The sequence below is a fragment of the Cydia splendana genome, chromosome 3 (assembly GCF_910591565.1).
Source record: "Cydia splendana chromosome 3, ilCydSple1.2, whole genome shotgun sequence".
In the NCBI taxonomy this organism is placed as follows: Eukaryota; Metazoa; Arthropoda; class Insecta; order Lepidoptera; family Tortricidae; genus Cydia; species Cydia splendana.
The window spans coordinates 12,589,877-12,661,965 of NC_085962.1; positions in this window are offsets into that span (position 1 = coordinate 12,589,877).

The window sequence follows — 72,089 nt, forward strand, 5'->3', positions numbered from 1 at the left end:
AAGTGTCAAAAGGGCCTCTACGTGTATGCTTCGCATCTGCGTAGGCGTTCCAAATGTCTGAAACACCAATATTCCGTCATAAAAAAACGTAAACACATAAAATAAATAAAATAAATTAAAAACTGAAATGTTTGCCCCTATGGTTGACTGGTAATGAGGCATTCAGTCCGACATTAGTAGCTTTTTTGATATGCAATAAAGTTTAAAATAATTAAATGTCACAGACGAAACTGAAAAAAAAAGTTTGTAAATCTTAATCTTTAAGTAGCTGCATCCCCTAAAAAAATGAAGCAAACTCATTTTCAGCACACAAAGACTTTTTAAAGAAAAGTTGAGGAGTAATAAAATTGTCGACGTGCCGAGGCAAGTATTGTCCAGACTTTACAGCGTTTCCTCCTAAATTTAACTTTAAGGATCTAATATTATACTTTCCTGCATTAACCATTTGACCGCGAAAGACGGCCATAGATGCACACTGTTACAATTTTAATATTAAAAGGTGGCGTCCGGAAATTATAAGAGCACAAAAGATATGGATCGCCGAGTGAGTTTTAAAGTCTTACGTAAATTACTGTGAAAATTATAATATAGTTTCCTTATTAATTTTTTCATGGCATTTGGCCCTTGATAAAAACGTGTAACAATTCAAAATAAAAACTACCATTTTACGTTAGCCGCTTATTAAACTTCCTGTTTTTCAATAAGGTTTAGGATATCGTTTTATAATAGGTATAATAGGCGAGGCGTTCAATGGGTAAACTGATCGGGAAAATAATGGCTGTGCTTCTTAGTAGCCTTTAGAATTTCATAGTAAATACTGAGAAAAATTGAAGTACTCATAGGTAAACTAGCTGTATCTACCTTCCCCCTTTCTCCCGGAGTCAAAAGATTGATAGTTACAAATGATAGATTTTTGAGTCAATTCAGCAATGCCTGTTGAATCAATTGAGATAAGACGTATAATTTCTTGGAGCTATTAATAAATCACTTATAATCGCGCGCGCTATAAATATTACCTTTTACAATCGTGGTTGACATAACAAAAATATTACAAATCAAACTGATATGAAATATATAAAGGACATTCACGCTTTTAGTATATTTATGTCATTCATGTTAATTGTTTATAATGGATTATTGGTTATGATCAAATTTCAGATTTCATTATCTTGCCAAAGCATAATTTCTACATTTATACCAATACATTTACGGTACATATGGTCCTACTTTCCCGCACTAGTGCGGGAAACTGGTAAATCGCAACTCGTGTCGATTAAAAACACACCCTTCGGTCGTGTTTTAATTTATCGCCACTCGTTTCGAATTTCCTCTTTTCGGCACTTGTATCGTAAATAACTATTTCTACATAGGTATTATGTTATCTGTAATTTATTAAGCGAAATAGATCTTCCACTTTGCTTCGGATTCAAAATAAGGAAACTAGCAATGTAGCTACGATAGTCGGTGCCAGGTTAATGTGCTGAAATACACGTCAATGCGAATTCAATTTTCGACGAAATGCAACTGAATAGCGGAATTTAAAATCCTATTTCGCGTCAGACGTGCAGGAATAGCCGGTTCTAATCCATTCGATGCCACCTTGAAAATGACTTCCATTCCATAAGCGAATAGTGATTTGACTAAGAGCGATTTATTTGATACTTAGGTACATACAAGCATAGTTGATAAAAAACATAGGCACATTGATACAAAATAGTATCTAATATACACTTATTAAGTTAGTGTCGTGGGTGCTGCGGATCTCAGAAATGAATTTGTTGCTCTGAATGTGTAGGGAACACAAAATGGCCAATTATGTTGATAACGTAGGTATGTAGCTCTCTTAGCAAATAAACTGCAAGAGTGTTCCTTTCGCTGGCACCACTACGTCTAGCGAATAGACGAGTAGTAAAATTGTCAGGTTTTAAATGTCTGGCTATCTGGCCTGCCGCTTTTCCGAACTCGGGAAGAGGTGATCTGGGAGTTGCGAGGGATGATAGTTATGCGTGCATGAGCACGGCTCTTATTATACGACCATGAAGACGTATAAGAGGAAATAGAGGTGGAGAAATAAGAGTCTAAATGTGGACCCTGTGCTGAAACTATTCACAAAACGATTAATTGAGAAATCTATATTCAATAAAATTATGCTCTAACTAAGCCGTTTACGCGAAGTAACTACCAACTACCTAATGTAAGTGTGAGTGTGTGTCTATGTGCGTGTCAGTGAATAGGAACCTGTACGTTGTCGAGTTCACTTATCTTTATTTTTACTTTTTTTTTTTAACATTAATGATAGTTTTAATTGTATATACCTCTTCTTCTTCTTCTTTTTAGGGGCTATATAAGGCTCCAAAGCCTATGTATCACTGCGACCATTCCTGATCTATTGTGATCGCCACCTACTACAACTCTCGATCTAAACCTGCAACTTCAAACAGCTGCAGGATCTTTTTGGTCTCGAGAGACTACCTCCTCCGGGCGCAATATATGTCCGCCCAGGATTAGATCACGAGTACGCATTAGGCAAGGGCACTCTGTGAGGATGTGCAAGGGCGTCTCCTCTGCCTCCATACAGTTGTACTTGTATATACTTAGTTTTTTATTTACTTTATATTGGTACATTTTCGCAGATTGTTCTTCATATTGCTGAAAGGTATAGAAATTTGATGTTTTAGGATGCAGAGATAATATAATATAACTGGCGCAAGATTATTGATTTACATTGTGCATAGAGGTTTACAGTTGGGTATCATTGTGGCTTAAAGTACTTACTTATTTATTCCTTAGGAGGAACCTCAGCCTTCTCTCCACTTCCAGATACTTAGTTTTGTCAGCAGCTCCCCAGTCTTTCGCGACTGTCTTCTAATCATCTTAATGTATTCTCTGTCTCTTATTTTATCAGTCTCCATTTTCTTCTTGAATTCTTATGATTAACTGTTAGGAAATCAACGGAGATTTCAAATGTACTATATGACTCCTTTATTTCTGAGAGTGTTTATACTTTTACTCTCTTTCCTGTGGTTATAACAGCTCTGCATTTGCTTCATTTCTTGTTTAATACGTTCCTCTAGTCAGCTTTGACATTGTTAAAAGCCATCGAAACATAACTCCAAAAATACCGCACCAAGCCCCACGAGCAATAAGGCCCGACGAATATATGGCAAGGCACGTCCATCGGACTAACGCAATTGCTTGAAAGCCTCCATTCCAGACTACCACGTAAAGCTATTTGTAGACACACTTACTCGTACTTTGAGATTTATCCACGCTCTGAGTTGCGTGATCACAAAGAGTGCTGCTTGAGTGTCTAGAAAATGTGGGATCAGAAACGGTTTGTTTTATTTGTAGCATAATAAACGTACAAACAAACTGCATACGTATAGTGCGACGTAAAATTGTAGAAATTAAATAAAATGGAACTAAAATAATTACATGCTAAATTGTTGCCATATTTAAGCATTTTACGTCAAAAATGTTACAGTTACGTAGGAAGTGGCGCCCTCAATAATTTCCTACAATTACTTGTCGGACTATACCAATAATACAACATAAACCTAATACATGTATTGATACTCGAATATTGTCTAATTTTCGGTAAAACATGTGACTGTATTATTTAAAAGCGGTGCCAAATTATTAATAGAATGATTGGCTTTAATGTTTAACGTTCTCAAGTTTAAACGACCATCAAATTGTTGGTTTGTAGTAAAATATAGGAGCACTAAATCATAACACAAACATTTTTATTGTAACACACTAGTCCGGGAGATCGTAATCGTGTAATTTATACCGACTTTTACAAGTTAACGACATCGTAAATAACACTATTTAAGGGTGTTAGTGCGCGGTGGGCCAAAATGCTCGTATTATCCTTGATTCGGATGTTTTTGGACAGTCACATAAGTAGCCTACATTCAAAAAACATAAGGAACGATTTCCTTAATAAATATGTAATGTATGTACCTACTGCCTAAGACTTTCAAATAAAAGGTCATAATGTTCAAATGAAATAATTCAAAATTTATCATATTTTACGTTTAAAAAAAATGCATAAGTGTACTATTTAATCGGTTATTTATTTTCCACCAATTTAATACTTAAAACGATTATACTAGCAACACTGCCGTAAATACTTGACCTGGAGCAGAAATAATAGATGGCGCTATTTTTGTGTCACAGTAGCCGTCTTTAGAGAAACCCCGACTCATACAATAAGTTTCTTGAAACTCGTGTACTTACATAGACTATTTTGCCTGTACATGGAAAGAAAGGCATTTTCTGACGAGGTACCTTGATGCCAGGCCGAGGCTTGAAGAAGACCCACAAACGGAAACACACGTGCTTGAAAGGGATACTCGTATACTGTATCGAGCGGCTCCATCTTGCGCTTCCGTGAGAAACAAACATAAAATTGCACCCCATTTTAATTCCTCGTGACGCGCATGATAACGGATATTATTACAATAGTCCCATGGATATTGTGTTCCTTATTAAACTAAATGTCAGTTTGTTGGTTTTTGTACGCATATCAGGTGGATGTGTTATTGAAACTTGTTTTAGCTTTTGCTTTCCAAACTCATTTTAATGTCAAGTGTGCCTATTTACCGCACCAGATCTATAAGTAAGTACCGTTGATTCACGAAAGCTGACACGAGCGAGTATTGAGTGACTCCTGTATCGTATTACAGCCAGAGTCATTTTATTGGTTAATGTAATACACATATAAATATTTTCATTCACTCGTTCATTCCATTCGTCCCGCTCTTGGGAATTGACCTGAAGGTACCGGGCCGGGCGGCGTGCGTGTGCGAACAGATGACGTGCAACATCTTCTAAACGTTGATTTCATGTCCAAACAATGGGGATAAATTTAAGTTTCTAAGTACTTTCCTGAGTAAAATCGTTTTTTGAAGTGAAAATTTCTTTAGCGGCGCTGTGCACTTTTTGAGGTGGGGAAAAAATGATAAACTCGAGACAGCGTAAGGCGTAACGCGTAAGGCGTCTCTCCTCTCTTTCTTCCGCACGGCGAAAATGTATGCCTGAGCCTGCTGTTTCATGTAGGCGGCGCAGGGCGCTTGCGTGACGTTATGTTATGTGTGACGGACAATGTCATTGTTTTTTGATTTAAATGCCATCTAGTGAGTTTCCCTCAAACTGGTATTAATATAACTGTAGTACCAGTAGTACTCACAGTGATGTGCTTAGGGGTTTCAACTAATGCGACGATACAACGCTAGATGGCGTTAACCTCAATTATACATAGTGATGCAGACATTTTGCACTATATGGCGCTGTTATTAATATTTTGAGTTACAATGTCGTTGAGTTTTCACTTCTGCCGGCACTCCCGGAGTGCAACCCGTTATTTTTTTAAAGTGTAAAATTTGTTAAGTATATTCTTGTCTACCACTAGGTAGACAAGGTCATGTTAGAGGACCTACACGAGTTATAGGTAAAATAAAACAGATGATATAATGGTTTAGTAATCGTGGTGTAGTTATTACATAGTGTTTCGACATAAAATTAAACCAAATCATACAGAACGCAAGATACATTAATATATCCAGAAGCGTATAAGTAAATGTATCTTAGTCCGGGTGAGAGACATACTACAAAATAATTCACCTTAAGCGGCACATTCCGCTTCATATGATCTTGAGACTTAATTGTCGCTTTAAGATAGCGTATAGCGTATGTTCGTTTAATTATACGGATTAAACTATTTTACTCGTATCCCGGGATAGAAGGATTCAGATTTAATTTTGGTATTTCGTTTCATGCTGTTAAGTTTACTGCGCGTTTTATGGCACTTATTAACTAGTTGGTACCACATTCTTTAGGTCTGTGGGCTACTTTCCCACTTACACTTATACCTACTCTTATACCTACACTACACTTAACTAATATTAATACACTTATATAAAACATAATATTAATATATACACATATTTATTTACATACATTTTATACATTTATTTACATTTACACAATAATAATATACACGTTATATTTACATATCGTCCGTCAATTCTTGACGTTGCCAACAAGTCGGGTGCAATGCACACGCGCACCGCGATAGCATTCCTTTGTTCAGAGCGGCCGGTTCTGAGACCCGCTCCTGTGCCGGCCGGCCATCGCCGCGCCCCGCTTCAGTCTATGCACATTACTGACGCGAAACGCATGTCGCTTGTGACCGCTAGACGCATTACGTTCGCTATCGCTTTTGCTTTTGTTGACGCTTTATTTCTATTTCTATATTTCTTCCGTACTGTTACCTTCTGTGTTTCTATCTTCCGAACTTTGGACATTCCTTCTGTGTTGTATATATTATTGACATTATAATATTTATTGGAGAAAGTGGACGTTTGGATTACTGTGGCTGAGATACGTCACGCACCCTATCTACATTTCCATACTGGTGACCCCTGAAGAACACAGTACCACGAGGATTTTATCAGAAAACCGTACGTAGAAGTGTCGAGCAAAATAGACAAAGGAAATACCGTTATGTCGCCCATCACACAAGTACCGGCGGGAGTGCCTGTTCCCACTGCACCATCCGTCACAACTGCGCCGCTCGGTTCCACTACAACAACGACTCCGTCATCCGAAGTTTATAGAGTCGGAGTACGACTTCCACCTTTTTGGCCGGAGGAACCCGCGATTTGGTTCTCACAGATTGAGGGCCAGTTCGACATAGCCGGCATCGCCAATGACCTGACAAAATTTCATTATGTCGTCAGCCAGTTGGATCGACAGTTTGCAAAGGAGGTCAGGGATATTATCACCAATCCACCAATAACTGACAAATATGCTAAGCTGAAGAGCGAACTCATCAGTCGACTGAGCGATACCACCGAGCGACAGATCCAGCAACTCCTGCATCACGAAGAGCTGGGAGACCGTAAGCCGTCTCAGTTCCTGCGTCACCTGCAGGCTCTGGCAGCTAAGCGCATATCGGACGACGTTTTACGCATGATGTGGACCAACAGATTACCCGCTAGCATCCAAACTGTCCTCGCAGGGCATCCAGATGCTTCGTTGGACATTATCGCAGACCTTGCTGACAGGGTCCACGACATCGGCCCACGCTGCGCTTGTTCGTCGCACGTCGCTTCTGCAGGCTCCGAGCAACCTGGCTCCAGTAGTGACGCCTTGGCAAGGGAGATAGCTGCGCTCAGGAGAGAGGTTCGAGCCTTGAAGATGGACCGTGAAGGAGGAAGATCCCGCTCAAGGAATCCCAGCCGCTCCAGAAGGCAGAGTCGTTCCAGCACCAGGTCCCAGTCCAGTTATAGGAAATTTCCCATCTGCTGGTACCATTCAAGACATGGCGAGAACGCTAGCAAGTGCGTACAACCCTGCGACTACAAGAAGTCGGGAAATGCCATGGGCAGTCGGTAATGGCGACTCCTGACCGCCCTGTCACATCGCGTCGCCTGTTTGTCACCGACAGAAGGTCGAAGCTGCAGTTTTTGGTCGACACCGGTAGCGACCTCTGCGTCTTCCCCAAGTCGTTACTGCACGAGCGTCGAGCACCGACGGGGTACAACCTTTCCGCAGCCAATGGGACACCCATCGAAACTTACGGTTACGCGCATCTTAACCTGGACCTTGGACTTCGACGCGACTTTCCGTGGCGTTTTGTGGTAGCTACGGTTACTAAACCGATTATAGGGGCAGATTTTCTAGCGCACTATAATTTAATTGTAGATTGTGGTGGGAAGAGGCTAGGTCGTATTGTAGATAACATCACTAGTTTATATGTTAATGCCGTTTCTGCTATTAATACTAGTGATATATTTTCTGTGAAGGTCATGAACGGCAGCGATTCCTGCTACCATCAAATATTGTCACAGGAATATCCTGAGATCACACGACCTGCTGGCATACACCGCACTATACCACATAACACTCAACACCACATTCGCACCACTCCAGGTCCCCTGGTATCCTGCGCTCCGAGACGTCTTGCCCCTGACAAGCTGAAGCTGGCGAGGCAGGAGTTTGAAGGTATGTTGGCTAGCGGCACGGCACGACCATCAGAGAGCCCTTGGTCCTCACCACTGCACATGGCGCCTAAAAAAGATAATGGGTGGCGCCCGTGTGGTGATTACCGTCAGCTCAACGCCCGTACCGTCCCTGACAAATACCCCATCAGGCATTTGCATGATTTTACCCACAGCATATCTGGTTGTAAGGTCTTTAGTACCATTGACCTCGTAAAGGCTTACAACCAGATACCTGTATGTCCGGAGGACATACCGAAGACGGCCATTACTACACCCTTCGGTATGTTCGAGTTTCCGTTTATGACATTCGGACTCCGGAACGCAGGCCAAACCTTTCAGAAGTTCGTGGATGAGCTGACACGCGGGCTGGACTTCGTCTACTGCTACTTGGACGACTTTTTAGTCTTTTCCAGAGACGAGGAGCAGCACAAACAGCACCTACGTGAAGTTTTTACCAGACTCCGAGACTACGGCATGGTAATCAACGTGTCTAAGTGCGTCTTTGGGGCTCCACAGGTAACTTTTTTAGGTTACCTGATTTCTGAGAGCGGTACCAAACCCTTAGACACGAAAGTCCAAGCCATACGTGACTTTCCACCACCCAAGGACGTCAAGCAGCTGAGAAAATTTTTGGGTATGGCCAACTTTTACAGGCGATTCCTGCCACATGCCGCCCAAATCCAAGCACCTCTCAACGCACTCCTGGGTGGAGCAGTCAAAGGTTCCAAACCCATCAACCTGACCGGCGATGCTCTGAAGGCTTTCAACGAGACCAAGGAAAGCCTATCCAACGCAGCATTACTTGCTCATCCCGATTGTCGGGCAAAGCTGGCGTTGGTCACAGACGCATCAGACGTGGCACTGGGTGCAGTACTGCAGCAGCAGCTGCAGGACCAGGTATGGCAGCCGTTGGCTTTCTTTTCTCGGAAGCTGAGTCCATCCCAGACCAAATACTCGCCGTATGATCGCGAACTGCTTGCGATCTACGAGGGTATTAAATATTTTCGGCATATGCTAGAGGCGAGGCACTTCACGATTTATACTGACCATAAGCCGATCAGTTTTGCTTTCCATGAGAGGAAACATAACTGTTCGCCTAGGCAGTTTAGACACTTGGACTACATATCCCAGTTCACCACCGACCTAAGGCACATATTTGGCAAAGACAATGTCGTGGCCGACACCTTATCTCGGATTGAAGTACTGGCGATACCATTCGATCTTGCCGACCTAGCTCGATCTCAACTGTCTGATCCCGAGCTTGCCCAGTACTTGGCCTCGTCATCCCTGCGCTTGGTAAGAATGCCATTCCCGGGTAGCCCTGAACCCTTGTACTGCGACGTCAGTACGCCGACTCCCCGACCATTCGTTACCAAGCAGTACCGAAAAGCCGTTTTCGACAGTCTCCACTCCTTAAGTCATCCTGGTGCCAACACAAGTGCTAAGATTGTAGCCCAGCGTTTTGTCTGGCCCAGCGTAAGGAAGGACTGCCGAGACTGGGCACGAGCTTGCGTGCCATGTCAACGGTCTAAGGTGAGCCGTCATGTGTCTGCACCTCTAGGCACATTTGAACTCCCTCGGGCTCGCTTTCAACAGGTACATATTGACCTAATCGGTCCCCTCCCTGTTTCACAAGGCTTCCGCTATTGCTTGACGGCCATAGACCGCTTTACGCGGTGGCCAGAGGTCGTACCAACAGCGGACATCACGGCAGAGACGGTGGCCAAGGCATTCTTGGCTGGCTGGATATCCAGGTTTGGGTGTCCTGTAGATATTGTCACAGATCGTGGTCGACAATTTGAGTCCACACTGTTTCAATATCTATCTAAGGCCATCGGCTTCCAGCATAGACGCACGACCGCGTACCATCCAGCATGCAGTGGCATTGTGGAACGCTTCCACAGGCAGCTCAAGGCCGCCATTACATGCCATGCTGACGCCAATTGGTCCGAGGTATTGCCTCAAGTGCTTCTCGGCATACGCAGTGCTTTTAAAGAGGACTTACAAGCGTCCTCAGCCGAAATGCTTTACGGCGAGCCGCTGCGACTTCCAGGCGAATTTTTTGACCCAAGCGTACCCGGTACCACTGATGTCACCGATTTTACCGCACGGTTACGCTCATTCGCCTCGAAGTTGAAGCCTACGCCAGCTTCACGCCACAGCAAGGACAGGATCTTTGTGTTTAAAGAGTTAGCGACAGCTGAATACGTCTTCCTTCGCGAAGACGCTTCACGCGCTCCTCTAACGCCTGTATACTCAGGCCCGCACAAAGTCCTGGAGAGGACTGATAAAGTTTTTAAACTCCTCATTAAAGGCAAACCGGTTACCGTGACCATCGACCGATTAAAACCAGCGCATTACCTGTCTGAGGACTTGAAGCTCGCTGATCAGGGGTCGACCACACCTGCTGCACCAGAAAACATCCTGCGCGGGAGGCAGCATAGTGACCCTTATCCAAGTCAGGCTAACGTACCTAAAACTACTCGTTCGGGAAGGCAAGTACGTTTCCCAGATTATTATCGCCCTTAACCAGGTCTCTGGGGGGGAGTGATGTGGGCTACTTTCCCACTTACACTTATACCTACTCTTATACCTACACTACACTTAACTAATATTAATACACTTATATAAAACATAATATTAATATATACACATATTTATTTACATACATTTTATACATTTATTTACATTTACACAATAATAATATACACGTTATATTTACATATCGTCCGTCAATTCTTGACGTTGCCAACAAGTCGGGTGCAATGCACACGCGCACCGCGATAGCATTCCTTTGTTCAGAGCGGCCGGTTCTGAGACCCGCTCCTGTGCCGGCCGGCCATCGCCGCGCCCCGCTTCAGTCTATGCACATTACTGACGCGAAACGCATGTCGCTTGTGACCGCTAGACGCATTACGTTCGCTATCGCTTTTGCTTTTGTTGACGCTTTATTTCTATTTCTATATTTCTTCCGTACTGTTACCTTCTGTGTTTCTATCTTCCGAACTTTGGACATTCCTTCTGTGTTGTTTATATTATTGACATTATAATATTTATTGGAGAAAGTGGACGTTTGGATTACTGTGGCTGACATACGTCACGCACCCTATCTACATTTCCATAGGTCAATTGAGACTTTATTCATTCCATCACGAGTATTGAATACTATGTAGTTAAATTACGTAATTAATTGCTGCATTGTCCGTACGGCTTAAAATGTTTAGTTGTTACTTTTTTTACCTTTTGACTTATTCTGGGGCTTGTTCAATATTTTCAGCGCCAATGCAATGTTATGAAAGTATGATTATAGCTGTGAAGCAGTTTCGTACATTGTTTTATTAAATGTACGCAGATTTATACTTAATTACTTAACATTAATAGATAACATTGCAAGTTCATCAAACTATAAAGCTCTCTAGTCGAAAGTGTTTGTTTAGTAAACGTTATGCATTATTAATTTGGTTGCTGCCACTACTTCATAGTTGAGATGATCCTGATGAGTATCCCGTGGGAAATCTGGGGTGGATTGATGTGCCACGGCAAGTTTGGGAAAGAAAATTGATATAACAGATATCTTACCTACTCGTAATAAAATAATAAATATAAGTATAATCTATTCCTATGGGGAACGATTTGTGATGGAACAGATTATCTTATATAGGATGTCCTATTGATACAGAAATATTTTTAGCATTTTTTAAACTCTACACCTACACGGCGGTTATTTATTGGGTAGTAGGTAATAACAATAATGTTTAGGTATATTATAAATTACTTAACTATGCCAAGAAAAATAGTAGATTATAATAACATGCATAAACATAGTGAAATTAAAGCATCCGCTAAGTATAATTATTATTATTAATTTTTATTGGCCTATAGGAGTGTCCCACTGCTGGGCAAAGGCCTCCCCTCTTTCCCGCCATTTGGTCCTATCTGATGCGCACTCCCACCACTCTTTACAAAATGTGTCAAGGTCGTCCCGCCATCTCCGTTTTGGTCTTCCTCTGCCCCGAGATCCGTCCTGTGGGACCCAGTCTGTAGCTAATTTGGTCCAGCGCTCCGGGTGCATTCGGCAGATGTGCCCTGCCCAGTCCCACATTAGCTTGGCGGCCTTCCTGCCCACATCCACAATGCCGGTTTTGGAACGCAGTTCGGTGTTTCTAACACGGTCGGTTCTACGAACACCCAGAATGCTGCGTTCCATTGCTCTTTGGCAAACCTTGAGTCTAGACTTTTCAGCTTCAGTTTGAGACCATGTTTGGGCGCCGTAGGTGAGGATAGGCAGGATACACATGTCGACAAGTTTGCGCTTTAAAGAGAGTGGAAGGTTGCCCTTCATTAGCGTCTTCAAGGACCAGAAGCTCTTCCAGGCGTTTGCGATACGACGATCGATTTCTTTGAACTGCCTGTTGTCGAAGGATACTAACTGGCCCAAGTAAATGTACTCGTCGACATACTGCATATCCTGTCCATCTACCACTACACTACGTTTCACGCGGTTAGTCATCAACTGTGTCTTGGCTCTAATCATGGTGAGTCCGACCTCAAGGCTTGCCACGCAAAGTTGTTGGAGCATTTGTTGGAGTTCTGATGCGGTGTGGGAAAATAGGACAATGTCGTCGGCAAAGCGCAGGTTGGTTAACCTTTTGCCGCCGACGTCGATTCCCATTGTTTCCCAGGAGGCCGCCAGCTTACGGAATATTTCCTCTAGAGCACAAGTGAAGAGTTTAGGAGATAGCGGGTCTCCCTGTTTTACCCCCTTTTCAATAAAGAATCTGGGGCCGGGAGCGTGAAGTTTAATGCATGCGGTACTGTGATGATATATGGTGCCAACGAGTTCAATGTAAGCTTTGTCGATATTTTGATTTCGCATTGCGGAAATTACAGCAGAGTGCCTGACACTGTCAAACGCTTTACTGTAATCCACGAATGCTAGATAGATTGGTGTTTTGAACTCGTTGGCCTTTTCTATAATTTGGTTGATGGTGTGAAGGTGGTCAGTAGTAGAGAAGCCAGGTCGGAATCCGGCTTGTTCAGGGGGTTGTTCTTTGTCCAGCAGTGGGGCTATTCGATTTTCAATTACTTTTATAAACAATTTGTATAAGTGAGAAATTAAGCTAATCGGTCTATAGTTACCTATTTCTGATTTGTCGCCTTTTTTATGGAGTAGAATTATATTGGAGTGGCAAAAGTATTGAGGTAAATTTCCAGAGTAAAGAATGGAATTAAACAAATTTGTAATATGAGGGAGTAATACTGTTTTGCCTGTTTTGAGCGCTTCTGCGGTTATACCATCGTCTCTTGGGCTTTTTTGGTACTTTAAGCTTTTGAGGGCTGCATTAACTTCATATCCTGTTATGGGGGAAATTATTTCAGGATCGGGACATGTGTAACTATTGCTGGTAGATAACGGAGAAGAAGGGTCTGAATATAATGACTTATAAAATTTTGTGCAGATTTCTGTAACTTTGTCTCTGCTATTATATTTTTTCCCATTCTCGTCTCGCAGGTTCGTAATCCACGTTTTTCCATTAGAAGTGCCGTGTTTAGCTACTCTGAGAGAAGAATGTCTTTTTAGTGCTATTTCAACCAGTTTTGTGTTGTAGTTTCTGATATCGCGCCTAATGCTTCTTTTTACCTGCTTATCTAAAATAGCGTATTGTTGTTTGTCGTGTTGATTTTGTTGTCTGCATGCTATGAGGTTTATTGTGGATTTTGTTAATTTGTTATTGTTTTTCTTGGTCTGTTTGATTTTCTATTTGTTATTAGATTGTATTGAGTTTGCACGTCTGTATCTGTATCGAGTAGGCTAAATTGATTGTGTAATTCTATATTAAATTGTTCGTGGTTTGCTAAAAGAGTTTCCCGGTCTAAGCGTCTAATTTGTTTTAAGAAAGTTTTTTGTCGGTGAATTTTGATGTTGAGCCTGAGCGTTGCCCTTAAGGGCCTGTGATCGGAACTAAATTGTATTTTGTTTATCACGGAAACGTTTTTGACAATATATTGGTCAGATGAAAGGATGTAGTCTATTTCGTTTCGGATATCTTTAGCAGGCGAGACCCAAGCCCAGCGACGAGTTTGTTTTTTCATAAAGAAGGTATTACATATTCTCATTGTTCGCCCAAAAGCAAATTGGATAAGGCGGTTGCCACGCTCATTTCGGCTGCCTAGGCCATGCGGTCCAAGTATTTCGCCGTTATCCAATTCACCCCGGATTCCTATTTTGGCGTTGAAGTCGCCGAGGACCATATTCCAGGTTCCTCGGTTCTCCTCGCAAGCAGTGTTAAGGAGATCATAATAATTATTATATCTATCTAATATTAATCAGCTCCTTAAAAATTAGAAAATAAAATAATAATTGATTCCTCGCAGTAATTCTGAAAAGCATTATACCTATACTCGTTGATGCCTTAGCTGAAAGCGTCATAGATGGACTCGTTTAAACGAGGGCCTCCCCTGACGGATCGGACCCTATAGTACCTAGACTTTTTAGGTTATTCAAGAACGTACTTTACAATAATGCAAATGTTAGGTTAAACATGAAAATGAGAACTAACGTCGTCCAGTAAAAAATAAAAACTAATTCGAGTATCATTATTATTTAAATTGAAAGACTCAACAAGCCGGTTTTTCTAGCCAGTAGTCAGGTCTTCAGGGAAATTCGAGATTTTTTTCCTAACTATAACTATAAACATTGTGTCAATTATTTACCTATATGTATAATGTTAATGATTAATTTTAATGTACTTACTAACATGTAGCTGTAATGATATGATACTAACAATATTGTATGGAAATTTTAATATTCTGAAATAAAGATATATATATATATTTTTTTTATAAAAGTTTTCTAAAAAGCAGTTTTTGCTCTCGACGCGGGTGCAAAGTTGCATTCTATTTTTAATGTCAATTAGTATTTCAAGGAGAGAAACCAGATTAATAAAATAAGATATATGAATGAGTGTTTGTCCTATTTTTTGAAGGACATTAACTCTGCGTTTTTCCTTTTTTTAGTTAAACAGATTACCGATTACGATTTGATCACGTACGCGTATTTTTAATACTTAAATATTTTTTAAATGCCGACCGATTTCAAAAACAGTATGCCGTCTTGTTGTGATCTTCAAAATATATTATGACTACTAGGATGTGGGATGGGAGGGCCCTATGTTGATTTGTGACATAACTCAAGATTCCAATCCTATGTCAATGCACTATTCACATACAATCTATATCTTCCAATATGTAGGTACTACAAATTTGTGTTTTATTATTTTTCCTACTAGTTAGCACTAAATATAATTATGTTACTTTTTGACTTTAATTCTAAAATCCAAGCAATAGCAAAATGCCAATTGAACTGAAAGCAACAAAACGCCGCAGACGAAAACGTTAGGTAAGTACCTAAAAATTGGTGATCATTTGTTTCCACAGAAAAATCCTATTTTGCAATTATTTCAACTTAATGGAGCATTTTGCAAACGAAACGCCCTCTTTCCGAAATTACAACGAATGTTTTGCAGAATTAACTGATTTGTGTTGGATTTATGCGTATTTTTTGGCACGGAATGGGTTTTCGTCCCGTTTTGCTTCACACGCGGTATTAAGGCATTAGAGTTACCCATGCGGTAAAATGCTTTTTATTATTTTATTAATTACCTACCTATTCTTTTGTTGGACTAAAATGGCGCATTAAACGATAAAGACCTTAGAAACTACCTCGTCTAATCTATTGCATACGTTTTAGCCATTTTAAGCCCCTTCAGTTAACTTATACATTATACATTCTTAGTATACTTTACTGCGATGGTTTAACCTGTAATAGGTGGTTTGGCTTAGGAACTTATGAATATGTCAGTAGTACGTTAGATGGGTTAGGTCATCGGGCCGTATCGATTGCATTTACCCATAAATATACTTATTGTACTTAATAGTAGCTAGGTATTACTGTATCCTTATGACAACAACAAAGAAACCAAACATTTTGCACTGGAAGTGGAGACTGGTGATGTTAAAATTTATCAAGAAAACAGATAAAAAGTACTTACGGTACTAAATATTTAGCTACTGGTTTGATTATTTTTAGTGTTCCGTGCAAAACTTTGTTCACGGAACACTTATGGGATCACTTCGGTCTTGTTTATGTTAACTAGTAAACCAAGGCCAATTTGTGGATGTTTTAGATATGTGGATATTTTTATTGTGTTGACACTGTTGACAAAATCGGCCACATTGGACTTCGGTCTCTGATGGCTGCAAGTCGCCATTCGAATGTAACCTTTAACCTCAATATCTAATCTTCACACTTTCATCTTTTATATTATATATTTTGTATTGTAGTGCTTGCTTTGTATTTGCTTTATATTTTTTGAGTAACTTAGCTATGACATACGGACGGACAGATTGACAAGCTAAAGAGTTTTGTTGTTTATAATATTAAGAATAGTTTAAAACCATTATGAAAAATAAATAATTTCACATCTCAAATGCTCAAATTTGGCACATGACATCATCCATAGCAGAGGTAACTTAGTTGACGAGTCAACCTTATCACCTAAACGTCATAAGTGCTCATGTAGCTACCTACTCATTGTCGCTCCGCTCTCGTTCAATCGTCTACGGACACCCTTCTGTATACACATCTAATGCGGGCTGTACACACTTTTCGAGGGCCTCTCACCGAGAGTCTCGTCACCGCTCCTACCCATTTGGAGAACGGCGAAACGAGACGAGTATTAAGAGCGAGACGAGGAGGGAGCAGTACGTTCACACTCGTTCTCGGCCTGTCTCGCAGTGTCTCGGCGAGTGTGTACAGCCGGCAATACAATTATAGCTCTCATTCAAATTCGAATGTATGGTGAAAAGTATGGATGTCATTACTCGTATTTAAACGATTTATAATTAATTAAGTTCCTGGTTACAATGCATTAGCGTAGTATTTTTGGAGTCTGACTTCAAAGTAAATGAGTGAAGTAAAACCTCCTGTGAAATTTAACAAGAGCTGTCTCGACGCGCTCCTCGGCTACTGTCTGCGTTGGATTCTAATTACTTACTTACATATTTAATTATAAATACTTACATATTTTTTTCAATATTAGACAAAAGAAATCAAGAATTGTTAAACTCAAGCAAGGCGATATTACCTAGGGAGTTACTTATATGAAAGTGGCGTTTTACTATGCCTAAATTGTGTTCCAACACTTAATGTGTAGTTTTTATTAGTTGTTAGTTTTCAAGCTGGCCCTTACGGCTAACTCTTTGTCTATTTTTGCGCCAGTGACTAAACCTTTTATTAAATATGCAGGTAAGTAAGTAGCACGTGCGGTTTAGTTATAATATGATACAAAACACAATTAGTAATAACAAACAAATATAAACTTCCTTCTTCCTTCCTTGCCATCTTCCTCGCGTTATCCCGGCTTTTTGCCTCATGGGAGCCTGGGGTCCGCTTGGCAACTAATCCCAAGAATTGGCATAGGCACTAGTTTTTACGAAGTCCATTACATAAATATAATAGACAAACTCAGAATTCAAATTTATAATCTATAACGGCTACAAATTCGAGAAAGGACTACAAAGCATTTGTAAGAGCCACCAAAGTACTTCACTTATTTCTTATGTAAACATTAAACTTAAGATTAAAATAATTCTATTCCCGCTTACAGTGATTAATATTACCACAATCAGCTCCTGATTCTTTGATAGCTAGGGTTGCTTTCCATTCTATCCAATGTCATAATTTCAATGTCGATTCGAAGACAGCCGTCGAGTAAATGCTGCAACTTTGAATAGAGTATGCAAGTGAAATAGCTCACTAATTAGAACCCAGAGTCTACGGCAAGATTCGATTTGGCTAAATTTAGCGAGACTACAGTGAACAAGGAACAGCTCCGTTTATGGGGGTCTATTTCTGATATTCCTTTGTGTCTTTGACGGTAGTTGGTACCGACCTACAGCTGCGTAATATGATTAGGGGACCTTGGGGATTTGTAAGTAAGTAAATATTCTTTATTGTGTACCATACAGTTAAAAATACACAGAAAATGAAATACAGTTAGAATCTATTATTATTTCTATTTTATTTATTTTAAGTTATATTATTTTTACACGACTGCCCAAAAGGATGGTATTATATATATTTGTGTACGAGGATTCTGTCGAGGACTAATAAGGTTTTATATATTTTTCACCTCAGCAGCTCGAACAAGGGTACTTTGCTTCTTAAAAATAGTGAGCAAAATGCGATTTTGCTCACTGAGTGAGACAAAATGACATTCAAGTGACCTTTATAGTCAAATGTCATTTCAACATGCGGGGTCTAATACAAGTTCGAAATACTTGGGTTATATTATCTCTGTCCCGTTCACACTGTTAGCAAAAAGAAACAGACGAAAAAATACCATGAGAAAACAAATAACTTTTGTACCAGTAACCTCGGACCGCGTGGAAAGAATGAAGCTAAGTTTAGTTCAGGCGCTACCCTTTTTGTCTTCCGATATGAGTCCTAATAGTATGTATAATTCATTCTTTCACACTTTTATGGATCATTATAATGCGATATTCACCTCAAAATCGGTCGTAGTTAGTGGTGCATCAGTTTTTAGTGAGTGGGCTACTGCGGACTTACATCAAAGAAGACGTGAACTGTATGCCTTATATGAGGAACGGCGGTTTAATCAGAGTGATGAATTTAAAGAACATGTGAAGGAGTATTCGAAGAAGTTTAAAGTAGATTGTCATATAGCTAAGCGAAATTATCTAAGTCAGAAAATAAAAAGTAGTTCCGACATTGTTAAAGCAACCTGGAAAGTTATAAATGTGGAGACTGGTCGCTCTAAACACACAATTAAAGAGCTTAAACTAAACATTGATAACAAAATTATAGATTCCAATTTAGAAGTAGCTACAGAATTTGAAAAATTTTTCACCGAGGTACCAGTATCCACAACTAAGGATTTAAATTCATCACCCTCATCTGCTGTTACATTATTAAAACATAACGCTCCAGAGTGTTGTGGAGACCTTCATTTTGAACATGTTTGTACCTCAGATGTAATAAAGGCGTTTAAATCAATTAATGTCAAAAAAACTAATGACCTCTGGGGAGTCTCTGTCCATGCTGTCAAATCCTTAGTAGAAATTGTAGCGCCTGACTTGGTAGTTATATTTAACAACAGTGTTGATTGCGGCGAGTTTCCTGATCTAATGAAATATAGTCAAGTAATTCCTTTATTTAAATCTGGTAGCAGCTCTGACCCCACTAACTTTAGACCGATATCTGTGCTACCAACATTTAGCAAGATTTTTGAAAAATTAGTTCTTTCTCAATTAGTACGACATTTTAACGTTAATAATTTGATGCATAATAAGCAGTTTGGTTTTACACGGGGTCGCTCAACAACCGATGCCGGTGTTGAGCTAATTAAGCATATTTTCGATGCCTGGGAGGAGTCACGAGATGCTTTAGGTGTCTTCTGTGATTTATCTAAGGCCTTCGACTGTGTTTGTCATGAAACATTAATCAGGAAACTTCATTATTACGGAGTTAGAGGATCGGCACTGAATTTACTTAAGTCCTACTTAAATGGTAGAATACAAAGGGTCGATGTGAATGGACAGCGATCACCTGGGTCATTGGTCTCTATGGGTGTACCACAGGGGTCAATATTGGGGCCTTTCCTGTTCCTTATCTACATAAATGACTTGCCATTCCTTGTTAAGACCCACCATGATATAGTATTGTTTGCAGACGACACCTCACTTATTTTCAAAGTCAAACGACAGCAACAAGCTTACAATGATGTAAACAATGCCATTTCAAAAGTAGTAAATTGGTTCAATGTTAATAATTTATTGTTAAATGAGAAAAAGACTAAATGTATTAAGTTTGTCACTAGTAGTAACGTAAGGCATGTGCAAACAAGTGTCATTGTGAAGGATGAGGAATTGGAATTAGTTGATAGTACAGTTTTTCTTGGTATAACTTTAGATTCTAAACTCCAGTGGGGTCCCCATATTGCTACTCTTTCGAATAGACTGAGCTCTGCAGCTTTTGCAGTGAGCAAAATCCGTCAGTTAACTGACGTGAAAACAGCTCGATTAGTATATTTTAGTTACTTCCATAGCATTATGGCATATGGTATTTTACTGTGGGGCGGTGCTTCAGAGATAAATACCATTTTTGTTCTGCAGAAGAGGGCTATTCGAGCAATATACAAAATGAACCATAGAGACTCACTTAGAGATAAATTTAAGGAAATTGACATAATGACAGTGCACTGTCAATACATTTATGAGAATATTCTGTATGTACATAAAAATATTGTAAATTTTAGGAAAAATTGTGAAATTCATAATATTAATACTAGAAATAAACATAAGCTCGCAGTGCCCTTCACTCGGCTCCATAAAATTAAAAAATCATTCATGGGTAATTGTGTAAGATTTTATAATAAACTTCCAAACCATATTACTGAATTATCTATTAATAAATTTAAGAATTATGTAAAGCGTAAACTTATTTCTAAAGCTTATTATACCACACAAGACTACATGAATGATATTACAACGTGGGATTAATTGTTATTCGAAATGATTATTTATTTATTAGGTATATTTGATTAATGATGAGGAAATGGATATTCCGATGTAATACTATCTACTTCTTTTGTTACTTATGCTTTTTTTTTGACATTTAGATTTTATTCTAGAAATTCTAGACTAGTATTTTTTTATACAATCTTTTTAATGTTTGACGATCCTTTTGTGAAATTTTTAGTGTTAAATTTGATATGTATAATAATCCAATTTTATTATGGAATAATATTAACATCAATAAATTGCTCTGATAATTAGATTAAGATTAATTACGATTCATAAGAGCTTGTTGCTAGGCCTACATGAATAAAGTATATTTTGATTGATTGATTGAAAAAGTTCAAACGACATTCAACGGTATATTGACTGTTTATAATAGACCCCCGAAAAACTTCAGAACGCATCGTTCCAAACCACGTGCGAGCTCCGTACGAGTATGAATTCTTAATAATTATTTAATTAAAATAAATTTAAGATTTGATATAAATACTATATTTTAGGAATTTTATTGTACAATTAAAACAATGAACTCAAAAAATACACAGATTATTTATTTAATTAATTATTTTACTTTTAAGAATTTCTACTAATATAGTACGTATCCGCAATTCGGACCGTATCTTACAAAGTTTTTTTTTTACAAAAAAAAGTTGTCGGTTGAAGTGTCAGTTGATGGTCGTTATTTCCATATTATTTTACTGAAATTTATTATTACGTTTTGTTTTTGTGTTCGATTGCGGTAGTTAAACTTAATTCTTTGTATATCTTAAGAAAACATGAGTGCATAGGTATTAAGTGTCGAAGAAGGATTACATTTTTCAAGTTGTCTAATAGGTATGTTCTCACTGCTAAGGTGTGACAAATTTTGTGTACTACACGAGATCAAAGTTATTTACATCTCGTGCGCTTTTGAGTCCCTTACTACGCTCAAGATTCTAAATTAGATTCACTCGCTACGCTCGTGAATCTATTATAGAATCTTTCGCTTGCACGGGACTCAAAATAAGCACTCGAAGAAATATCAAACTTTGATCTCTTGTTGTACAAATAACTATTTTAAACCTTTTGTCTATTTATCATTTTATTATATTGTTTTTACATTTGTTTCTTTAGTTGTCAGTAAATACTTGATGTGAATGTCGGCTTTTTCGTTTCGCTCTCCGCAATATTAGCTATCGAACGGTTAAATGTCCTCAATTCCTGGACAGATTCAGAAGTAAAAACCAAAGAATCTATCTTCGGATATGTGCGCGGACGCGGATATAGTGAGTGTTGCGTGTCGAAATATTGACAATTGGCAACTTTTAATAAATGTGGGTGGTTTGAATTAGTGATGTCTATCCTCAACTTTTTCACAGATTTTTCGTCAGGTAGTTACACAAATTTCTGATTTTAACATTTTGCTGTTATCCGCGGCAAAGACGAGTCGAGGTCACAAAATAAATTCGCGATAGACGCGACGCAATTACGTTTTAATATAATTATGTTCCTAGTTGTTGATAAATACACAATAAGATAATTATTTTACGCATGGTCTCGGCTATCCGGTCCATATTTAAATATCTATTTTAAGTTGGCTATAATCTTTATTTAAATAAAGAACAACGTACCTATCGTAGGCAAATATTATTATTTAGTTCTATAGCACAAAGCAAAATTATGTTCCATACAAACAGCCGTATTCGAACAATGAGATACGTCATATACTAGATATTGAAACGATATGGATTGGATATGTCAGTGTCAAACAAGTGTCAAATTGACGTTTCTTCAAACAAAAACTTCACTTTTGACACTTGTTTGACACTGACATATCCAATCCATATCATTTCATCAATACCTAGAGTATGCGGATGACATTGTCCTCTATGCTTCTTCTAAAGTATTTTCAGACACTGAGCAATCCATAAATTCTGCTCTTTTCTACCTAAGCACGTGGTTATCTGATCACGTCCTTTCATTGTCAGCGGAAAAAATCAGTGCGGTTATATTTACTAGGAAACGTTATGTGCCGGAAGTGAATATCTTGATCGAGGAAGAAAATGTCAGGATAGCAGACGAGGTAAAATTTTTAGGCATTATTCTTGATACCAAGCTTCTGGGCGTAAGCCATCTTCGTTACTTGTGTCATAAAGTGGAAAAAAATATTAATATCATTCGTTGTTTGTCCGGCGTAAGGTGGGGTTCACACCCATATTGCCAGAAACTTTTATATAATGCAATTATTAGGAGTCATTTCGATTACGGCAGCATTATCCTTGAACCCTGCAACAAGAAAGCATTAAGTAGATTGGACCGTATACAAGCAAGATGTCTTAGAATAATTGGGGGTGCTATGAGGTCTTCTCCGACAATTGCCCTTCAGGTCGAATGCTTGGACCCTCCTTACTCTTTGCGAAGACAGTTCTTAGCGGACAGGTTTTTATTCAAGACGCTCCAAACAGCGTCCCACCCACTTCTCCCAATTTTGGAATCCTTACAACAACTTGTAGATACCTCTCGTTACTGGGCTCATAAAAGTTCTCCTTTATTGGTTAACAGTTATAAAAAGTATTTAGAGTTACCGGCTCGAATTTTTCAAAATTACAAAAACCCTCTTTTCGAAACAAGTTATGATAGTCTTATATATCAGCCAAATGTCATTTTTAGTTTAGGCATATACAAAGATCAAATAGGAGCAGATAGTATCTTTAACACAGTAATGTTCAATCAATATCCAGATCATTTGGCTATTTTTACTGATGCGTCCAAATTAAATAACAACGGTCCAGTAGGGTCTGCAGTGTGGATTCCCAAATATAAAATTATTTTGAGCTTTAAACTTCCTCCTGGTAATTCGGTATTTTCCGGAGAAGCAGTCGCATTGTTGGAGGCCGTGTCTTACATTTACTCCCACCACCTTAATAAATCCATTATTTTAACTGATTCGTGGAGTTGCTTGCAAGATATAGTTAAAAGGCCTTTTCATGCTAAAGAAAACTTCAGCATTACTTTAAAAATCAAAGACCTGCTTTACAAATGTCATTTGGAGAATATTCAGGTAATGTTGGCGTGGATTCCAAGTCATAGCGGAATAACAGGTAATGAGATAGCCGACCAATGCGCTAAAGAGGCAATAACAATTGGCAACCACATGTATGACCGATGCTTCCCTCGCGACATTAAGGCCCAAGCTCTGATCCACTTGCGAGATGCCTGGAACACCCGATGGCAAACTACTCAACTACAGATTGCTAAACATTTTCGCAGTATCCAACCAAATATTCTCCATAAACCGTGGTTCTCTGGTACACGAAAGTCAATGCCGAAGAACATTACATGAACGATCATTCGCCTTCGACTGGGCCACGTTTGCACCCCCGTTCGCTTAAAAAAGATGCGTGTTCGAGACCACTCTCTATGTGAATGTGGTCTGGCGGAGGGAGTACCCTCGAACACGTATTTTGGGATTGTAATCGTCTCGTTACCCCCTTATATGACATCCTCCCCCCTAAAATTCCTCGTCCGGTTAACATTAATTTCCTCCTTACATTAGTTACCTCCCCTTTTGTGAACGTCTTAGCTAAACACATAAAAAACAATAACTTGTATTTGTAGTAGTTAGTTTTAATAATGTATGTTTGTTTTGTCCTGGTTGTAGGTAGATCTACATTCGATTCTCATCTGAATGAACTGCATCGTGGATATTCACCGGCCAATTGTCTTCATAAAGCACGTGCCTTCCTAAACCTTGACGTTGGCGGAATCATCGACAATATCGATGGAGCCATAACACCCAAAGATTGATTGATTGATCAATACCTAGTATTTTACGTATCTCATTGTTCGAATACGGCTGAAAGACGGATCATATAACTGTAAACAAACAAAAACCTCTTGCGCAGCAGAAATGATACATATTTCAGTTGAACTCGTCTCCCCAGAGACAGTTTGGGGATGGCACAGTCATTAGACAAGTTTTAGTAGCCATTACAGCTTGTTTTATATTTGCAACGTGCGTGCCGCGGATTTACTACCCTAGGCTGTAGGGGATCACTTTTGTTGCCATTTTAAGACTCCTTAAACTTTAGGATGATATCAGCCGATACTCGTGGACGGACTAGTTGTCATGGATAAAAGCATTAAACTCTATAAAGTGGATCCTTGATAACACGAATTTCATGAGAACCAAAAAAATTCGTGTTACCTCTACCAAAGACATATGTAACTTCGTATAAGACGAATAAAGTCTAAGGAAAAAACGTGCCTCGGAATTCAAGTAAAAGTCATTCTCGAATAGATGGCGCACACACCTTTAGCCTATCCTCGGCTAGATGGCGTGACGACACCGTTTCATATTTAACAATTTTAACACATAGATATCAGTGAATGAACATGGATCAAAATGATATAAAAGTAATAAAAATCATTTATCCATATATATACATTTTTTGATAACTTTATACGTTTTCATTTTGAGTTTTAGTCGTGTGTCGATAGATGGCAGTAAATTTACAGTGACTACAAAATTTACAATGACAGGACCCCTCTATACTATCTATTATTTTTGCCTCTACATTTCATTTTTGGGGGATATCGACTTAGAAAGTTTTTTATAGGTTCTCGTTCAACTTAATCATAAACAATTACAGGTTAAATCAATAAGTCGAATAGGTCGAATACCAAATAGTAGCCTTTTATTCGTCGTATCTCCAGTTTATATAATCTATTGTTTTTGCTCGGCTATCTGCGACTTATGCCGTTCATGCTCGATCGCGTGCGTTATGAACGCTTGATTGGACGCCTCGCTCGGTGCAAGTGCAACTCGCCGCCTGATGTCACGTCCACGTTATTGCAATAGCAAACAAACTTGGACCTGACAGAAAATTATTTATAATTTTACATCGTAAGTATTCGTTACCGCTGGGGAGAATTGGGCAAAGTTGACACTACACACACTTTCGAAGCAGGCTTTTAATTCGGGGCATAATAAATCAAAAACTCCTCACTGAGACCACTTTTATAATAAGAAAAGAAAGATCCTTACTTTATATTCAGTAATCACTGCACCAAAGCTTTAAAAACCCAAGTAAAAACTTTGAAATGAAAGTAGGAAAAAAATAGAATTGCTAATAGAGTACGAAGTTCTGAAAACCAAAGTTAGGCATTACGCGTGTTATGTAAATCCGGGGAGTTCTGAACTGAAGGCATTGCTGGGGTTCTTTAAAGATTCAGAATGCTAAATGTGATACCTACCGCATTACTCGGAAAAAGGATTATATAAAAGGTGGACGCGGTACCAAAATTGAGTAATTGTGTAGGTATACTCAGTAGCATAGTTCACCTAAATTTAGTTACAAAGTTGGTGGTAGGCGACTATTATATTATATTGATTACATCACTGCGACAAGGTACGAGCAGAAATTCTCCTTGATTATGAACAAAGATAATTTGAAATAGAGGAATATTGACAAATTAAATTATGTAGTAAGTACATTTACTGCCATCTATCGACACAAATGATTAACACTTTTAGAACGTCATTTGACATTGATCCTTATTTTTTCAATGATATGTGTTAAATGTCAAAAAGTATCGCCATCTAGTCGAGAGTAGGCCAAAGGTATGGCGCTATGGCGCCATCGCTCGAAAGGATGGCACCATATACATTTGGCCTATATATTGTCGAATAGATGGTGATACTTTTGGACATTTAACATATATCATTGAAAAAATAAGGATCAAAGTCAAATGACGTTCTAAAAGTGTTAATCATTTGTGTCGAAAGATGGCAGTAAGTGTACTGACTACATAATTTACTTTGACAATATTCCTCTAGTCTAAATTCTCTTTGCTATTAGTAAGAAAATTATTTTAGGTACATCCTATGGGATTATTATCAAATATGCCTTTGATGTTATAGATCACAAGCACTTGTTTGATCCAGCAAAGTCCGAGAAACGAGTCATAAAATTCGTTGGAAGATATTATTTTCTCGGGTCTCTATTGGTTCCCATAAATTTTTTGTTCCTATTTTTTCAGTCCATAACGTTTTCCATCATAATTTTTATTAGTCATATTTTCAATAGTCATAAATTTTAACAATATAAATTGCAGTTCCGATTTTTGCAGGTCATTATTATTGTTAGTCATAAAATCTGTTACTCATAATATTCAAAGTCCAGAAGGTATACCATTACATAATGTTGAAGGCAATAAACTTGCTTACAATAATCGTTGTAAGGTCTTTTATCGCAGGTTATAATGATAAGTAGGGGCTCCATTGCATTCCCTAAATTTCAAGTTCCGATTTTTATAGACCATAACGTTTTCCATCATAATTTTTATTTGTCATATTGTCAATAGTTATAAAATTAAACGATACAAATTGCATGCTTGCCTACCTACCTGGGGATTATTTTAAATTTGGCTTACTGATTTCCCCTCCATTTCTTATTTTTCATGTAGTTTATTAAGCCATTTCGCCCCGCCAACGAGTCGACGGAGCGCCGCTTCGCGGGGCTCCTATTTCCGCTCTGAGGGACACAACGTAACTAACGAACCTACCTGAGGAAACAGATTTCTTATGTTTGGCTTACTGATTTCCCCGTCATTTCTTATTTTTCATGTAGCTTATTAAGCTAATTTGTCCCGCCAACGAGTCGACGGAGCCCCGCTTCGCGGGTCTCCTATTTCCGCTCTGAGGGACACAAGGTAACTAACAAACCTACTTGAGGAAACAGATTTCTTTTTTCTTTATATGAAGGATGTTATTGATTTGGTTTCTTAGATGTAATTCACTTTAGTCATTAAAAATGGGGGTCCCTTTGTTTGACATAATTACTGAAAGTCATAATGTTTAATATTATAGCTCCTAAATATTAGAATATTAGAGGATATCATTTTCTGACTATCGAAATTCGAAACAGTAAGTTTATGGAAAACAAAGGGATGACATTGAAACGATATGATTAACGACTATTAGTCCGATAAAATATATGCCTAAAAATATTTCTGAATAATTATTGATATACCTTTGAATGTTATACTCATCAATTTTATAACTTTTGTGATTATGGCGTTTAATATTATAGATGTCTAACATTAGAACTATGAAACGTTATACTTAACAAAAATTATGAGTTTTGATGTTTATGTCCATAAATTATATGGATATCAATTTCTGACTATCGAAATTCGAAACAATAAGTTTATGGGAAACAAAGGGATCCCTATTTTCCCTATTTTCTCCTCTCATTTGTCAATCGTGTAAAAAGTTGTATTTAAGCTTATTATTAAAACTAATTTATGGATTTCTTTTGAGTTATAATTTGATATTTACCAGTTACTTCTTGCTGTCTTTTATTTTAAATCTGCGACATTTTGCTTTCATAAAAGCTAGTGTAATTACCATTTCAAAAATATATGTAATCAGTCGGCTTTTTTTGTTTGTTTTAATAATACTTGCAGTTTAACGTAACAGAAAATTATACTATTTTTCAACTTGATGTACTTTTCTTATTTTTTGATATATCCGGTTAATTATTTTTATTTACATTATATAGAGGATATTCACAGTCACTTGGTATATATTTTCGACTAATCCATTCAGCCATTTTCAATTTAGAGTTTTTTAATAATTTGTTAGCACAAGTATTGCAAATGTTACAGTATGCTATATGTGACGTCCCACGGTCAAAGGTACCTTATGGCGGGTATGGAGTTATGCATACCTCAGTAATCTACAATAAATAAGCTATCGATAACACAAAAGATCAACCTTCTAGGTTGCGTAGTTACAGAGATATGATTTTTTGAAAATAATGTTGTGAAATGAGCAACTTTACGATAAAGAAGTTTTAAGTTTAGCCGCCTAAAAAACTATGTTCCTGAAGTAAGTTACATAGTTGACTACAAATAATAATGCCTTATATATCTGAGATTAAAAAAATATTGCGACTTGTTCTTTAATGCAAATAGAAACTTTTGATATCGACTGATTTATGTGTATACTAACCAATCTCTTGAAAATAAAGTTTTATTTCATTTTCACGATTGATTGCAATGAGCTCTCAAGATTTAAATTTTATCTATTAGAAAACGACACTGACAGACAGTTTAAGCAAAAAACAATACCGATTTAGAGGTGAAAATGTATTTTCTGACTTTTTCATATAAAATCACAAAATTGAATATTTTTACTTTTAATGTGACACACAATCAATTTTTCTGAGCACATATGAAAGAAATTCTGTCATTCAAATGAAATAAATCCTAAAACCCCAACTAAATACTATATTTAACCCCTTATGCCACTTTAAACTTACATAACAATAACAGTATTTGCTCCATACATTTACGAAAAGGTACCTTATGGAAATAAATCTAATAATACATCACTACAAAATATCAATCATATTATAGTTTATCTTTTATGAATAGAAAATATTAATTTACATTAAACTGCCCCCAATTTAATTAGTTCTTCGTCATAATAATCTTAAAAAAGACCAATAATTTGTATGTAATGAAAAGGTACCTTGTGGTCAAGTTACATGATGAGGCATGATGATGATGGAACAGTTAGGATAAACTAATAATATTTTGGGGTTAAGATGGTATAAATCGTCTATTTCTTATCAATAATATATTTCGGTTGCTATTGAAGATAAGCGGCATTGGGGTTCAATGACCTCAGATATTCCATAAGGTAATGCGTCGGGTATTGGCATTTTTCAGCAAACCAATGGCTGATTTACTGCATGCGACCAAACCAAATGAAGATTATTCTAGTTAAGAAAGACTTGACGAGAGTAACTTTGGTATAATAGCAGTCTACTTGGATTTGTGATGTCGGTCTATGTACGGTTATAATATTTGCGAGGCGCCCCAACCAGAACTGAAATTATCAAATTAGTTTTGCAGAATGCTAATACAGTTCTCTACCAAACTTCTTTTCCCGTATTGACTAGTTTTTTTGGGAATTTTCAATCTTTTTTCCATAAGGTACCTTTTCTACTAAACTCTGAGACGACATTACCAGGCTTATAACTAACTTATAACAAAAATAAAAACAGGTAAACAAACGTTACGCATTAAGGTTTCAGATCACACAATAAAAAAAAATTGAGCATTTTTTCACCTCTTTACAAAACATTTAATATCTCCGAAACTAGAAACCCTCATAAGGTACCTTTTCCCGTGGAACGTCACATATATTTGTGATCTACTCACAAAGCCCGTTCATTTGGTACCCCACATGGTATGTTTAAAACAAAAAAGTTTGTACTGCCGACTTTATGACGTCACAGCAACTACCCCCACCACTTTCGCGCTTGTCATCTCGTATATTTGTATTCAAGGCATTACACTGAATGCATCAATACCATATTCACTCATATCTGAGACGACATGAGCGAAAATCAATTTCTAAAAGACTTTTCGTTCGCTGGCCGGCCCTCTAAAAGGCTTGGGTAATACTAGGTATGTAACACCCAGGTAAACTTAAGGGCCCCAAGATACAGGCTCATTGTAGTTTGGGTTCCGCCAGACATTTATTTTATGTAAAAATTGTACTGCTAAGCAATAAAGATATTTTACAATAACTCGTAGTACTCTGGGAGCTCGGCGCGCGGCGTCAGTGAAAACTGGCGTGAATCCGCGCAGGACCGAGTAAAATGGCGTGCTCTTGTGTTGGAGGCCAAGACTCATTTTGGGTCATCGCGCCAAACTAGTAAGTACCTAAGTAGTAACTCGTAGCACAGTAAAGTAAGATCCTAACGTATTTTCATATCTCCATGTCACACCCACCCGCTACTTTATCACGTGGAAACTTTTCACTTTCCGCACCCGATTGACGCCACCCGATAAACGCAGCACGGGTTGTAACCGACAGTCTCTACACCTTCCAAAAGAAAAAGGTATTTAGTACATAAAAGCTTCATTCGGAATTAAGGCATTTTTCCTTGCAATGGTGGGCCATATCTGAGTCAATTTGAGACTACGTGCTCCTAGGGGTTTATATGTTACCGTTTTTCAGTGAATTGGGTTTTAAAGTGTATTTACACGGCCATTGAATTATTTATGATTTTTAATCCTTTGTGCCTGTAGCATATATAAGTCTATATAGGTTTTTGAGTTAGGTTTAGTCATATTAATTTTATAAGTAGTTATATTTATTTCATATAATTGTCTTTTTATGTTTATTTGAAATATAATTCTCGTTTAATTGATATTATTGTAGTATATTATTCTAACCACCTTTTAATATATGTATTATGCAAACTGCCGTGCTCCCAGATTTTGGTTAAAATAGAAAATTTAACAAAAGCTCAATGAAAACGATGTTTTGATCTTTGTCATGATTCTCTGGGATTTATTGTAAGATAGAAGAACGATCAGTAATTTAACCCCACTCCTGTTTAAGTCTCGTTTAATGCTAATTAGTTCAGATATTTACATACTTAGTTATTTGTTATATTGTTATTTAATTAATGCATGCTAAAAATACCTAAACTAAAATATAATTGAATCTTTACCTAACTTTTCAAAGTTTTACTCAGAATCAGTATAAAGTAGGTAAACATCGGATTCCACCCCATAAATAAGTGGAGTTTACAAACTGGACTTGGGGAGTTTCGTCAGTACGTAAAGTTTTTTTTATAACTTGCCGACGTAATGAACTACTTCGGAGAGGCTTTTGGTTTTAAACGGAAACAAAATGGTGGCGGTGCGGTGTGCGGTAGAGAACGTTAATGAAAACTACGGTCTACTCCTCCATTTTGCACATTTTGCCACGTCTGCCGTGCGTTGGGCGGGCAAACACACCATCGCCCAATTAAACATGGAATAATGAACTTTCTATAAGCCTAAAGGTTTGTTAACGATACCGAACAACTGTAGCCTATCCTTGTCTAATGATCTCGCATTGTTATATGTTACGTTTTGGCACTCAACTTTCCATTAACCCTTCAAGTGGCGGTCAACCCGTGAATGGTCGATGCGAAAACCAGTAAACTGTCATCCACCAGTGAGTGGTTAATGAGGTGTTGACGTATTTAGAGGTGAAATTGAACGCATTTAAGTATAGTTACGCTCTTCTAGCGCCCAAAATTAGGTAGCGAGTTAGAGAAGGATAGCATACCGTAAGAAACACAAAAACACTTGGTATAAAATTTGTACGTGAGGGCCATTGATTCGGGAGCGACCGCCTAGTCCGAGGTCAGTCTCGTTTTTTAAGAGGTTGTTTTGTAAAAGAAATTGTATCTTAGGTCCCTTTTATTGATTTAATCTTAAAGATAAAAGTCTTCCTTTGATAATTAAATAGCAATTACATCCAATAATCAATTAGTTTTATGGTGGTAGTCATTATTAACAAGGAAGCTGGAAAGCTGTCATTCGTCCGGAGTTTGATTAGGTCTGGCCAAATGTATAAACATTACAATAATTTAATTGATATATTCAAATAGCCTATATAACGCTGATTCTAACAATATGTGATTTAATATACTTTCAAACATAGAAAAGCTTAGCTTGTAAAATTTTCTTAATCTGCGCTGACCACCCACCGGGGCCCCGCCACTTGACTACTTTTCACGTTTTCGCTGGCGCCACTTGAAGGGTTAAGAGAGAGTACCCAAAAATGTCCCGCAGATAGGACACCAGGAGACGCGCCGATATTCCTTCCTGGCAGCAGTGGGAGAACGGCATTATGTCCAGATATGTGCAAAATAACGTGTGACACACGAAGGGTTATTAATTAATTAAATAACAATAAGTATAAGAATATTCGAATATTTAAGAGCGGTGACAACTGTACATTTGGTTAAATACCTAGTTGTTGTTAGGTATTATTTTTGGCTAGCAATATGGCGGTACCTATGAAAAGTCTGACTACACTTCTTGTCTTAGTTTGATAATACCAATTTAATTACTTTTTTTAATTTATTGAGAAACAAACAGTCATTCATTACATTAGTCAATAGATTAAGTAGCAGTAAATATACCTATAGTTTCCTTTAATTTACATATCAAAAATACGTAGCTAATATAACTTAAAATACAACAAAAAACCGTGTATTTTTATAATACTTTATATAAATAGCTGTGAGCTTGTCTACATGCAGTTCAAGTGATTTATATAGTTTTAAGTGATTACATAAGTATTCAACATAATTTAAGAATAGCTGTTTAATTTATAGTATGGAATAAAATTAAATGTTAGACCATCCTTCCAGTACTAAAGAACACTGCAGCACTGTAGTTTAGTGGGATTTAGAACTAGTTAGGTAGGTGAGCACTCCGAATTCTCTGAGACTGAGTTAGGCTCGCTTTTAACAGTCATGCTTGAGAGCTAGGTATATCAAATTCTAGTATAAAAGGTATGATCTTATTTTCTATACTAAATACCTAACTCCCTATTAGCATTAGTAAACGATATACCTTTGTTAGACTAAAATTATAATCTGGGGTAAAACCATTTTCAGTTTAGGTAAAGTTTTCTCATTTAAGATTATGATAATTAATGATGATACCTAATAGTCGATGATTAATTTTAACGTAACGGTTTGCTTGGAGTTATTTAACATATAAGTGATTTGATTTCCACTCATCTGCAATTGCATAGGCGCTTTGTACTGGCCAGCTGACTAAAACGTTTTCGAATTGGGTTCTTCAAGCTGTCATTGAGTAACAATTGGAATATATCTGGAATCTGATTGTAAACAGTTTCGGATATAATACTAATTCTTTACAATATTTTTTTCCGGTATAGGAATATACCTGGATAAATATCCCAAACGGGGTGAAAAAAGCGACCGTGTAACTCGCTATGGACACAAATTAGCGGCAGTGCCACGTAGTCTAGCCAAAACGGCTAAATCTATACATGTTATGGGCCCTGCTGTATACAATAACCTACCAGCATCCATGACTGATGCGCCTAGTCTGATGAGTTTCAAGGCTAGACTCAAAAATTGGCTTATTGAGCGGCCGTTTTATAGTGTCGAAGAATATTTGACCTAAAAATATTTATCTTTTTCTTTTTATGGTGCCGTCTCCTGCCGGAGGTTGGCTATCATTAGGGCTATTTTCACTTTTGACGCTGCAGCTCGAAACAGCGATCTGGTGCTCATCTTGAACCAGCACCTGAGGTTTTTGAGCCACGAGGTTCGTCTTCTTCCACATTTTCGTTTACACTGGATTTTCCCCTGTATTATCAGCTGGAGGAGGTGGATTTGTCATTTCGTAATATATGACCAAAGTACTGCAGTTTCCTAATCTTTACAGTATCCAAAATTTCTCTTTTCTTTTGCACTCTCTGCAGCACGCTGTCATTGGTTACTCTATCCGTTCATGAGATTTTCAGTATTCTCCTGTACACCCACATCTCAAACGCCTCTAGACGTTTACTTATAGCTTTAGTGAGTGTCCATAATATAAATAATATTATATTATAAATATCAAAATATTTATAATGAATACTAAATAATGTTAATAGTAAAATAATAATAGCAGTAAATAACGTCGCAATAATTGACTTGTTAATTTGCTTTACTTTTTTTTTGCTCAAATGTATGAATCTTGTATATTTATAAATCTACCTTTAATGTAGTTTAGTCATGTAAGCCTGACCTGTAATTTATATTATCAATAAAATATGAGTATGAGTATAGGTATTTAATAAGTCATTTAACAATTCCCCGGATCGGGAACCAAGGTTAGAATAATCATCTAAACTCCTCATTTCACGGCGCTTGTCGGAGCGCACGTCCTGTTCTCTTGTCCAGAGGGCCTACCACGAACCACGTTCGACGTGTTGCCTCTCTGTCGCACTTGTAAATTCGTACGCAAGTGTGACAGGGGGAGCCAACACGTCGAACGTGGTTCGCGGTAGGCCCTCTGATTCTGACGCTTGCACGCGTGTCTTGTATCTGTCCTGGGAGTCCGAGCCTATCCTGCATGCAAAAAAAATCTATCAAGGACCAACCCCTTATTTATAAACGCGCTACAAACCTAATAATCGTTTGTCCTTATCTGCCATTTTGACTTAATGTATTTGTTAGAAAGGGATAAAACATAATTTAACTAAATCAGTCCTGTAAAGTTTTATGAATAAGGGGGCAAGAGTTTCCAGGGTGCTCAAGTTAAGTAAACTTCTAAAAGATGTTTTTAGGGTTCCGTTCCTCAAAAGGAAACAACGGAACCCTTATAGGATCACTCGTGCGTCAGTCTGTCTGTCTGTCTGTCCGTCTGTCACAGCCTATTTTCTCCGAAACTACTGGACCAATTAAGTTGAAATTTGGTACACATATGTAAGTTTGTAACCCAAATACGGACATGTAACGTAAACGGGTCTCTATTGTTTCCCAAATAGTTTTAAGTCATAATGCCTTGTTTGTCCGAATTTTCGTTAGTCATAATTGGTTTTTCTCAGAAACGCGTATTTTTTCAGGATTGCCATAAAGCAAACCTTTCTTTTTTTTTTTTAAGAGGGGAAATGCTTTACGCATACCACCCGGCGCGGGGACGGGCCGGGATGGTTATGTGGGACTCCCTGTTGTGGGCTAATGAGACCCCAGGTTTACCCACTAAAACCCCTCTGTTGCCGCCTCGCTGCTATATGGCGAGGTCCCAGGAACGCCGAAGTACTCTTCCGCAACCTCGCCAGACCATAAAGCAAACCTAACCTAACCTAACCTATCTATAGAATAACCTTACGAAAATCCTGAAATGTTAACGGTTTCAGTTTTATGACTAACGATAATATGGCAAACAATACATTATGACTTAAAACTTTATGGGAAACAAAGGGACCCCAACGTAAACAAATGAATTTTAAACATAGCGGCCACTTTTGGGGGGTAAATGAGAAAATTAAAAAATAAAGTTTTTCAAACTATATCGTGTTACATATCAAATGAAAGAGCTCATTGTGAGAATCTCAAATATATATTTTTTATAATTTTACAATAAACAATTTAGGAGTAATTCAAGAAAATAGGCAAAAAATGACCATCCCCCCCCCCCCTTTATCTCCGAAACTACTGGGTCTAAAATTTTGAAAAAAATACATAAAATAGGTATTTACCTATAGATGACAGGAAAACCTATTAGAAATGTACAGTCAAGCGAGAGTCGGACTTAACTACTTAGTCACTTCAAATGTTATTATTCAGCCTTAGTCAACCCTAATATTGATTTTGTGAAACATTAGCCTAAGAGACTTGCCTATTCTATCCATTACTACGTTTTGTTAGAAGATGAAATAGCTACCCGCCAAATCGTCGGTATTCACTAGATTGATGTTATCAGTAAATCAGCCGGTTATTGACCGAGGCTCAGCTATTCGATTAAGATTCGTACCGAATCTGTAATGAAATAGTTTGAGATCCTTTGAGATCCTTGAATTAGTGTTAAAAGACCCCTACTTTGACTTCGGGTGATTGTCTTATTCAGGGCTCGGAAACCGTTTTATTTTTCAAACCGGTTTCGTTCATTCACCCGGGAACGACAAAGATTTCGTTTCCGTTTGCGGTTACCGGTTAAAGAACTGGTTCTATTGAGAAACTGATTAATGCCACATTCGTTCGGCTTCCGTTTTTGTGGAACTAAATTAACCGGTTAAATTGAAAATATCGAGATAGAACGAGTATATATTGCTATCTCTTTAACGTACGACAACGAGTTTAACCGAGAGTATCCGAAAGCCAAGGGTAACCGGTATTATATCGTTCCCTGCGAACCATAAAATTCCGTTCCCTTTTCTTACCGGTTAGGAGAGAAAACGTAATTTTTTAGTTCGCGTTCCATCAATTTACCGGTTTTTTAATGAACGAAATAATATAACGGTTTTGGAACGATATTAACAGGTATTTCAATACCGGTTCCGAGCCCTGGTCTTATTACGTAAGTAGTTTGTTAAATAACATTCGTTGTCAATTCGACCGCATTTTTTTTAGAGTATACGGTCGAAAGTATTAATTTATGACCCATTTCGTACCTTGCCACAGTGCAATCAATATGAAAATCGCTAGAGACCTCATACTATTAATTGTTACTGTGATAAAGTTGTCACAGACTTTTACACAACTGCCCAAGAAACTGAACATTTCAAATAAGACACGCCAGCCCTGTAAGTAGTACCGAGCTACTAACAATGGCGATATACGCAGCTCGGGTGCGTGCGACCCACCCCTCGCCCCTCGCACCCCGCACGATTGCCCTGTCTAGATGGCTTCGTCGAAAACTGTATTGTTTTATAGACTGTGCTACTGATATGTACACACAAATAATACTCATAATTGATAATATTGCAACAAAATCAAAAATCAAAAAATCAAAATCAAAATATACTTTATTCATGTAGGCCTAGCAACAAGCTCTTATGAATCGTAATTAATCTTAATCTAATTATCAGAGCAATTTATTGATGTTAATATTATTCCATAATAAAATTTGGATTATTATACATATCAAATTTAACACTAAGAATTTCACAAAAGGATCGTTAAACATTAAAAAAATTGTATAAAAAAATACTAGTCTAGAATTTCTAAAATAAAATCTAAATGTCAAAAAAAAGCATAAGTAACAAAAGAAGTAGATAGTATTACAACAAAAGAGTCGTTCGATTTGACCTCTCAATTGGCCGCATCCTACACAGAGCTGATTGTATTGAATATAACGTCATTATTTCCTTGTATATTATGTCTGAAACAACACCACAAGCTATAAGTAGTTAAAGTTTCAGTGTCATACCAACGCCAACTGGCGTTAAAAATGCGTCGTCGTCGAGTGACAAAGTAGCAGCACGACGCACGACAAACCTCCGCCATTTACTGCGACGCGTGAGTTACGTCCACGTCATCGCCGGGTAAATATTAGCTTTAAACATAGCTTGAGATCTCGGGCACTTGCTAAGTTAACTTTCTAGATAGCTTTAAGAGGGAAGAATATCTACTGACAAAAGTAACTTTTATCATACAATTTCCATTTCAGGAGAAAACGTTTTCCACTAACTAAATCTTAACATATCACTTTGATTTTGATGTCGATCGCTTCAGCATAATATATTCTAGGTTTATAGGCTTTTTTTTATTGCAAATATTGATAAAAGGAAAACGTATAAACCTAGTTTATCATCAATAAATTATTAATGATCATGGAGAATGGAAAATATTTAGAAATAGAAAAACGTTTTATCTTTTTGTATGGACGATCACAAGCTATACTTCTCTCTTAAGAGCTCATAAAAAATTCAAATTTTCAAATTCAAATTCATAATGTTTTATTTGCAAATATAGGTAGTACAGTCAATGGTAATCTTACAATAAGTGGTGGCGCTATATTTGACCCACAGGCATGCAAAAAACACATAAAACCTAGACTCTACAAAAATAACTGATTTTATTGCTTTTGAGTGTATAAGTATACCTAGTCACATATTTCCCAGCATAACGACGGCATCCTACACGATTCAATCGATTACTTTCGTCGTTTCTCGGTCAATACTCGCGTGTGAGTATTAAACGTACCTACCTACTTAAAATAAATGTAGTTTTAGGTTAGATATAAATAACAGCTTATTATCGAATTGAAAATAGAAATACCTGCCTATTATATTATAATAGGCAGGTATTTCTATTATAATATAATAGGCAGGTATTTCTATTTTAAATTCGATAAGCTGTTATTTTTCTTTATTAATAAACTAGCTGAGCCCGCGGCTCCGCCCGCGTGGAATTCGGTCTGTGTCAGTACCGTGAATATAGCCAACTTTGCCACCAGGGGAAACTTTGCCCAAAACGACAATTTTAAGCAAATTCGTTAATGTAGAAAAAATTAAAATACTTATGGGCACCCTACTATTTTTAGCAGAAAATAGGTTAAATTTGTGACAAAACTATACACCAAACATGTGCACAACTTGACATGGAAATTTTCAGCGAGTTGTCAAATATAGGGTATATTTTGACTCCACAAACAACCAGTCGGCCGGATTAAGATATTTTGATGCCCTAAGTATTTCTAGACCATGGTTCCCCCTCTCCCTAGGGTCATCAAGATTACATTGAATTTTTTTGGTAAATTGAGTGACCTATTGCTGCATTTCAGCTGAGAATGGAAGTCAGTCACATCATTTTATCACGAAAATTGACAGTGCCGCAGCAGTAACGTTGCAACAAAGTACCTAATGCTGCTGCAGGCGCCACCCGAATGTCACCTTTATCATAAACATCTTAGAATGTTATTGAAAACGCGAGCGAAGCGAGCGCGAATATTTTTCGATAATTTTTGGTGCCCCCTAGACATGGTGCCCTAAGCAAGTGCTTATTTTGCTTAAAAGGGTTAATCCGGCACTGCAAATGACAGAGGTCAATGTTTTTTTTTTTCAAAGTACCCACCTTCGTGGCCATTATTAAGTGCTGTATACGTATGAATATGGAGTTGATATGGATGCGATATAATTACGATTAAATAGGTATAATTCATGATGGAGAAAATAAATAATTTTAAATAATTTTATGCAATTATACGCGTGTTGATATGTGTGTTTATTTTACCACTACGTAACTATGTAAACCCATTTTTAGTTTTCTTGGTTACTTAATGTTTACTCAGCTACCCAAAAGATGGCACTGTGCAATGAGGGGCAATTAATTTACTGTCGTTTAATTTTGTTTTATTATTAAATCAACACAATTATTCGATTAAATTTGTTCGTACGATTGATTGAAATTTTAGAAGAGGGGTCTTCTAAACTTAGAGTTAATTTGGCAATATCCTTTCTCGGTGGTTTATATATGTCACATCGTATTAAATTCAGCGCCATGTGTTAGTTTACCAGGGTACTCTATAGTGTTAGCACATAGTTGAAAAAAGTTTGCCCCTCCTTCCTAAGTAGCGCTATACGATTCAGGGGCAAACTTAAGTCAATCGAGTGTTGTGGCTACCCCCCTTTTAGGGGTAAAATTTTTATAGCCTATAACCTGGCCGGGGATTTTCTCGACAGATTAGTAAAGTTTTCATCAAAATCCGTTCAGCCGTTTTCACGTGATGCGCGTTCAAATAAACAGACAAACAGATAAACAGATAAACAGACAAACAGACAAAAATTCTAAAAACTGTTGGAACGTGTTCTGTTATCAATTCTAAGTATCCCCAGCCAACTTTTTTTCAAATATCTTCCATGTACAGACTTTCGACCCTCTTCAGCTTTATTATATGTATATTTTGTTTTATTATTAAATCAACACAATTATTCAATTAAATTTGTTCGTACGATTGATTGAAATTTTAGAAGAGGGGTCTTCTAAACTTAGAGTTAATTTGGCAAAATCCTTTCTCGGTGGCTTATTTATGTCACATCGTATTAAATTCAGCGCCATGTGTTAGTTTACCAGGGTACTCTATAGTGTTAGCACATAGTTGAAAAAAGTTTGCCCCTCCTTCCTAAGTAGCGCTATACGATTCAGGGGCAAACTTAAGTCAATCGAGTGTTGTGGCTACCCCCCTTTTAGGGGTTAAATTTTTATAGCCTATAACCTGGCCGGGGACATAGGTAATTGTCAGTGAATCTGATAATCAAACCCACTACATAGCTCGACTATAATTTTGCTATAACTGTAACAAAGTACAGAAATCCAAACCAACTATAATATCATTATTTATTAATAAAGAAAAATAACAGCTTATCGAATTTATAATAGAAATACCTGCCTATTATAATATAATAGGCAGGTATTTATCAGGTGTTCCGACATCGAACTGTAGACATAGGTAATTGTCCAGTGGCAACATAGCGCTTGAAAGAGGATAAATAGAAAGTACGTTGGTACGTAATCATTTTTTTTTAATCAAAAATAAAAAGAATATTTATCTTTTCCCCACTTTTAGATTATTAAATTCAAGACTTATAGGTCTATCAAAGTGTCGTATACGTAATAAATAATAATAATTACGAGTCGACCGCTGTCCAGATGCAGAGTAGGGTTGTCTGGCTTCAATAAATCCAATGTTGCCAGGCTGCAAAATGATACTAGTATTCAAGGGTAGTGTAATTTCACTAAGAGCTAGATTTTTTTGTATCCCATTTGCAATAAACTGTGGATCATTTGATGGCAAATGCAATAAGGAGTTTCAAAGAAAATGGTGCCGAAAACGCCACGACTGGCAACAAACTGGCAACCTAAGATTTATTTCTATAACTAGATGGCGCTCGCCTCACGTAAACATTGGCTCTGCAATTATTTCAATATTAAAAATAGTTTTAAGCATAGTTTTAAGTGGTGTGAACGTTTATAATATAAAACTTAGTGTAAATTTACTGTGAAATTATTATCTCAGTGCTAAGTGAACAAATTATTGAATAAATGTCGAATTCTGGTAAAATGAGATACTGTGTTTATTAAGAAACTACAATGAAAAGTGCAAGTTAAAAGTAGTGGTACTCGATGATATTCCTTATGTTTTAACCTTTAGCAACAAACTTTTACCATGAACATAATTATTTTAGTGATAAAAATAAAGTGATACATAATTAATTGTGACGAACTAAAAAAAAAGGGTAGATAAGATAAACTAAAAAAATCAGTACCAAACCAGACTACCGGACTTTAAGCCTTAGAGTGCTTAAGACTTTTTCGTCATCTTGCCCTAAGAACATTTGGTCTAGTGGTATAGTGTAGTGACTACTAGAGACTGTCAGTTCCGGAAAGTACCGGGTTCGAGACTCGTGAACAATTAACTTTTTTTTTTTTTTTTTTTTTTTTTTTTTTTTTTTTTTTTTTTTTTTTTATGTCTGCGTTCGAATCCCGTGACGAGAAAACTTTTTCTTCTCTTTTTATTTCTTCCTATTGTTCTTCTACATTTTTTATTTTGTACTTTTTCCTAAAATAACATTGCTTAATTCACACTATGGCGTTGAGATTAAAAAAGAATACCAATACCAGTAATAAAATTAGCGACACAGGCAAACAGAACTCGCCTACCAAAGACTTTTTAAAATGTTGTGAGTGTAAAAAAATATACGACATTACGAACACTAATGTAACTCAAAAACGGTTTAATTTAATGGAACGAAAAGATATGTGGAAGTGTCACGAATGTAACTCAACTACAAAAGGACTAGTAGGGGGGATAAAGCGGTACCCGACAAGACAAAAAACATCCACCAATGTTCAAACAAAACAAACACCGAGTACAAGTTTACCTCAACCAAAACAAAATGCTCCATCAGATATCTCTCCTTCCACTCACAAGTATGACACTGCAGACCCAAACAATATAAATACTGTACATCAACCACCTGACGCCATAAATACTCCATTAAAATACGAGGACACCATAAATCAAAATGATATTGAGACGCTACATCAATCACCTAACTTAGAAAACAACCACCAGGAGAAACATGCACACGAAACACACCAACCTCAAGAGATCCTATCAGACCCGGATTCAGATATGGATTCCCCAGTGACAACGCTACTAAATAGCTCATCTCATAGCTTACCAAATATTTCGACCTCAGAAAACCTACAAGATTATGAATATAAAAAAGAAATAAATACTCTTTCTACAGAGCTTGCCAGTGCACATGAGGAAATAGAACGCCTAAATGAGGAAATTATTAGATTAAGGAGAACACTAGAGGAACAACGAAAAAAAGTTGATGTATACAAAACGCTCCTACTCAAAGAGGGTCCAATCCGAAAATCAACGCCAGTGAGGAAGGAACTGGTAAAACCTAAGAGTATTTCAGCTGACCTTGATAGCGACGACGATACACCTCAGTGCCTGACTCCGGTACACGATTCTCCGAAGCCGACGACAGCTTATAACGATCCAGCCCTTCTCCAAAATGTTCAACAGGATATAACCACACATTTAAGAATGCCTGCGATTACTACGATAGATGTAGCAGAAGATACTGTTACTGTTACTAAAGCAACAATAATCGCAGAACGGAGTGACTCTAATCATCAACAAAAAAATTCTGAACCAACAAGGAAAATCTGCATCATCAGCGATAATAAGACTAATAAAATTTACAGAGTCTCTAAACGAACTTTTGATGAGGATGAAATTTGCCATTATATTAAGCCGTACGGTGGCATCTACAACATGTTGGATGGAATAGAGACGAAAATTGATAAATTCACTATGAGAGATTACTGTATCATATTAATAGGCGCCTCCGACTTTACTCACACTATGGAATACTACGAAATGGTGGCCTTTATCAGATCGAAACTACAAGATATCTACCATACAAATGTTATAATATGTGCACCTAGTTATAAGTTACATAACTACAGTAATCTGTTCAACCGCCGAATAGAATCTTTTAATAGGTTATTACACTATGATGTTAATATGTATGAATATGCTTACCTCTTAGATACTAACAAAAACCTACCATATTCCAAAAAAATGTTTATTTCATCTGCGGGTCATATAAACGATGTCGCATTGCAAAATATTTTTAATGATCTAAAAAACTACATGTCTGAAATAGATAAATTTAATGACCACTCTTTGCTTGCATCTATATTACAGAGCAATTCGGACTTGGCTGAAAGTAATACCATCAACGAGTTTTTTCGTGACGTCAAGTAAATTCTGCTTGCCACATATTTTTTTCGAGAAAACTCAATTTATAATACTCCACCAAAATATTGCAAGCTTTTTATCGAAAAAAGACCATTTGGAACTAACTTTATCGGAGTTATGTGATTCAAGCATAAGCATTGACGTGATTTGTCTTACTGAGACGTTTATTAGATTAGGCCAGGAACAAAATGCTCTGCTGCGGCATTATGAACTAGCTTCTCACTACTCAAGGAAGTGCAAAAGGGGAGGCTCCTGTATCATGATTAGAAAGGGTATGAGCTATAAAACCGTCCAACCAATAAACGAATTAGCTGAAATGTATCACTTCGAATGCTGTGCTGTAGAGATTTCCTATATGAACCTAATAATAGTATGCGTATACAGGACACCGTCATCTTGCCTAAGTACATTTTTCAATAAATTAAGGTCGCTGCTCTTTATTGTGTCAAAGAAGTATCCAAAAAAGAAATTGGTATTGGCAGGTGACCTCAACATTGACACTCTTAAAATTAACAAACATAGCTCTGAGTTAGAAAACATTACTAAAAACTATAATCTGTATGACTACATAAATAAACCAACACGGCAAACGGCGTGTCTGGACCACATTATTAGTGATATTAAGGATGGCACCGGTGCTGTAATTCCCTTAGGGCTATCTGATCACGATACTGCCCAATTGTTCACATTTAAGCCAAAAAATGGACCAAAAATACAGAAAACAACTACTATACTTAAAAGAGATTATTCAGTCGAGAATGTGTCCAAATTTAAAGACTGCCTAAATAGTTTATCGTTTCATGATGTGTATAATGACAGTGATATAAATAGTGCCTTTAATAATTTTCATGAAACAGTAAGACTTTTCTATTTTCTATGTTTCCCGCTAATAAAAATTAAAATACAAAATAATAATAAGTTAAAGTGGCTCACGGCTGGATTAAAGGTCAGTACTAGAAGAAAAAGACAGCTTAGATTTGCTTTCTACAAAAATAATACGAACGAAAATAGGAACAAATATAATGCGTATTCCAAACTATTGAAGAGATGTATCACTCATGCCCAAAAGAACGAAAATAGAAAATTCGTTCTAAGTAGTAAAAATATATGCAGGGCCTCATGGAAACTCATAAAAAATGAAGTAGAATATGGCGTTACACATCAGTATTTAGAGTGTATTAATCATAATAATGTAACTGTTACTGACCCAGCTAAAATGGCAGAGACATTTAATAATTACTTTATTGAAACTACTAATAAATTAAATTATAAAACGGAGAATACACTTGGTGGGAATAAAATTAGCAATTCTATATTTCTTAAACCTTTTTGTGGAGAAGAAATAAATAAGATCATAACCTCGCTCAAAAATACCAACACAGAAGGATATGATGAACTGGCAACGTACGTAATTAAAAAATGTTACCTAGAACTAGTTCCTATTCTAACATATCTAATCAATCGTTCATTACAGACAGGTATTTTTCCTAATCAATTAAAAAAGTCCATTGTAATACCCATCTACAAAAAAGGAGCGAAACAGGACATTGGAAATTATCGCCCTATTACGATTATACCAATATTATCCAAAATATTCGAGAAGGCAATGTATTTGCGGCTTAGTGAGTTCTTTAACAAATTCAATGTCATTACACCGGAACAACATGGTTTCTTGAGATCTAAATCTACCACCCTTGCCGTTTTCAACTTGATACGCGAAGCAACTACTCAGTACGATAATTATCGATATACAACCGCTCTGTTCTTCGACATGTCCAAAGCGTTTGACTTCGTTGTTCATGACCTGCTCTTGTATAAACTAAAATGTTATGGTGTCAGAGGTCCTGCTTTGAAATGGCTAACATCATATTTGGATAATAGACAACAGTGTGTTGAAATTAAGAGCTTGCAAAGCACTCAGATAGCGAAAGTGCACAGATCTAATTATAAAAATAACAATTATGGAGTCCCACAAGGAAGCGTCTTAGGCCCATTGCTATTCTTAATCTATATTAATGATTTACCGATGGTTACCCCTCATAAATGTATTTTGTTTGCCGATGACATAAGTATTATTGTAACGAATAATAAGACGGAACATATAATTGATCACGAAATTAATGTAAATAATACAATAGCTGCAGTAATTACCTGGCTCCAACATAATAATATGCAAGTTAACTTATCAAAAACGAATTTTATGAATTTTAATAAATCAAACCTGACATTAAACATTAATTATAATGGACATAACCTGAATAATGCTAATCTTATTAAATTCTTGGGACTTAATGTTGATAATGATTTAAAATGGAATAGTCACGTCGAATATGTATGTAATAAAATAAATAGATTTGTTTTTGTTTTGAATAGACTACGAACAACGACAGACGAAAAAACAACAATGGCAGCCTATCACGGCTATGTTGAATCAGTACTTAGATATGGCCTGATCGTGTGGGGGAATGGAATCGATATTGAAAATGCTTTCATATGTCAAAAAAAGTGCATTCGCGCTATATGTGGAGTATGCCCATTAACTTCTTGTAAGCCCTTATTTCCTAAATTAAATGTCCTTCCACTACCCTGCCTGTATATATTTGAAGTGTGTAAGTTTGTTAAATTAAATATAGACCTGTTTAAAACAGCCAACGAAGTATTTCTAAGAAATACTAGGAACACTAACAGGCTGGTCATAAATAAAATGCAAAGAACTGCCACTTTTAAGAAAAACTGTTATGCGATGTGTGTCAATTTATTTAATAAGCTACCGAACAATATCAGAGAATTGCCTAATAATAAATTTAAAAGAGCACTTTTTCAATGGCTGCTGTCTTCGACATTTTATTCTATTAATGAATACCTTGTTAATCAACAATTTAGTTAAATTATGTTAATTGAAGTGGTTTTGTTTGAGATACATACATGATATATTATTATTTCATATTTGACAGTATTGACATTATTTTTATTTCTATTGTTGTTCATGTTTAATTTGTAGATAACTAGTTTAAGTAGGTTAAGTTAGGTATATATTACACTAAAATTTGCATGCTGCATAGTCAGTTAAGAAAGATGAGATTTGAAAATGTATAATTTTACAGAAACAACTTGTATATAACCTTTCTTATCGCAAATAAATGATTATGATTATGATTATGATTATTATTGAAGCATGGTAACCTTACTAAAAGGATGCAAAATATTATTTCAATTTTGAATTCCAGAAACGGCTATTACACCGCGTAGTTAGCACGAAACAGCAGAAACTCGTAAATTTCAAAACACCAATTGTCTACCGTGTTACGCTAACGAGATATCCGTAACAATTAAAGTCCTCGCTGTCAAAAAGTTTTAATGATTGTTCCACTTTGTAGGAAAAAACCCGAAGAACCCCGATTGAAAACAAGTCGTGAAAAAGAAATACCTGCCACTGTTTTTATAAAGATTGCCCCCATTTCGGGAAATGGCTTCCGGGAAAAGTTGTCCGTTTTATAATTAGGTACGCGATGGGTAAAGATTTTCTCAAGAGTACCTATTTTATAGGATATTATTACTACTCGTATTACTACTTAATTAGAAAGAACGACAAATAGCGAATTGTTAACTAAGTGTGATAATCAATTGAGCAAAGAGACTGTTTAAGTGTTGATTTGGTGCCTGTCATGAATATTTTTTTCTAATTTCAAAATCATAAATTTAAGTCAAAAATTTGCATGGAATTTATTTTTCGCTCCTAACTTACCTGACGTATCAATCAATCAAATCTAAAAAAGTCGAAGGAAGGGGCATAGCGATGGGCAATATAAATACATCATATTGTGTATATGTCGCAGTCGGATCGTATAATCCGCCGTATTACATTACGGCTAGCCGTTTTCAAAAACAGGGGCGTTTTGAAATGCGGCGGTTTAACGATTAGCCGGATTGAATGCGGCTGAATGAGAATCCGCCGGAATGTATTCGGCGCCATACGTTCTTCAACACGGCTAGCCGTAATGTAATACAGCGAGTCATTAGCCGCCGCTTTGACAGTTTTTAGTTCCCATTTTTAACACCCGTGGCGCTGCCTGACAAACGCTGGGGTGTCCATCAAATCTGGAGTTCGTCGGACTGTTTCTTTTCAAAAAACATTTCTTTCGCAACTTAACTAGACGGAGCCCCGCTTCGCGGGGCTCCTATTTCTGAGCGGTTTGCCCTTCGGGCATCTGAAGCTACCTAACGAACCTAACCTACCTACCTATTGATTTAGTGAGACGTCCGTGAAAACATTACACTTTGGGGAAAAAAGCGTAGGTAGGTAAGTAGGTTAGGTTCGTTAGGTAGCTTCAGATGCCCGAAGGGCAAACCGCCCAGAAATAGGAGCCCCGCTTGCGGGGCTCCGTCTATTTAAGTTGTGAAGGAAATGTTTTTGAAAAGAAACACATGTAGTGCGGTGGGACCATGGTAAAAATAAATTAAATTGCAAACATTGTCAAACTCCGGTTACGTAGGCGACCTAAAGAACTGGTCATTCTACAATCTAAAATAGTAGTACGATGCGGCTAAACGTTGGCCGCCTTATTGAAGAACGTATCGCAATGACAATCCGGCTAATCGTCGAACCGCCGCATTTCAAAACGCCCCTGTTTTTGATAACGGCTAGCCGTAATGTAATACGGCGGATTATACGATCTGACTACGACATATACATACTTTCTTTAATGTTAATATTCATGAAGGGTAATGGGGACTAGGTTTGTATGGAGAAGTGTCTCCTTTCGTCTTAAAGCGGCTGCTACATGAATCGCAGATCCCAGCTCTTTTATTATTGACCGGTTGTAAATTTTCAAATAGGTAAATAGGTATCCACTTTTAGTCGCCAACACTGGCTGTTTCCTGCAGAAAAATACTATGCCAATAATATTGCTATTCGTTTGTGAATAATTACTTGTATTTTACGTATTTACGTGTTTATTTATACGCGCAGGTAACATACCTGCGTGTATCGTGTAAATATATTATACTTATACAGGATGATTCATGAGACGTGAGCAGGACTAATCCTGCACACTCAGTAACTGATAATTGATCGATCACCGTCGTATTTAGGAGAAACAACAACAATTTTTCCTATTTTTTTAACTTTTTGGTGAGGGCAAATTTAATTCTCAACAATCATGGTCACCCTACAGGATCTAATTAATAAACATAAAACCTCTTTAACCGTAATGGCATTTTGATTACGAAGAAAATAAACTGTCAAACTTGAGTGAGATACGAGTTTTCAAAAGTAACCAGACCGTGATGACAGTAAGGACAATCAATTTGACACAGAATATCGGTAGTTTAGTATATTCTAATTTTAGGGTGACCATGCATGTCGTAAAAAAATTAATAACTTTTTTTTTTCAACACGACTAGAAAATTAACGTTAACCTCACTAATACTGATACGAAGCAGTTACTTATAATGAACGATATGCGCAGTGTTAGTCCTGCTCACGTCTCCTGAATCACCCTGTATACTTAAAGTTTTTTTTTCGAAACCTGAGGAAAATGAGTTTTCTTGCGTTGTGGATGGGAAATGTATGCTAAAATGACGGACTAATTTTTTTTCTTCGCTATGTATATTAAATGTTTTATTTAATAAAATCCTTATTGAGAGAATCACCTTGACACATCTTACTAATCTATAGCCCATGCATTCTCACCCCCAACAAACCGATGTTCATCCCTAACGATCTATATGTACTTTATTCCCGGCACACTCCAATAAAGGCCTCCCGGGTTAATCGTACCTACTTTAAACACAAAACAAATACCCTTAAGGAGATAATTCACGTGACCATTTTACGTTTATTCCAAAAATGGGTGTAGACTGTAGAGTGACCCGGGTTAAGGGGCTACCCGAGGTTGTCATTTTTGACAAGTTTTGAATCGTATCTCCTACCTTTACACTACAGATAGAATTATAAAGCAAACGGCTATCGGTTCTTCAATCTTCTATCTCCATTTTTTTATACCGGATTTTGAAAGAAATGAATACTTATTTTTTTAAAGATTTTTTAAAACATTGTCTAAAAAAACACTTTTTTCGTATTTCGATTGCTGTGAAAGATCTAACATATACGAAATCTACATATTTGTTTTCGTCTTTGACGTCTCTAAAAACGTGTCTAGTTTTAATTTTAAACTAATTAACACAAAAGTTACGGCCAGAAAACCAGTATTTGGCCTAAAATTGTTCAACTTTGATGCCAAATACCTCGAAAACAATTAACTTTGAAGTAAATATGGGATATTATATTGCTTAAAGCCGTTGTTGTTAATATGATAAGCTACAAAAAACATTTGAAAACTAAGTGATTCAGATCGAAGATCATTGGGGCATGGGAAGTCGGTTAAGTCGAGATAGCAGCGGTTCAGGTTTTCAAGAAGTACTTTCAGTGGATGACAATAATAATAAAAAGATTTAAAGTATTAAAATTAACCCAGACCCCAAAGATTTAACCTGAAGTTTTCCTGGAAAAGGTCACTATTTAGAGATAAGACCACTTTTTTCTACGAATTTTTTAGTTCTTTTCATTTTTTATTGGTGAGGAATAAAAAGTGTTGTGTTCTACAGTAAAATTAAAATACAAATATAATGTTTTATTTTTCTGACTTTTTTTTTGGAGTATTTGTATAATGTTCTCAGGTGGTTCTTAGTGATCTACGGGTCAAATATTATAATTTTTACATTATCGCAGCTAACTACTAGACACCAAATAATAAATTTTGGGTATACCTATACCTGCCTCTAGTCCTACTTAGTTATTTACAGACATGTAGAAGATGAAGCAGAAAATTTAAATATTATTACCTCCCCAAATTATGAACAAATGGGTACCTAAATTTTTGATTAGCTGTTGCCTTCGGAGAAACTATAAGTATTAGACAGACCCAAATTTCCAGATATTTGTTAACCTTTACGCGGTTAAGCGCTAGATTAGGCATTCTTTAGATTGACATTGAAAGCATTAAACATTTACGTGACATTTTGTGGTTTTAGGCATTCTACGATTGACATTGTATATTAGGCAAAAGGTCAATGCGGCCAAATCCGTCTGCGAGAAATTCCAGTTTTTTTTTTAGCTACGTCAGTTTCGCAATAATTAAAGTAAAAGCTTGGTATCGGAATGAGTAAACTTTGGCGACGTGTCGCTTAACCAACCGGGCGGGCGATAGTAGTATTAACCAACCGAAATTCCCGACTTCCTCGAACTAAACCGCGCCAAAATTCGGTAACACCAGGAAAAAAGTCCGGAAAATTTTAAAACACACTGCCGACTGCCTCATTGTGTATGACGTTCATTATGCGTCCTTTTTGAAAACGGAAACCGTTGGACGTGTAATTTTATAGCGGGACAGGATTTCGGGGACCAGCGGGTGAATAATGGGGCGTAATTAACTTACGGCCTCTTATGAACGGTAATTTAATAAAACGCTCTTTGTCTACTCGATCCCCGACGATGCACCATGTGTAACACATAGTGCTGTGGTATTTGTACAAAATATGGCTAAGTATTCCGTGATATTAGGGAAAAAGAGCAACACGAATACGTCAGTAATTTGGTTACCGCAACCGAATTTTTTGCCGAAACCGAAGGTTTTGCTCTATTTCGGATTTGCTCTAGTTTCGGCCCAAACCAAAACCGCAAATAGACTCTTCGAAATATGTCGCGCGAGTGACTAAGTTAAACCGTAAAATTAGTGTAATACCCATAAATTTAAGATAGATACATACAACTAAAACTACTTTTAATTAGTTATCGTGCTATTCTTCTTAAGATAGAAATAGATATTCAGCTGTTTAAGTTAGTAGTCCCAGTATTGTTATTATCATTAATTAGGGCGAGCGAAGCGAGCCCTATCACTATTCGACGAACTATGCATTCTTGTGGTACACTTTACGGAAAAACTATCGCACTGTTAGGTTTGAGATTTAACATAGTAATTTATATTCATGTCTAGATTTGTTATCAAGCATAAAAATATCATTATATAAACATAAAAAATAAAAAAAAGGGTAAATAATGTGTATTACTATTAACGCCATCTGTTGGACTAATGTTAGTTATATATTTTTCTAACAGATGGCGTTAGTAGTGACAAGGTTAAAGGTTGTTCCGTTAAAATGCGCTGGGTTTTTGTGGCTCAATATAAGTGGGTATTTATTTGACTATACTAGTCAAATGAGTTTCTTTTTTCGAACTGTCAAAACGATTTGCTACTATGGAATTTATATGAAACACTAGCATGTGACGTCACAAGCAAATTACCTACTCTTTATAGTTGTTATTGGGTTTTAAAATAGAAATTGTGAGTAAAAATAACTCTCTATTAATCTTCTGGTGCTTTATTTCTTGCATGGTGTAAAATAATTTATCTTAAGTACATTCAAATACCCTATTCGTAGGTAATCATAATTAATTATGGGTGAAATTTAATACGTGACTATATATTTTTTGATTGAATCGATAATCGTTTTTACTACTATGGCGGTTAAAATCACACGTGATTGATTTCGAAATTGCGGCAGTAATGCAGTTGGCAGTAATATCGCAGTCGGCAGCAGTATTGCAGCGCGATATTACTTTCTTACTGTTTCAAATGCCAAAATCGATTTCGCTGCCAGGGTTTTTGACATTCGAGGCAATAATGTAGTCGGCAGTAATATTGCAGTCAGCAGCAGTATTGTAGCACGCAAATGTCGAAATCAATATCGCTGCCAGGATTTATGATATTTGCGGTAGTAATGCAGTCGGCAGTAATATCGCTGTTGGCAGCAGTATTGCAGGGCGATAGTACTGCCTTACTGTTTCAAATGCCAAAATCGATGTCGCTGCCAGGGTTTTCGACATTTGCGGTAATAATGCAGTCGGCAGTAATATCGCAGTCGGCAGCAGTATTGCAGCGCGATATTACTGCCTTACTGTTTCAAATGACAAAATCGATGTCACTGCCAGGGTTTATGACATTTGCGACAGTAATGTAGTCTGCAGTAATATTGCAATCGGCAGCAGTATTGCAGCGCGACATTAGTACCTTACTGTTTCAAATGTCAAAATTGATGTCGCTGCCAGTATTACTGACATTTGCAGTAATATAGTCGGCACTAATATCGCAGTCGGCAACAGTATTGCAGCGCGATATTACTGCCTTATCGTTTCAAATGTCAAAATCGATGTCGCTTTCTACTCTGGACGACCGGCTAAAGCAAGACAGAGGCAGAGGGCCCTTTTTACCCTTTTATCGGGTGGCAGAACTTCCCACTTCCCAGGAGCCGTGGGAATGTTTCTTCCCAACAGCTCTCCACAAGCTGCCCTGCGTTGACTGATTGTATATACTGGTCCATCAGCAAGCGATGGGGTTGTCACATCGCTACGCCCATATTCATTCATGTCTACCGGTCAAGAAGCTATAGGTCCTCCGGACATTTGTAAGGCTTGCTCGGAGTTTAAGCCAACACGTGAGGCCCTTTTGACATTTTAATGAGATGTAGTAGTAGTAGTAGTAGTAGTAGTAAAACACTTTATTGTACAAAAAGAAACATAAGATAAGACATGAAAAACACACAAAGTTTTATAGTACAAAGGCGAACGTATCCCTTTCAGGGATCTCTTCAGTTAACCTTTGAGCAATTGAGGGAGAATTGGAGAACGGTAGACATAAAAGCTGTACTAAACGGTATAAAAATATGAGAAGTTTTGGATACATCAAGATATAGATTAGATGGTTCCCTTATAATAGATTAAACCTACGTAATGTTAAACACTCATGTATTGAAATGTAGGAAACAAGAATATATTCGCATGAGGAATTTAATATAAGTACCTATTGATATAATATAATACAAACACTCTTGATATAATATAATACAAAATGATTTGGGGTATTAATTATTTATAGAAGCCCTTATATCATATCATATCATTTTTAGAGTTCCGTAGCTCAAAAGGAAAAAACGGAAATCCTTATAGGATCACTTTTGTTGTCCGTCCGTCTGTCTACTAAGACCTTTTATCTCGGGAACGCGTGGATGTATCGAGTTGAAATTATAAGCATAACTTAGGTCCTAAAAGCTGTGAAAATTTTAAACTTCTAAAGTTATCGGAAAAAAAGATACGGCCGTTTATGCCGCAAAATGTATATTTCGAAACTCTCAAAGGAATCAAAATGTACCTATAAAGGGGCCCACTGATTAGCACTTCGCCGGACGATATCAGCCGGTCAGTTAAACGCAAAATTTTACAGCTCCGAACAACTGGCAGGCTGATATCGTCCAGCGAACTGGTAATCTGTGGCCCCCTTTAAGTATGGTAATTCCTGTTGATCTATAATTTCTATAACTATGAAATTTTACAAGTAATATTGTCACTACAAGTACTGGGAAAATATTTGAAAAGAATATTTTTTGTACATAAATTAATAAATAGGTACGTTAAATTGGTACGGGACCCTCGGCGGGCGAGTCCGGCTCGCACTTGTCCGGTTTTTTAAGATGAATCTCTTATTAAAAACTTCCTTAGTAATTATAACTATATACGTAGAAAAACTCCGCGAGCCCTTACAAAGCTCTGCTTTTTGCTAGTATTTAATTAGTATATTAGTATATTGTTGTATCCCCACAGGGTTGACTGTACTTAGCGTTAAGGTATTATAAAATAGGCATCTAATGTACAGTCAGCGTGATATAGTAGGTAGAATCCAAAGTATTCAAACAGTTCGGTACGCCATACAAATAATATAGTGTACCGAACTGTTTGCATACCTACTTTGGATGCTACCTACTTTATGACGCTGACTACATGTTTTAGAACCTATGTTCGTGATTGACTCTTTTACTATGGAGAAAAATTCGTTTAGACAAATTTCGAATCGATTAACATACTAGAGAAAAGACACAACTATTCATATTTTTTGGCAATCGCACTGTGGTTTAAAAAAATTGCTACAATTTTTCAAAAACTGCTGGCTGTACCTTAAATCTAGGGGCAAGTAACATTTTGCCATCGAATTTCATGCCGGAGTTCATTCACGCAACTTAACAGAGCGAACGTTTGCACACTCAGTGACCTGTGCCGTTCCGATAACTATGCATGTTATTGGAGTTTGAGGTTCCAAGGACGACAAACCGTAAATTGAGAAACAGAGTAGGTATGAATATTCACCGAATGTATCTACCTACAGTTCTACATACATTATTTTATTAATGTAGGTATGTTTGTTGTTGATTTTCATTTTATATTTTTACACTTTGTCTTAGCCTTTAAAATTGGAAGAGACTTCCAATGTTAAGGTCTATCATATGGTAGATGGTATACCGGGCGTGGCCTGTAACATGAGCAAAAAATTAAACTGTAGGCTGTACTCCTCATACTGACCAACATTTGTTTAGCGACTTTTAAAAATAACTTGTGGTTTGATTTTTATTACACTTTAAAGTTTATTCTAAGACGCAATGTATTGCGAATTTTGTTATGTTTAAGGCGTGACAAGCAACTATATGGCGTGGCGATGGCGTCCATTGAAGATAATATTTATTTTGTATGAAAAATAGGGAGTCTAAATACTTCATAATTTTTAAAAGTTGTTGAACAAAAGTGTCACCGTTTGAGGAGTACAATCTATGTTTTAATTATTTGCTCGTGTTACAGGCCACACCGTGTATAATATGTATAATTAAGAATAATAAAACAATTATTGGTATTATCTGGGTTGACAAGTAAGCACTATGATAATGTGTACTATGATCACAAAGTGTAAAAATATAAAATGAGAATGAAACGTAGCACGACCACAGGGCGGTGCAGATTCGACTCTGCTTTACTAGACAGACACAGAGGAGACGGTTTTACAATCACACATTGCCCTGCACTACTTAGTGCGTTTCGTTTACCGTTGCCCACACAAAAAAAAAGTTGTTGAACCAATGAATATTATTTTTTTCAAGATCTATTCTAATTTTGATATAAAGAAACTGGAAAATATTTTCGTCCAAATATTAAAATAAAATGGGCTAAAACTACTTTCTTTTAGCAAAGAATCAAGCAGTTATGTACTTTTCTAGTTCTTTCATGGTCTTTAACTGGCGAACTCTTGTCAGTTCTAAAGATGCAAATCAACCCACTCCAAATAAAATATTTCTCAACATTTCCAGGAACCAACATTGCGAGAACTTTAAAGGATTATGAAAACGCTTTGTGTGGAGTTAGAGGTATTTCTTTGAGCATTGAAACGATGTGTGTTGGGAAATAATTTTATATTTAACTAGTTATTCACCGAAATTTAGAATATTAATTGTGATCGGTATAAAATGTTTTTTACCGTACTATGGGTTAGAATGAAGTCCGTCCGGTACTGGGTGCCTCTTGCAAGGACCGTGTTTTCTTTCCACAAAAGTTTAATTTTTTACTAAGTAATTACTATTTTATTTCGATTTTAAAGTTTGTTAACTAAATTAATTCATAAATAAAGACATATTTTACATACACTTTTTCGTTTTCTTCGAAAAGCCTTGGGTGTCCGTGTCCGCCACTTCCCCTTAAATAATTGCATAAGTAATTAAGTACATATCGTTCTTATTAAAATGAATGTTTGGCATATTCATTTATGCACTGGTATTTGTGGTATTGGTACCAGTACCGTATGGTATTTGTGGGGTATTGAAGATAATTTAAAAAAAATACAGAAAAGGGCTTGAAAAGTATTGTGAATAAAAGGCGCGCTAAAAGGTTACCCGTCAGACAATCCTTTGCTAATTTGGGTTTTTGGGGTTCCGTTCCCGAAGGATAACAATCATCCCATTACCAAGCTTATATTATGCTGTTTTTCTGTCTGTCTATCTATAAGCGGGCTTTATCTCAAAAATCGTTACCTATATAGTAGACAGTCTAAATTTTCTCACAGACAGAGTGACACTACAAGAACAATATTTTTTTTTTAAATTATAAAATAGAAAACAGACTACAAAAAAGATAAAATAAAATATTACTTTTAAAATAAAATATTATTATTTAAGTATGTATATGCGTAACTAACTGATATGCATGAAGTAGCCCTGGAGTAAGATTGTCACATCCATGACCCTAATTGCGCCAAAACTAGCGGCTTATAACTTAGAACTATTCTCCAGACTAAGCTACAGATGCAACCTTGTTGCTCGACTAGCAAATCTCCGTAATTGGTTTTTAATTGCCCTCATGTTCAAGTTAGTAGCGCTAATTAGAGACGTCAATTCTCTTGTCGAGTTTGCTAGTGAAATGTTACTTGTTTATTTGAAAACTGGCGTACAATTATTATTCAATTATCTTCACATACTGAGGTATTCGATTTAAAAACTTTGGACAAATTCTGCGCTTCACAGAATAAACGGTGCTTAAAGAAGTCACAAAACAAAACTGTACTTATAACCAGTGATCGTACATTTTCCAGCATTTTTGGTGCAGAAGAGTGGTGTTAACGGAATTGGTATAGATAATTTCAACTGAAATGGTAAATTAAGGTTAATATTAACGTAATTAACGCTAATTAATCATTAGGGTTGAAATTATTTATACCAATTCCGTTAACACCACTCCGCTGCACCAAATCGATTCGCGTGGTGTTAACGGAATTGGTATAGATAATTTCAACTGAAATGGTAAATTAAGGTTAATATCAAAGTACTTAATAAACGCTAATTAATCATTAGGGTTGAAATTATTTATACCAATTCCGTTAACAACACTTCGTGCACCAAAAACGCTGGAAAATGTACGATCCCAGCTTATAACAGTCTACAGCAGTGCTTTTATAAAGCACCGCATTCGTCGAGCCACTAGGTAAATGAATTCTGAATTATTTATGCTTTTACGTACAGCAGGACTGCCAATGTAGGTACTTTATGCTGCGCTTATTTAATAGTTTCTTAATTAGCACTAATCTTGTGTAGCCACCTTGTAATTTTCTCTAGTTTAGGGTGGAAAATTCAAATTTAAGGCAAATTAAATAGAATCACGTAGACGGGAACAGGACAGGAGTCAGGATTTTTAACGTGATACAGTTTTCAGTTTTAAAAAGATATTTTTCGTACCCAAATCTGATTACAATTAACCGTTTTGTGAAACATTGAAAATAACTTTATCAAAAAATAACAGCGCTATGACTATAACGCGGAACAAGTAGCGGAGAGATTTAAAAAAATATTAAATAAATATAAATAAATATTATTGTTTCGACAAAAATCTAAATCAACCGTATTTCCTAGTGTATAAGTTCAAATATCACTGGCAAATGTTAGACATTTTTCTTGTACGGCTGGGCCTTATAGCTGGTTTGTTAGTGCACGACACCTTGCATTTTGTGACTATGCGCTGAAACTTGGCACAGTTGATTCTTAGCTGGTCATGAGCAAATACAGACCGGGAGCCGTCGACCGGAAGCCACCTCTCATTTAGTGGGGGGGGAGGGGGAGAAGTTCGTCACTGCCGCGCTTCACTTGGATTGTTGTTCTAAAAATAGATTCCTCATCCTTAATTTATCCGAAAATGATATATCACATGCCCTAATAGGTATAGTTTTAGAGAAATGTTGCTCCAAGTGAAGCGCGGCAGCATCGAACTTCCCCCCTCCCCCCACTAAATGAGAGGTGGCTCTCCACGGCTCCCGGTCTGTATCTGCTCAAGACCAGCTAAGAATCAACTGTGCCAAGTTTCACCGCATAGTCACAAAGTGCAAGGTCCCCATACAACGGTGTGCACTAACAAACCAGCTATTAGGAGGTTAAGTAGAGCAAACTTTCTGTACCTACTACAGTTTTGTATCAAAAATTCACAAATAATACACATCATCCCACTTTGAGAAAGCCTTATATTTACAAATCAAGTTCTCGCGAACTATGAAATCTAGTCAGGATCAACTAAAGGTACGAGTACTAACTTTACTCTAAGTACTCACGATACTGTAAAAAAAGCTGAAGTCAGGATAATGACCTTCATTCATACTAATTAGGTTTAATTAGAGACTATTATTGTTACTCATCCGTATTTGTTCTAATAAAAAATAAAGCTAAAGGTTCAGAATTAGAGTGTAATTGACAGAAGGACATAAAAATACATGTACCGTGCCTGGAACAAATGGTTCGAGTATAAGTCTCGAGGTGGCTTTATCTCATGCTTAAGTTGGGTACAAAATGTACAATACAAATATACATTTTTAGAGGTATACACACAACATATTTATCTTAATATATTTGTTTTTCATTAAAAACGTACTAGCTCCAGTTTATCGCCGGTTAAAATATACCTGCCTCTTACATGGCACTTCAAACTGGCTGGATACTATGAACGTAACTAAGCAAAAGGGAGTATCTTCGCAGCGCTAACGTCCTTTTACTAAAAAGGGATGACTTATTTGATAAAACTCAAAAACATCATGTCCAAAGTAGGTAGGTCGTTTTTAACTTTACTGCCTTATTTTTCCCAAGGGGGGTAAGTACCTACCTGGATGGAGATTAGCGCCTCCATTATATAACAGTTACGCGCCTCAATTTAGCCAAGTCTAAAATTTGCCGCCTGTGTAGTTTTTTACCGATTGTACGGTTTGCCATACGTACGTTCACATTTTCCCAACGTATTAATATGCGTTAACTTTTAGATGTGTTTATCAAATAACTCCCTTTAAAGTTTCCCTAAAACGTCACTTATTTCGCCGACCCTAATACATGTAGGCAAGTAACTAAAAACCACAAACTTTTTACACGGAGTTGCTGGCATCTGCTAACTTTTTACTTTGCACTACCAATTAACTGCCTCCCCGTATCCCTTTTAGCATTAGCGTTTTATAAAATACCCTAAACTTCCACTTACCGACTAAGGTACCGTTGGTATAATAAAAATTATGATCAGGAACAAAATAAGTAAAGTGTTTTAACTCGGACACAGTTTTTTTTTTTCATTCTCTTTACAAGTAGGATATATACATACCATAAACATTCATCTAAGTATCAAGGCATCAAAAGATAAGTTGATTCGTATCGTATCTGATGTGAATAGACACTATTCAAAGCAGTTAGATATTCACTTAATCATTAGATGGGTTATGTTGTAATGTCAGCATTTCTAAAATTAAATATCAATTTTATTTTAATATCAATATAAAAAGATAATAGTTTATTTCAAATGTAACTTTAATTGTAAAAATAAGATTGCACTGGCAACACGGAGAGGAGGAAGAGTTTAATCTGTGGGTGTATGGAGAAATGAACGGTGAAGTGTCTGGAAAAAAACAGGAGATATATCAAAGATACTGCTCTGTAAAGGCTCTGATTATAGTTTGTATATCATTCCATAGTTGTTTTATTAATAGTGTTAACAATCAAAAGTGTAGGACGACTGAAAACGCTCATCATCGCTTTGGTATGTACATTTGAATTTACTTGTAAAGGAACTGTCATATTTGCCGTGAAGTGTCATATTTTGCGCAGGGAATAAAACTTAATCGGTTTTATTTATTGAAATTATAACGAGATAAACAGAACTGTATGTTCCGATCGGCAATTCATGATTTCAATTATTTTATTTCATCCATTTATTCGTACGCTTGTACTACCGTACGGCAAGTCAAGTGCTTAGCTTACCCACAATATATTTATTTGAAGATGCTAAAAAAATGAACCTTACGTCTGTATGAATAAGGTTTCTTTTATAGATTGCGTAATTGGTAATAATGAGTTCAAAGTATTTGAACAAAGAAATTAGGTAGGTATTTTGCAGATTCGTACCTATGTTTTTTTGAGCAGAATACTTAGATGTTGTAAGTCTGTAGTAGGGATGCCTGAACCGGTAATTTCGGTTTAGGTATTTCCCGGGAGCAAATTGATTGAATGAATTACATTCTGTTTGGTATGGTTATACATATACAATTGCTATTTAAAAAATATTTGGGAACAATCCTAATTTATAGACATCCAACAACCATTTAATGGTAACATAAAGGTGCTTATTGTTCTTTTCTCGTTATCGCAACGTCACTACAATACACATTCTACGATATTAAATACTCGTAGGAGCTTATGATACTTATCCAATAAAACTATTTTTTTAAGTTCTCAGTAATTTAACATAAATGTTTACAAGTTTATGCTATTACAAAATAAAAGGAATTCTATTTCAATAACAATAAAACTCAAATTCAATTGCAATTTAAAGTATGAAATTAAGTAAAAGTAAGGCAAACGGCACCTATATACAGATTGAAAGACAAGCGCGGCTGACATTCTCCTGTCGTCTTGCTTGCGCTCGCGTGTTTTGTATATAAGTGCATTGTTTCAGCGCAGTGACATTGCATTCCATCTTGTTCTTACCCATTCAGAGAGGTTTGTAGAGGTGTAAGTATAGCACGTAAGTACTAATGTTTATATGTGTGTAATCTCTAGTATATAAGGCTAACGTACTCCAAATAAAGAGAGTTCATCTATGACTTTCGTTGTTATCACTTGTCTCCAACTCCCGTCCCTACATGGCGACCCTGCCAGTAGCCGCGGTGAGCGCGTGTTTTAGTGTTAAATACCGCGGAATAGTTCGGACAATTAAATAAAATGTGCGGGACAAATTCTAAATAAGCTTCTGACATGAAGCAATGGACATATTTTTGTATGTTTGTGTTTTTGCAATAATTTCTTTTGGGCCGTGTCATTGACACTTCGTAGTGCGTGAAAACCTTTTATGGACCGAGCGTGAGTCAACGAACGTTGCACCTTTGTTCGCATAAATGGGACACGTTTAAACGTAAATGTACAAAATAAACGCAATCATTATTTTAAGATGCACGATGATCTTGTGGAATTTTTATGCATAAAATGGTAGCTTAATAATCTAGTTACCAAGAATAATAATAAAAATCGAATAAAGGGCCACGCGGTAGGTCCAAATACACTAACTAATATATACACTCTTGATTTGACATAGTTTCGTTATAGCTATCGGAATGTACATTGTACGTCTAGTTTTTAATGGATTTATTAAGTGTGTGACGCATATACTAATGAACTCACATTTATCCTGTCCCCTAACTACCTATTTTCTCACAAAAATACTAAAACGAATTAATGATGTATTGTATGAAAATAGACATCGTCATTAAATATGTCTAGTGTGGATAGTGATCGTTATACTCCTCCATTACTTGATAATAGTCGGCGTAAGAGGACTCGGAGTCCTTCAATAACACGCACGGCAAAGAAAGCTAGAAAACATGTTACTCGTGATAAATCTGCGTCGTGCACTAGGAATAGAAGAGGGGCGCATAAAAGACGCCATCGCTCGCCTACTAGGCATTCAAATTCACGCGGTATGGGCCGAAGTCGATCACGGCACATTAGAAGAGGACGGCGTACTCGCCGAGCTAGTAGTAGTTCAATTAGTACGAATACGTCTAGTTATAATACGTCGAGCAGTTGCTACAGTGGTTCGTCATGTTCTGAATCAACCCAGTCAAGAAGGCGCGGCTATAATACAAGGCGCAAACTTCGCAGGGCGTCTTCTTGTAAGAGTGGAAGTGTAATGGAGAGATTTATAAATGCGATTAGTAATCACGGTAAAAATACCTTTATAGGTTCGCATGACGTTATACCCAAATTCAACCCAAGTGAAAAGACCCAGTCGACCAAGGACTGGCTCAGAAAAGTAAATGAAACTGCCGCTATATATAAATGGAGTGATAAGCAAACCATCTTTCATGCACTTCCAAAACTAACGGGCCTAGCAAAACAATGGTATGAAGGGCTGTCAACGGTTAGATATTCGTGGAAAGAATGGCAACGCAAATTGTCTCGCAGTTTTCCTGATGACCGTAATTACGCTGATAGGCTTTCTGAAATGTTGGCTAGGACAAGTAGACGAGAAGAATCTCTCGAAGAATATTTTTACGATAAATCTAAATTAGTCTGTCGTTGCAATATAAGAGGTAAAGAAGCAGTTGACTGCATAATACATGGAATTTTTGACTTCAATATAAAATTAAATGCTCAAGGGGCCAATTTTAGGAGCCCTAGTAAATTGCTAAGGTATTTACGTAGCATTGCCCTCAAACGGAATAGTAACCGAACCGATGTAAAGAAGCCGAACCATCCAATAAAAACATCAACACCCTCTTTGAAAAATAATGAAATAAATAAAACGAGTCAAAGAGCAATTCGTGTTTGTTACAACTGCTCTGAATCTGGACATATTGCACCTAATTGTCGTAAAAATCCCCACAAATGCACTAAATGCAGTAAACTAGGACATTTGCCCGAATATTGTCGACGGGGTACGGAAAACTTGAATACAAATACCAATTCAAACACGGGCAATACAGAAATAGTAATTAAAAAGGTATGTATTACAGCTCAAAATTTACGTAGTAAAATTTATAATAAAATAGTTTACATTAACGATAGAGAAAGAACTGCATTTATTGACTTCGGTAGTGAATGCACCGTAATAAAACAAAGTTCAGTAGAAGATTTGAATCTAAAAATGTGTACAAAAGATATGCCTATTCTGAAAGGATTCGCTTTAGGTACATTACAAGCTATTGGTAGGGTTTGTTTCGATATAATGGTAGATTTCGTCAAAATGGAAACAGAAGCATATGTTGTCCCCGACCAATATTTGAACACGGATCTGTTAGTTGGACAGAATGTCACAGAGATGCCTGAAGTGATAGTTTACAAGACGAGCTCCAATCTGGTACTCTTTTCCGAAAACTCTGAGTTTGATAAAAGTCTTGTACGCAACGTCGAGGATGTTACATTACAAAATTTACGAGTTATCAAAGTACGATGCGATAGTAGTTATACCGGATTAATCTATGTACCCGGAAGTATTTCTAAGAAAGAAGGCGAAGAATTCATGATTTTGCCAGGATTTTATCATATTAACGATGGTTGTGGGCAGATCCCGGTGATGTCTTTTATCAGTCAAAATGTTTTGCTAAAAAAAAGACCGACTTCTGACACGTGCTAAAATGATACCAATTAATTTAAAAACAATGCAAAATCATAACCCCGATGAATTTGTGGTAAATTCATTAAATTTATCAAATGGTGACTCTTTTTGCGATCCTAATCAGACCCGTATGATTACATTAGACATGCTCAATATAGGAGAAGACTTGACACCAGAACAACAACAAGGTTTGTTAGACTTAATTCTAGCGAGTTCAGGGATTGTTTTGCATTAAATCTACATGAATTGGGTATGACTAATGTAACGGATATGCACATAACACTGCAAGATAATTCACCGGGCTCATATAAACCATATCGTCTGCCGTATAGTGAACGTTTGATTGTCAGAGATTTAATAAACGAATTACTGGAGACCAAAATCATACAAGAATCAAACTCATCATATGCAAGTCCGATAGTCCTAGTAAAAAAGAAAAACAACGAGTACCGATTATGTGTTGACTACCGGGCATTAAATAAGAAAACGGTGAAGGACTCATATCCGATGCCAGTTATTGACGACCAACTGGACCGTTTAAGTGGCCAAGTATATTTCACGAGTCTCGATCTTAAGTCGGGGTATTATCAAATACCTATGGCCGAAGACTCAATGCACCTAACTTCTTTTGTAACGCCTGACGGTCATTATCAGTATACTCGTATGCCGTTTGGTTTGGTCAATGCCCGGGCTGTGTTTCAACACATGGTCAATAAAGCATCAGGGAAGGATCGATACGACCTCGCTATTCCATATATGGATGATTTATTATCCCCCGCTAAATCAATAGACGAGGGGTTAGCTAAGTTACGGAAGATTCTAGTTTCTTTACGAAACGCAAAGTTAACTTTAAATATAACCAAATGTCATTTTTTTGAAAAGAAGCTTGATTATTTAGGCTACGAAGTATCGAATGAAGGATTACGGCCCGGTATGAAAAAGATCGAAGCTGTTGCTTCATTCCCTACCCCAACAAATGTTCACCAAGTGAGACAGTTTGTGGGCCTGTCTAGTTTCTTCCGAAGGTTTATATCTGGTTTTGCAAGTATCGCAAAACCCTTGACTAGTCTTACAAAGTCCAACACACCTTGGAAATGGGGCAAAGAACAAGAAACGGCATTCCAAAATATAAAAGCTAAATTAGTCGCTAGACCGATATTGGCACTGTATAATCCATCCTATTTGACCGAAGTACATTGTGACGCTAGTAAATTGGGATATGGGGGTATATTATTACAAAGACCTGATGAAAAAACAGCATTCAAACCAGTAGCCTACTTTAGCAAACAAACGACTAAAGAAGAGGAACATTTACACTCATACGAGTTAGAAACCCTTGCTGTCGTGTTGTCCCTAAAGAAATTTAGAACGTATTTAATAGGGATTCCGTTTAAGGTATATACTGACTGCAACGCTTTAAGATCTACGTTGACAAAGAGAGATTTAGTGCCTCGAATTGCTCGATGGTGGTTATTGCTTCAAGAGTATAACTTTACTGTTGAGTACAGACCCGGCCAAAATATGAAACACGTGGATGCTTTAAGTAGAAATCCCATTCAAGTAGATTCTCAAGATGATACCGAAGAAATACGTCAATTTGAAATCATGCATATTACGTCAACGGAATGGCTGCAAACTGTCCAAATGACTGACCAAAAGTTAAAATTAATAAAAAGCATTTTGAATACTAACAGCACAGACATTAAGGATATCACACAGAATTACGTTTTAAAAAATGACAAACTGTATCGGAAAGTAGGTGATGGACTAAAATGGGTTGTACCCAATGGTGCAAGATGGCGTGTGTGTCAAATGTGCCACGATGAGGCAGGACATTTTTCATTCGACAAAACAATAGACAAAATGAAAATAGATTACTGGTTTCCTAAAATGAATAGGTTTGTACGTAAATATGTTTCAGCGTGTCTTAGTTGTGCGTACAATAAGACTTCAACTACTAAAAGTAGTGGATATTTGCACCCGATTCCGAAAGGCAACATTCCCTTCCACACGTTGCATATGGATCATCTTGGTCCATTTGTGAGAAGTAAACAGGGTAATTCTTATATACTGGGAGTTATTGACGGCTTTAGCAAATTTATTTTTATAAAGGCTGTCAAAAATCTAAAAAGCAAGACCACTATTAAGGTTCTGACCGATATATTTAGTGTAATAGGCAGTCCTAAAATAATTATCTCAGATCGAGGTACTAGCTTCACTTCCGCCGCGTTCACAAAGTACGCAAAGTCGATTGGTGCAAAGCACATTCTTAACGCCGTGGCGACACCTCGAGCTAATGGCCAAATAGAAAGGTACAATCGTACCATACTGGAATCTTTGGCAGCCTCTAACCATGGACAAGACGAGCGCGACTGGGATCAGCATATAAATAACATCCAAACAACTCTGAATAATACCATAAACCGTGGAACTGGGACATCACCGTCAGAAATCGTTTACGGACGGAGAATGACTAGCCCTCAAGAAGGTCCTGTCCTAAATGCTATACGAGACCAGGACTCTAATATTCAACAGAGACATGACGCTGATAACGAAACAGATACATTGACACAAAGTGAGCAAGACGCGGAGACTGGCGTATCTGAAAGTCTTAGGGATACTATCCGTGAGGCTGCTGTGGAAAATATAAAGAAAAATCAAGAATTGATGAAAGCTCGCTATGATAAGAATAAAGCACCCACCAAATTTTTCAATTTGGGGGATCTGGTCATGATTCCCAACAACCATCTGCCCGCGAATGGGAAAAGCAAAAAACTATGTCCTAAATTTAGAGGACCGTATAAAATTAGTGCTGTCCTAGCAAATGATCGCTACGAAATCATCAGCATTGATGGACATTCTAAACGAAAATACAAAAGTATATATCCAGCGGATGCTTTAAAGAGATGGATAACCTTTTCATCACCAGATTGCGAAGATGATAATATTACTAATAACACCAGCGACAGTAGTGACAACGATGCTGAACTGACTGACGAAAAAGACAATTAGATTTCAAATTTTGTATAATGTATTCCATCAATAACCATCCTTTCATATTTTCCTTTTTAATTTAAACAAAATGCTTTTCGAATAGCAAAGTCCTATTCCTAGTGAATGTTGCAGGATATAAAAAACTAATCAACAGTTGCTACTTGGGCGTGGCGTACCTTGCTGAATCATGTCATAAATGGAAATAAAAAGTGTAAGTAAAAAAAAAAAAACATTTATGTGATATATATTATGCTTATTCTAATAAGCGTAATATTCTGCGTTATATGTAGTGCTTGCTATCATATATAATACGTTTATACACAATTAAATATATAATTATTCATAAGTTTAAATTCAAGAGATACACTGAAATATGCCATGTAATGCGGTGATCAGTAATTAAATGAAAATGAATGGTTGTACTGAAATATGCCGTGTAATGCGGTGATCAGTAATTAAATGAAAATGAATGGTTGTACTGAAATATGCCGTGCAATGCGGTGATCAGTGATTCAATGAACATGAATGTTTGTGCTGAAATATGCCGTGTAATGCGGTGATCAGTGATTAAATGAAAATGAATATTTGTACTGAAATATGCCGTGTAATGCGGTGATCAGTGATTCAATGAACATGAATGTTTGTACTGAAATATGCCGTGTAATGCGGTGATCGGTGATTAAATTGAACAGTTATACTGAAATATACTAAATACTGCACAGTAATTAGAATTATTATTCGAATTTAATTTGTATTCTATCATTTACAGGTATTCTAAAAGAAGAGCAACAGCCGCCACTCAAACAGACCATCAAGCAAGAATAACGAGAAGAAGAAGACTTGATTACAATTGGATAATTATCTTACTTCATAAATTGCGATATTGAAATAGCTATTTAGTTTTGAATAATATTGTTTTATTTTACAATTACATAATTATTTGATTGCAATGTAACTTAGAGTATAGAGACATACATCGTTGTGAATGGCCGAAACGGAATAGTAGAGACATTCCGACTAACAGGAAGGCCGTCTGTGAGCATTTCTAAAATTAAATATCAATTTTATTTCAATATCAATATAAAAAGATAATAGTTTATTTCAAATGTAACTTTAATTGTAAAAATAAGATTGCACTGGCAACACGGAGGGGAGGAAGAGTTTAATCTGTGGGTGTATGGAGAAATGAACGGTGAAGTGTCTGGAAAAAAACAGGAGATATATCAAAGATACTGCTCTGTAAAGGCTCTGATTATAGTTTGTATATCATTCCATAGTTGTTTTATTAATAGTGTTAACAGTAATAATACATCAATCTTGTCATAGTAATAGGTAGGTACCTGAAACATTCTAAGACAATTTAGTCTAGGTCTTGATGGAAGACCAGATCTAGAGCTTGAAACTTGAATACCTAGCACCCGAAGCGCGAAACATTTTAGTAGCATGACTATTAAATTTGGGCAGACAGGAACGAGTCCTGCGGGCTCAGCACGGTTCCATTTTTATCGACTATCACTATGCGCGTCCCTTTCGCACTTACATACTTGTTAGAACGTGACAGGCATGGTGATAAGGGATAAAAACGCGACCGTGCTAAGCCGCCTGCTACGTCACTCATAACAATAACTTAAAACCTACTTCAAAAAGTATAATAAAATATTATCCCTCTTATATGCGCTACCAACTGATATGTTTAAAGTCGGTACCAAGTCACAGTTATAATACCGAACAATAACACCCCAAACAACGAATGAATAGCTTTTTTTCTTTCTTATCGAACCACACTAAGGTCGGCATTCGGTTCGAAAAGTGTTGACGCTTTTAAAATTTGGATTGGCACCGACTTTAAACATATCGCAAAAGGAATAACATTTTATCCTCTTTGAAGTCAGTTTTTAGGGTTCCGTACCTGAGAAGGAAAAAACGGAACCCTTATAGGATCACTCGTGCGTCTGTCTGTCTGTCCGTCTGTCACAGGCTATTTTCTCGGAAACTACTGGACCAATTCAGTTGAAATTTGGTACACATATGTAAATTAGTGACCCAAAGATGGATATGTTTTTTTTTAATACTTTTAATATACATAGGTTCGAAGTTATTTAAGAAAATAGCCAAAAAATGACCTTTCCCCTCCTTTATCTCCGAAGATACTGGGTCTAAAATTTTGAAAAAAATACACAAAATAGTTCTTTACCTATAGATGACAGGAAAACCTATTAGAAATGTGCAGTCAAGCGTGAGTCGGACTTATGTACGGAACTTTTTCTTTTTTCAATTGTATTCTCAACTTAGGTTGGTTTATCAAGGTGATATATATTTCGATGGCAATCACATGGCATTACTACAGCGGCTTTGATGCGGGCGCTGCCCTGTCATTGTTCATTTCATTGATTAAATGTGTGACATTCGTAGCTGCATTACTGCCACGATAAGAGCGATCAATCCGTATCCGTAACTCATTTTATCATGGGAATTGATAGTAATAATAATACGTCCGGCCCGCAGGGCAGCTTGTGGCGAGCTGTTGGGGAGTAACGACCCCACGGACCAGAGTGCTCCCGAGAGTCGGTCAGGGTCTCCGTCTCCGGCGTGTCTTCTTCGGTCGGAGTGGACCCCAAGGGGACCCGCAGGACTCTCAGCTCTGGCTTGCCTTCATTGGCCGTCCAGAGAGGAGTCGCTAGAGCTTTGCTCCAGGGGTGGAAGTGAAAGATGCATAAGACGCGAGTTGGCACAGTGGCTGGTAACAGCCACTGGGTAGAAAGCGGCGCACACCTCTCGATACCCCTGAGCCGCTCACACCGATGTTGCTCCTGGTCGTCTTTACGACGGCAGTTTCAGGGGCCCATCTAGTCAGCGGCGAGTCACCGCCTGCCTCGATGACGGTGTTAACATTGTTATGGCAGGTGTCCGGACCTCTTTACAATAGCCCAGTTTCATTGTCCGCCCAAACATCAATCCATAGACCGGTATACTGTTCACTTTTTCTACAATAGTCCCAATGCCTGCTGCGACCGGTTCATGGGTGTCTATTGTTGCGCCTGTGAACGGGTTCCAGCAGGCGTTCTACATGACATTAAAGCTCTCCAAAGGGCCTCTACGTGTTGGATCTGTATCCCCACGCAAGCCTATCAAAATACCAAAGAAGATTATTTGAAAACATAGTGGAATCTGCCCTACTTAAAATATCATCTTCTAGTAAGAAATTGCTTATATGCGGCGACTTTAATGTAAATATTATGGAAAATTCAACAATGTCTTGTAGATTATTGAATCTTTTTAAATCTTGTAATCTCAACCAAATGTTTATGGAGCCCACTAGAGTGACTGCTACTAGTGCAACCTGTATAGATAATATTTTCACAGATATTTTTCCTATTGCTAATTAAAATTATCAGCAATTTAGAATCAGACCACTTAGGTCAATTAATGGTATTTGAGGCATTAAGGAAAAATACCATGAGAAAACAAATAACTTTTGTACCAGTAACCTCGGACCGCGTGGAAAGAATGAAGCTAAGTTTAGTTCAGGCGCTACCCTTTTTGTCTTCCGATATGAGTCCTAATAGTATGCATAATTCATTCTTTCACACTTTCATGGATCATTATAATGCGATATTCACCTCAAAATCGGTCGTAGTTAGTGGTGCATCAGTTTTTAGTGAGTGGGCTACTGCGGACTTACATCAAAGAAGACGTGAACTGTATGCCTTATATGAGGAACGGCGGTTTAATCAGAGTGATGAATTTAAAGAACATGTGAAGGAGTATTCGAAGAAGTTTAAAGTAGATTGTCATATAGCTAAGCGAAATTATCTAGGTCAGAAAATAAAAAGTGGTTCCGACATTGTTAAAGCAACCTGGAAAGTTATAAATGTGGCGACTGGTCGCTCGAAACACACAATTAAAGAACTTAAACTAAACATTGATAACAAAATTATAGATTCCAATTTAGAAGTAGCTACAGAATTTGAAAAGTTTTACACGGGGTCGCTCAACAACCGATGCCGATGTTGAGCTAATTAAGCATATTTTCGATGCCTGGGAGGAGTCACGAGATGCTTTAGGTGTCTTCTGTGATTTATCTAAGGCCTTCGACTGTGTTTGTCATGAAACATTAATCAGGAAACTTCATTATTACGGAGTTAGAGAATCGGCACTGAATTTACTTAAGACCTACTTAAATGGTAGAATACAAAGGGTCGATGTGAATGGACAGCGATCACCTGGGTCATTGGTCTCTATGGGTGTACCACAGGGGTCAATATTGGGGCCTTTCCTGTTCCTTATCTACATAAATGACTTGCCATTCCTTGTTAAGACCCACCATGATATAGTATTGTTTGCAGACGACACCTCACTTATTTTCAAAGTCAAACGACAGCAACAAGCTTACAATGATGTAAACAATGCCATTTCAAAAGTAGTAAATTGGTTCAATGTTAATAATTTATTGTTAAATGAGAAAAAGACTAAATGTATTAAGTTTGTCACTAGTAGTAACGTAAGGCATATGCAAACAAGTGTCATTATGAAAGATGAGGAATTGGAATTAGTTGATAGTACAGTTTTTCTTGGTATAACTTTCGATTCTAAACTCCAGTGGAGTCCCCATATTGCTACTCTTTCGAATAGACTGAGCTCTGCAGCTTTTGCAGTGAGAATAATCCGTCAGTTAACTGATGTGAAAACAGCTCGATTAGTATATTTTAGTTACTTCCATAGCATTATGGCATATGGTATTTTACTGTGGGGCGGTGCTTCAGAGATAAATACCATTTTTGTTCTGCAGAAGAGGGCTATTCGAGCAATATACAAAATGAACCATAGAGACTCACTTAGAGATAAATTTAAGGAAATTGACATAATGACAGTGCACTGTCAATACATTTATGAGAATATTCTGTATGTACATAAAAATATTGTTAATTTTAGGAAAAATTGTGAAATTCATAATATTAATACTAGAAATAAACATAAGCTCGCAGTGCCCTTCACTCGGCTCCATAAAATTAAAAAATCATTCATGGGTAATTGTGTAAGATTTTATAATAAACTTCCAAACCATATTACTGAATTATCTATTAATAAATTTAAGAATTATGTAAAGCGTAAACTTATTTCTAAAGCTTATTATACCACACAAGACTACATGAATGATATTACAACGTGGGATTAATTGTTATTCGAAATGATTATTTATTTATTAGGTATATTTGATTATTGATGAGGAAATGGATATTCCGATGTAATACTATCTACTTCTTTTGTTACTTATGCTTTTTGTTTTTTGACATTTAGATTTTATTCTAGAAATTCTAGACTAGTATTTTTTTATACAATCTTTTTAATGTTTGACGATCCTTTTGTGAAATTCTTAGTGTTAAATTTGATATGTATAATAATCCAATTTTATTATAGAATAATATTAACATCAATAAATTGCTCTGATAATTAGATTAAGATTAATTACGATTCATAAGAGCTTATTGCTAGGCCTACATGAATAAAGTATATTTTTGATTTTTTGATTTTTTTTTTGACCGGGATGTATAGGCCCGTGAAATCCAGAACGGAGAAACAAAATACGTCCGCATCAAGGGCGCACAGCAGTACCTAATGTCGGAACAGTAACGCAGCTGTAGTTGTCATCCGATGGTCACCTTTAACACTCACTTTGCTCGTATTTATAGATCACCGATACTCTTTGAATAAGATCTCCTTTCTCCACCTACAATAACTACATATCATAAATACTTACCACTGCATTTTCAACGATACTATTAGGTACGCTACGTCTTCAAACTTGCAAACTATTTTCCGGAAACATTCAGCCCACGCACACAATCACACTTGAACTTAAAAGCACTGTAGAAATGAAAGTACAGATTTTATTCACC